Source organism: Gymnodraco acuticeps, unplaced genomic scaffold, assembly GCF_902827175.1.
Source record: "Gymnodraco acuticeps unplaced genomic scaffold, fGymAcu1.1, whole genome shotgun sequence".
Classification (NCBI taxonomy): domain Eukaryota; kingdom Metazoa; phylum Chordata; class Actinopteri; order Perciformes; family Bathydraconidae; genus Gymnodraco; species Gymnodraco acuticeps.
In genome coordinates this window covers 1-57,756 of record NW_022989929.1, presented here as the reverse complement: position 1 = coordinate 57,756, position 57,756 = coordinate 1, and the positions used below count along the sequence as shown (strand labels likewise).

Below are 57,756 nucleotides of genomic sequence, written 5' to 3'. Positions count from 1 at the left end.
GCATCCAATGTAATAAAAAAAGTCAATCAAAGAACTAGATTCCTATACCGGATCTCCTCTCTGGTAAACAAAAACACCCTGAAAACTCTGGCAGGAGCACTCATTCAAGGGTACTATGACTATGCTTGCACGTCATGGTACCATAGCACCTCCAAGGCGCTAAAAATAAAACTTCAAATATCGCAAAATAAACTGGTCAGACTACTGCTTGACCTTTCATCTAGAACCCACCTCACCTCTGCCCACTTTGACAACCTAGGATGGCTTAGAGTAGACGACAAAGTACAGCTACTTGCAATGGGCCTGGTCTACAAGATCCACTACACCTCTATGGTACCCATGTACATGTCAACATTCTTCCCAAAGGTCAAGGCACCTTCGGGGGAGAGCATTGCAAAACTGGCCCCGGTAATGGTACAAATCTCAACCTGTCGTTCAATGGACAGCTTCCCCCCCCCCCCATCTATGTATATACTCGCATTTTAGACTCTGTTACTAACTGTATATCTGTAGACTTGGTATGTCTTAAATGTCCGGTTAGGATGTATTAGAAGTTAGAACGAAATCTAAAATGAAAATTGTAAATAAGCCATCTGTATGTCAAATATGTCTTATATGTCTTAAATGACATGATGAATTGGAAATGGGGGACCCTGATGTAAACAAGACGAAAGTCTTTCTCTGGTCTGCATCCCCTTAACAATTGTATGTTTTGAGCTGTACTGTACTGTACCCAATATACAAGCTGTTAATAAACTTTTCAATCAATCAATCAATCAATCAACGCGCACATGACCAATGAGGGCACGAGATAAGTTTGTGCCCAGATGGAAGGCTGACAGGCAGGTAGGCCATCCAGTTACTTTAGCCGGGCCGGCTCAGATGATTGGTCGTGCTTTTTACAGCGCCACGGCTTCCACAGATGATGATTTTATGGATTTTTTGTCAAAGCACTTCAGATATTCATTGCTATCGGGATGTTAAGAGCATTCCATGGAATATAACAAAAAGTGTATCTCTAGCCGGTTTCTCAAACTTACCTACCCCACCTTTAATTAAACCTGAATGACATAATATGTTGTTGACATTTTGGGGAAAGCTCTGTTTTTGGACAATGTTTAGCAAATGTTTTAAGAAAATAAACAGTTTGCGATGATATTAAAAACAATCAGCGATTAAGCATTTGGACACAATATAATGACTGAATAAGGCCAATAGGATGGAGTATGTGGGAGAGATTTGAGCCTTTGCAGACCATTTACATGGACAAAACCTATAACACTACAGGAGAGGGGAAACCCCAAAAAGCATAATAGGGCCTCTTTAAATGGTTTGCAAAGTGTAAAAATAAAAGGCAAGCACTTCATTGTGTTCACATGACTCTACCTGCGCAAAACTACAGTATAACGCCAGCCAGGCCACATTGCGTGTCAAACAAGCTTCACACGCACACACACACACACACACACACACACACACACACACACACACACACACACACACACACACACACACACACACACACACACACACACACACACACACACACACACACACACACACACACACACACACACACACACACACACACACACACACACCCAGGAGGAGCAATCTATTCTTAAGGAGGTAAGGAGCGACTGCACGACAACAAATGTAATACTCCCTACCCCATGCAGAGACAATCTGGCAACACGTTGGCTAACAGATGAAAGAATGAGAACAAAATAAAACTTGCTGCAATCTGCCACCGTCATGGCATTAGCGTGCAAGAGACCACATCTCATTTTGAGCTAAAACGACCATTTCCTGCTCTTTAAATTATACAATATTAGAATGAATGTTCGGCCCATCCCTCTGATCCAGACTAGAATATCTCAACAACTATTGGATGGATTACTCTTTAACTTCCAACTGACATTCATGGTCCACAGAGGATGAATCATAGTGGGTTTTCTTCCCCATTAGGTCGACAAGAAACCACATAAATCTTTCTGTATACTGTTTTTATACAACACAAATTCCCTGCTCCTACAAACAATACAATATCTATCCAATTGTTCTGTCCACAACTCCGGTGAAGACAGAAATATCTCAACTGCTTTTGGGTTGATTTCTCGCACAGACATTCGTGGTCCACAGAGGATGAATCAAAGTCACTTTTGTTAAAGCAACACCATCATGTTGACGTCTGTGGTTTTGGGTAAAACGACGCAATACATTTTCATGGTGTTTGTTTCATATACATTTTTCCCTTTGTCTTTTTGGTGCCATTATCATTTCAAGATTTAACAACAAATATCTGAAACATAGGCTTACTGCCATAAGCGAACTTTTTTGTGCCAATAGTAAATATTGTAAGTATGCCAATAATACTAAACAATAAATGGACTTCATTTATATAGCGTACTCTTTTACGTCTCCTCAAAAGCTTTGCAAACAAGTCAGCATACAGAGGCAGGGGCTACCATGCATGCAATGTAGCTATGGGAAGCTAAAATCCACACACACACACACACACACACACACACCTTTGGTCATCGGGATCAACTTGGGGTTTAGTATCTTGCCAGAGAACATATCAACATGTTGACTTCAAGGGCTGTGATTGAACCAACAACCTTTCCATTTGAAGAAGTTCTCACTACCTCTGTCGAACTACTAACAATATCAAAGTATACTCACTGTAATGTTAGCAATGTACAGTCTCAAAAAGGCTTTATCATACTGCATTTAACTCTTTTTTTAGTGTCCCATAGACTTTCAGTTGCCTAAAATCCTCATATGTTGTGGATATGACTTCATGTACAGGCCCGTTGTGCATGGATAAAGAAGTGGAGCGGTACATGTATAAAAAGAATCAGCTTCATCAATAAAACATCAAAGTAAAACACATTTAAAGTCGGTAAGGGGGTTAGACACGCACAACAAGAATGTACATTTCCTCCAAGTGTGCATTGATAGGGTCGTTTTTGTTAGAGTTTCAATCAATGGCGAGATATATACACATACACACATATATAAACATATATATATACATACACTGTATGTATATATATATGTGTGTATGTATATATATATATGTGTATGATACACATATATAGGCCTACACACGTGGTGGTGAATGTAAATAATTCACATTAGCCTCATCAACGACTCTATAGGGCATTTTGCGGCAAATCCTATAATTAGACAATTAATGAAGGAGGGTCCTCGGGGCCAAACTGTGGCTTTATGAGTCTGCAGGTTAATTCATCGGCAGGTAGTTGGCACGAAGGCGTTGATAAGCGGCTGAAATTAGAGGTGGGGGGCTTCTGCAGGATTCTGAAGGTAAAGATTACATTTTCACACTGATTAAGGGATAAGAGGCTTTGGCGTAGCTCCAGGCACCATGGGAGAGAGAGTGTGTGCATGTGTGTGTGAGTGCACGTCCTTGTTCACACCAGCATGACACTGAAGGCAATTATGGTTTGAAGCCAGCGGGTTGGAATCAATTATCACATGCCAACTTCCTCAAGCCCATCTGTCTGGGGTTTCATTTTGTTCACCTAAGAACAAATGCATTAATCTACTTCAATTATCTCCATTTAATCAAGTAATCTCATTACGAGGATTAAAAATGCATACATTTGTCGCTTCTGCTCTTAACTTTGTAATCACTGTCGAACCCTTTTTGCTGCACCTGCTTCAGTGTCACGGCAGCTTATAACAGAGACTGCTGGACAGGTCTTGAATGATTTATGACAACACCTGATTGATGCAGGGCACAATACAACCTTTAATGGCATTTTTCAAGACCAATGTTGTAAAAATCAAGACCCAACACAACCTAGTTTCAGATTTGGCCCAAAGTTATCTCTTGTTGCAAACCTGACAATTAAAAAGCGAGACTTTTAAATGTGTAAAGACTTACGGTGCTACGTTCGATTGATGGCTGAAGTAATGCAATCCCTTGCCTTCTCTAACACAGCATATACGTTTGTAAAATGCTTACAAGTCCTGCACAACATATAAATGCAGGCACTTTTAAAATGTCCCACGAAAAAAACAAAACTATTTTCAAACACATCAGGCTTTGATTTGTTTCCATCAAATTTGTATTTTTCAAAGATTTTCAAGGGCCTGTGAAAAACCATCAGGGATACTGATCGCAGTCTTAGACATGACCAATCCCTGCAGGCGATGATAACATGTCACGTCTGACCGAGTTACTCACTCAAGCTGTTAGTTGCAACTCAGACGGATTAATAACAGAGAGCAAACACATCATTCATCCTTTCTGCACTCAACACATTCTTGAAAGGCTTTTAACTTGATTTATTATTGTGATACAATGAACTATTTATTGTGTAAATTGGAATGATCCACATCTGTGCTCCCGGGTGTGTTTTCTTCCTGTGTACATGACATAAGCTGCTGCTCATAACCAATTGCCCCTTGCAGGATTAATAAAGTTGTTGATAGATGAGAGCAAAGTAGTGACACACGGTCTGAGCTGTGTTCTAGAAAACCTGATAGTCATATTAAAGTGGCCCCTATTATGTTAACATATACCTTGAGTAGAGATTAGGTTTAAGGGGTCTAACAGTTTGGCCATCACCATTTTTTGAAGTGCCACAAGGAGGTGGAGTTTGATGATGACAGAAAAATTACCTTGCGTTTTCCTTTTCCTACAATGTACGTTTTTGTGCATGTAAATGGTCTGCAATGGTTAAACTCCATCTCTAAGCTGCTGACCAATCACAGCAGAGCCGGCCAGCTAACCAATCAGAGCAGACTGGGCTCTGGTTTCAGACAGAGGGTGTAAAGAGGTGCTGCAGCACAGGCAGTATGAGAAAAAGAGCTTTGTGAACATTAAAGCATGGAGACATGTCACAGAGCTCCTTTAAATAACTCAATGAGACAACATGTGTGAAAAGATATATTAAAACATGAAACCAGTAGAGCAAATGCACTACACTTACATCCAACACTTTCATATTTTTTTCACGTATCATTGATTTTCCATATTAAATTGTTAGCAGTTGGAATTGTCTGAAAGGGTCAAACGGGCCCCTGATTCAGTCGTATGTACACCGTTCCATTAGGATGTCTTTGTGGCTTTAAAACGCTGCCCAGCCTCTTGAGTTCAGCTCCTGTGGTTTGAGGGTCGGCATTTAAGTGATCTCTCTAAAAGCCCTCTTCTCCTGATACTTCACTTTGAGTCTCCTCTTGAACCTAAGAGATGGGGGAGGGTAGAGTAGAAACATTAATAAACAGACAACGTTTTAATCTGTAAATCACTGAGAGGCTTTGAGGAGACGTTACGCAAGAGGTCCTTACTTGGCTCTTTCTCTGGGTTCGATCAGGTTCCTCTTCTGCATGCTCTTGAAGCGATCCTTGAGGACGCTGCCCTCTGGCTGCAGAGTACCAGCATTACAGGGGGGGGGAGAAAAGCCCAGAGAAATCCATGAGACAAATATCACTCTGCACAATTCCCACCCAATATAAAATCCCGTTCACATCACAAAGGCTGCTTTGAGTTTTACTCGAGCCATAAGGGCAGGAGATAAGAGGGGGAAGCAGGGAATTGTCCACCGGCAATTAGATCACACATGAAACGTAATGACGCCCGGGGGGGAAGTGGCAGTATTAGAGAACAGGATCAAGCTTAGAAGACAATGCACCGAGTAAATGAAGCAAAACTCATTACAGATAAAAGACTCGTGTCCTCACTGACAGGGGATAAGCTCGTGAACATTAAACACAACAAGTGAAGTACCTTGAGTTGTCGCAGGGAGCCGGCCAGCTCGTCACTCAGCTGGACCTCCAGGTCCTGAGCCTGAAACCTGCAAAAAAACAAAACATTAACTACCGTTGAGTGAATGCAACTAAATCAAGCCACATAATTATACAAGTGTGTTGAAAGGGCACTGGAGGATGCAATCACATATGCATATTGCATTTACAGACAACATTATTGGAGAATGTAAAATACATTATAGTAATTAAAAACAACAATGCGGCAGTTTTGGATATCTTGACATGTGATCTTGGGCCAAACTGGAACTTGCAGGGGCATCAAAACATTGGGCACAAAGTCCTTAACAATTGATACTTTTGTCATTAAATCTTAAAATACAGTTTTAATGTTGCAGTAAGGTTTTAGGTAGGCTATTTTTATTATATGTACAGCACTTTGGCTCGACCAAAAATCGTTTATAAATGTGCTATATCAATAAAACTTGATTTGATTTATAAAACATCCCATTGGACATTTATCACAAAGATTTGGGGGAAAACAGCCCTCTTTCAAAGAGTCTTCCTATTGTAGATGTGTTGATTTCCCCTTCATACACATATGACGAAGGTTTCATGTTAACCTCAGACATGATGACCTCTAGTGGTGTTAGCTGATCCTACAGCAGGACAATTGAAACCTGAGCTAAAGGCAGAGCAACAGCCCCAAGTAGAGAGATCTTGTTGCCTAAAATCTGAGAAATGCAATCAGGGTCATCTGAGATTGAGCTCGGGCTGGAAAGAGGTTGCCATTTGTGTCGTTTGTTTGCATTATTGGAAATGTGCAACCCTTCCATCTTAAGTATTCCAGTTTGCATACAAGTGGGACACTAATTTGTCATAACATTGCACCACTGGCTAATATATCCCCTGATAAGCCAGAAAAGCATGCTGGCATACATCCATCTTACTATCCTGGTATTTATTTCACATACATTGGCGCTTTCACACCAAGTACTTTGCCGTACTTAGATCAACTCTTCTGATGAACTAAAGAGCAGATCGCGTTCACACCAGAATAAGTCCCTGAGGGAGGATTAGGCAAATGTGGGTTTACTGGCAGGCCGCAAACAACTTCACGGCGCATACTGCCACCCGAAGTCCCCGGAGTTGGGGACTGGCTTCAGAGTAGGGTTGCCAGAAACTGACCATGATCAAAATCGATTATTCGGCAGCCCTAGAGAATAATAATCTATTAATCGACCGACCCCCCCCCCCCCCCCCCCCCCTGTATTATTAATAATAGCATCGCGCATCTTCAAATAAAGGCAATGGCAGGCACTTTAGACAATAACAAACAATAAACCACCATCATGTAGCCTGTATTAATAATGGCAGCATTGAAATACATTCAATAATAATTAGCCTATTGTTCCACGAGGAGGAACTCTTTTTACCTGCCGCTTTGTTCATCTTTAGTCGCACGTGTGAGGGAGAGGGGGGGTGGGGGCGGTGTGCAGCAGCAGTCTGCTCTGCACGCAGGCTTCCTCCAAGTTTACAGTAAAACAAACTGGTGGTGTGACCAATGGCCATTTACAATTGTTAATACTATTACTATTATTAGCATTAGTCTATATTTTGGTTGAAACTAAGCCAGAAAAAAAAAAAAAAAACATAAATATATAAATAAAATCGATTTTTAAAAATAATATTCGATTATGGAGACTGTAACGATTAATCGAATAATCGCTGGCATCCCTACTTCAGAGTAAATCGCCGACACCTCCTCATTGCTCCACCGCTCCCATGTTTTCTTTTGTGTTGCCATAAGTTAGTCTCTCTCTCTCCGTTGGTGCGCGGGGCTAATGCTAATGCTAATGCCAATAATGCCAGCAAATAAAACGGCAGTATGTAAAAAAAAAAATCTGAGTTTTACGGGGCGTGGTTTGCAATCCGCCCAGCCAATCAGAAAATTGAATATTTTTCTCCCAGGAAAGTACCTGCTCTCTAGCAGGGACTACAAAGGTTCTCATTAACTAAGTTCTAGTTCTGGATTTTTTTTCGCGTGAACGCACATTTTCAAGAACTATACTGGGAAAAGTACTCCGGCGTGAAAGCGCCTCATGTCAGGACATACTAAATCTATTTCTGGCATGCTTCCATATACACTCAAAGGCAAACTGGTATTTTCACCACTTGAACATTTTTCAAAGTTTGTGCAGAGGTCCTACGAGTCCCCCAACATTATGAAAGCGCAATATAAATGTAATGTAACAAGTTTTAGCTGTGAGGAGAGCGCTCGGTGCGTACTTGAGTTTGCCGAGGCGTCTGGGTTGAGATTTCTCGGCCTCCTGGTTGGCTTTGCGTTGAATCTGTTTGACTTTGGTGCCCGCCTCGTCCTGTTTGATGGAGGTCTTTATGGAGCGCAGCTGGAAGAGCTGCTGATGCCTGAAGGTCTTCTCTTTGTCGGCCTGTCGACTTTGCTCCTATAATGGGAAGAGGAACAGTCAGGTGGAGTGGGAAGATGGTGAGTGGAGCAGAAACAACGTGGCAACCTTTTGAGAGTTGTTGCTAAAAGCTGCAACAAAAAAGCCATAAACCAGGGGGGCAACTAAGACTGTTCATTGATGCAGATTGGGCATTTGAGTTTTGTTTATATGGTCCAGTTGTATATGTCTTAGGTGTAATTTGGCTCGGCTTCCTATTTATGGACATGCTTTTATTTTGAAGGAGAGGTAGCGCTGTTGACAGGAAGTTGTTGTTGCTATGGAAACAACGTGACGGAGATTAAGGGAGGAAAGTAATATCTACATATAAAGACGGAGAAAGTAAACGATAACGTTTATGGTTAAGTGTTAGCACCCCCCGAAGAGGCACAAGCTCTGACGTTGATATTGGAGAGTTCAATAAATTCAATTTGGAAAAAAACAAACAACGAAATTGAAACCCGAAAGTACTCCAACGAACGAATATTCGAATACAGCCCTAGTTACCAGCTCCCTTAATACTTCTAATTTATATCATGATTACTTTGTTTTTATTCTTACCAACGTGTAGTTAACTTATTTAATACTCAAGTCTACTCTTAGTGTGTTTACACGTCCTCAGATCCCAGGAGACCGTTAACAAAACCGTCTCCTGAGCTCCTATGAGTTATCTTCACATTCCCAATGAAGGAAATACTGGGAGCGCAAGGATGTGATCATCACAGGACACACACTAAAAGCAAGGCGGATTTTGAAATGTATATTTTCTTAAAAAACCTCTTTATTGGATGAGAAATGTATAAAATGGTTTTTCCATGACCCACTGTGTGCAGCCGGTATGTGTGGGGCAGGCAGGAGTTAATAGAATAAACTTTACCAGCTCCCTTAATACTTTTATATTCACTTATATCATGGATTACTTTGTTCTTACGCAATTGTTTATATTCTTACCAACGTGTGGTTAACTTATTTAATATGCAAGTCTACTCTTTCCTTGTATGTGTACCTTGCTGCTGTGACGTAAGGAGTTCTGATTGAGATTTTACCAACAAAAAAAAGTTTGTGAAATGCCCCCGTCACAATTACACAGCCAAAAGTTGTTTTAACTTACCTTCACATGACAACCAAAACTAAAGAAATCCCCACATTTGCTTAAAAGACTGAAGACTAGGGATGGGTATCGTTAAGGTTTTAACGGTACTACTACTTTTATCGATCCGGTCTTTTAACGGTAATCTTATCGGTTCTTTTGGAGAAAAAAAATATATAAGGTAAACTAACTAAATTGTGAACAAAACTAACATTGCTTTTTATTTAAATTAAATACATAATATTTCACATCAAAAGAAACTACAATGTTTTAACAAATCGTATTAAATAATCTGATGACAGAACTGTAAACAGAATAGCTGAAACTTTAACAAAATAAATAACTCAGTTTCCTCTAATCATTAACCCATGTTTGTATAATGTAGTTAACTCTGTGTGTTGCTGCTAGCATACATAACACCTGACGTGGACACGTTACTCGTGCACGGGGCTACAGAGCTGCTAGAAAGACGGTCGAACCCGGTGCATTCCTCCGTCTGGATGTGGAGCACTTTTGATAAATGTTTAGACAAATCGTGTTACCGCCCTTACATGATAAACTCTTATTGCACTTTAGGTAACGAGCATTGTCCACATCAAGACGATAAAAAGACCACTAACGTCGGAGCTTAACGGTACCACGGTCTTTAATAATTCAGCCCCGGGGCTCGGTACCCATCCCTACTGAAGACCCTGAAATGCAATAATTGCTGATAAATTTGCTTACGATCGTTAAAATGTTTTAGATTCCCGCTCAAAAGCTGTAACTAGTGAACCCAAAATAAAATCTGAATACAAACCACATCATTCATAGAAATTCAGTTTGAATAAAAGCACAGCTGCCATCACATCATCAAAGTGTATAACTTTCATAATGGCCACCACTGATATTCACATAAAGGTTGAATTGACGTACCTTCAGTATCTCTGCCCTCTCTTTCCTCCTCTCTTTCTCCGTCTTCTTCAAGGCCTGTGCGATGGCTCCTACTATCACACCATCATCATCAGCTCCTGCTTCTTCATCGTCATGATCATCTTCCTGTTCTACCAGGCCTTCCACCTGCTCTCTGAAGATCGTCTCCTGCAGAACACAAACACGTTGGCTCAAATCAGACGTAGTTCCTGATCACTAACAAAAAGAAAGTTGAATGAGCAATAATAATCTTCACCTCTGTTGCTAGGTGATCTTTGTTGACCGCCAGCTGCCTCACGAGCTTGTCTTCCGCTTTTTGTTTCTTCACTTCCACATCATGGGCTTCCTGCAGCAAGGCCTGTGTTCATATAGTGAGGGAAGAGATTAGCATTTAGTGCAGGTCATACTTTATACTTTGACATTTTAATAAAATAAAAACTGCTTTGTTGCTGGATAAACGCAACACATCCAAAGATATGCACGAAATAAAAGCCTCATCACTTGTTTTATTATTTACATTGGAGGATTCATACATTTTGGGTACTAAAGGGTATATGCAGGAATCCTGAAGTCACATGTAATTCATTTTAAGACCTTTTTTAAGACCCTTTCCATACATTTTAAGACCTCATCGCCACTTCGAGTTTTAACCGGTTACCTTGGCGACACACTTTACCTCACATTGCCTATATACAGTATTGATTGTCCTTCCTCCTTATCTTCCAACCATTTGGACGCAGACTTGCATTTCCCCATAACGATGTTGCTTAGCAACCGGCGTAAACGGACCTTCGCGCGCTATCAAGCAGTGAGCGCGCGATGTCCTGTTCAGATGACGTCAAACCCAACGGGATGCCATCAATAAACTACACAGAATCACACTACACACCTACGCCATGATTACATTCAGGCAGACTGTAGAATACAACCTCTTTGGACCATTTATATACTTATTGAAGACAAGCTACAAAATGTAATACCTTGGAAAATGCCGTTTAATAGCCTTCATTTTCGCTAAATTGATCAACTTTTAATACTTTTTAAGATCCCCGCGGACCCCCTGTGAGTTCCTACTTGTCCTATTCTTACCTCAGGTTGCATTGACAGGGTTCAAAAGGTGTGGCGGGCTTCAAACACGTTCCCTCCACTGGTTTCAACCAAGCACTAAAAGCATTAGATGTTTTCCAACCAAATACGGTTGAACTTACTGTGATGCCCCTGTGGGTGCATCAGTAGATAGGGTGTGGCTGTTCTGTCTGTGCTGCATTGGCTCCAGTGATTGCACCGATTGCAGTAACTCAGGGCACCTGGGTCTGGTGCTCTGCAGCTATTTCAAAGCCTCTCTGCTCCTGTCTGCTCTCTCGCTCTGTTTTCCTGCAGGCACCCGGCTCTGATGAGTATAACCAATGTGTTGAATTGACCAGTGTTGTGCAAATAAACACCGTTACCTACCCGTTGACATGTTGTGTCTCCTTTTTGTTGTGGCCTTTTGAGCCAGGTCGCAACACTTACACTTCCCCATATTAATTTTTAAGTAGATTCGAAGATACATGAGTTTCTGACGGTCGCTAGGTGCAGTTTGGTTGCTAGGTTACTAGCTGGGTGTTCTCCAATAAGGGGCCAAAGTTAGTGATTACTGGTTCCATGTTGATTTAATTCAATACAAATTGTTGGGGGGGGGAACTGAAAGGCTCTTACCGTACTGGTTACTTTGCAGCCCGGACATTTCCCCCAAAACACATTTAGACGCCATCGCAACACAGAAGTACCTTTCAAATCCGATCTTTTTTAAGACCTTCTGAATCATGTTTACGACCTTTTTAAAGCCTTAAATTCAGATTATCAAATGTAAGACTTTTTAAGACCCCGCGGGAACCCTGATTGAGTCGTCCAATTTAAGAGATTCTGCAGTAATTGTTGGCTCTTTGTCCTCTCAGTGGTATGATCGCTTTTAGCTGAATGTCCTTAACATTTCTTTTGCTTATCAAATCAAGCTTCTCTCGGCGAGGAGCAAGTTCGGAAAATGAGCATCACATTCAGGGTTCACTCCATGAAGTTATGATAGTAGTCGGTTTCCCTGTTTTACGGGCTTAATCTACGGTTACCATGACATCAGTCAAAAGGCATCGCACTTCATTTTCATGTCTGCTGTGCGAGGAAGTCCACTAGACTTTGTTCGTGTTAAGAGTTGTGCAAACCCAAGAAAGAAATATGAGCAATCCTGCTCTGAAATTCAGGCTTTTTAAATGACTAATTGAAGTCGACGCAGAGCCATTTTGTAGCGTGTCGAGTTGCCACTAACCTGATGGGAGAAGAAGTCTGGGTTGTAAGATCCTCCAGGAGCGATCACCTCCACAGCAGGAAGCGCAGACGGCTTGGCATTCAACTTCTCTGGACGCTGAGAGGAAAACCGTGATGACACCACATTAGTCGAAGTCAAACCACTACATGTGTAATATAAAATACTAGTGCTCTGCTCGAATGCTATTAAATAGGTCTTTGCTAAAACAAAACACTTCTCACCTTGACACGCGATTTGCGTGTTTGTTGAAGGTACCACGGGTCAGCTGTACTTTTTACTACAATGAAAAGAAAATAGTTTCCAAATTAGATCATATATGCACAGTGAAGACACGGACAACAGCTCTGTGATCAACATGCGAGTGTGTAAAGCTCCCAGGAAGATATTAACTTTCCAGGCGGTAACATAGGGCCTCATGGTTTGCACTGCAAACCCCAACTATAGGAACTATAAAAAAAGCTTTCACTTGATCACCATCAGTTCGCAGGGACTTTAAATCTTAACACACTCCTACATGTGTATCCTCAGATGACCGTTCACACAACGATCACCTGAACTCCATGTTTGTCTTCACATTCCCATGAAGGGAATACTGTGAGCGCAAGGATGTGATCATCACTGGAAACACACAGAAAACTCACTCTCTGGTGCCCATATGTCGTAGAAGTCTCTCTCGGGGTTGTTGTTGGCGTCAGTCACTGCCTTGCTTTCTGTCTTCCCGGCCGGCCGTAGGTTCAGCAGCTTTTTCTGCCTCCGTGGCACTATGCCTTTGGCTGCCAGATGCTCGGCCTTCTGGGCAATGCGGCGGAGTTTTTTGGCATTAGGTAGCTGGTAGGATAGCACACTGGGGGGTAAAGGCAGAAGAGATAATTATGTGAGACAGGAGGATGTAAAGGAACGAGGTAACGAGAGATGTGACACTTCATAATGTGTGTTTCCATGTCCTCAGATCCCAGGAGACCGTTAACAAAACCGTCTCCTGAGCTCCTATGAGTTATCTTCACATTCCCAATGAAGGAAATACTGGGAGCGCAAGGATGTGATCATCACAGGACACAATAAGAGCAAGGCTTTTTTTTTAATTTATACTTTTTTCAATCTCCACTTTATTGGATGAGATAAATGAGAAATCGTTATTCATTCCAAGCTCTGAGCGGTCAGTATGTGTGGGGCAGGCAGGAGTACGTAGCTTAGGAGTTAATATAATAATAGAGTCTTCACAGATACTGATCGTGATTAGTTTTGTGTAGATAAAAGTGTTTTAGGACGAATGAGCTTAATGGCTTTCCATAAACTTGAAATGCAGCATAGAATGTTTTTCTGATATGTATGAACATGGACTAAAGAAAGGGTCCAAACGTATGTTGTGCATGCTATCCAGTAGTTCTGAAGAATAAAACCAACAGTAATTGCAATTAGTGAGATTGCATAAGCAGGGTAAAGCTCAGAGCTTAGCGGCTGATACTGACTCTTTAGGTGCGGGAACGAGGGAGTCGTGCTGCAGGATCAGGTCGATCCTCAGAGGACGCACCGGCTTTCCTCTCCTCATCTTCACCTCGACAGGTGCCACTACAGCCCAGGGGAAAAGATCATCATTTGAGTCAGAATTAGGCATATTGGGATGTGGGCGAAAACTACCACCTCACTGATTTCTATTTGCACGTCCCAACCGTGGCCCGAGGGACATATATTCACCTTTCCGTTCAGCTTTCTTTGGCGGTCCAACATCCAAAAAGAACAAACTTTCGTCCGTCTTCTCCGAAAGCAAACCTCTATAAAACAGAGACCATATCATTTTACCAATCAATCATGTATGCATCAATTACAGACATAATATACAAATAATTGCCTATTTTCCAAAAACTGAAGATATCCAGATAAAGCATTGAACAAAAAGAGCTGCACAAAGCTAACCAACCAGCACAGATCTTTAGCACGAAATGTATAGACAAAACGTGACTTGAAGTCATTGACATAATGAACCAAAAGACAAAACCTGTTAACCCTTATTTGTGGATCGTGAACAGGACAATGTGTTTTTAAAAATAAATAAAAATACCGTCGACATGAATTTCACTTTATTTGTAACATGGTAAACTAATTAACAAAAGGGGGAAGTACTACTGAGATTGTTCTACTCAGAAAAAGAGCCACGCAAGTAACAGTAGTAGTAATTGAGCAGAAAAATGTCCTCCATTAGTGATATATTAGATATAGAAGCGACATTTTGCAATTGTACAAGTAAATGTAGTGGAGTAAAATTAACTTCGAGATTGTACATGAGTAAATTATGTCATAAGCTACTTTTCAATAGTGGTAATGTATGACTGAAGTTATTTTTATTTTTTTAAAACAACTCTTTTGTGACAACAAGACACCAAAAAACAGGACTCGCTTAGCTAGCTAACTGCTGTAAACACAGTACACGGTTTTAGGGGGGGGGGGGGCGGTCAGACATCTGGTCACAAACGGTTAAAACCCGACGAAATGTCCTCTAATGAAGTTTAACATTCGACATTTGTTACATGTAAATACCACACGGTGGTTTCTCCAGACACATGGCTGAACTCACCCTGTGGTTCTTTCCTGGTGTCGGATGTCTTCCAGAAACTCGTCCACATCGTTGATGTCGATGTTTTTATTCCAGTTCTTCTTCTTGTTCTTGTTCAAACGTTTTCTTCGAGTGGTGCCCAGGCTATCGCCGCCCGAAACGGACTTTAACTTCATAAAACCAGGCTGGGAGGACGCCATGCGTTTCATCCTCCTGTTGGCCGCCATGTTGGAGGAGGAATGGTGGAAAGAAAACACGTCACGTGTTTGGTTTTTATATGCGCGAGGGACGCTGCAGGCGCGCCCCCTGCAGGACAGAGAGGGAATTACCATATATTTACCATGCCTTTATTCAAAGATTTAAAGGGTTTATTGCCATATGCACAGTAGCTACAGTATCGATATGGTGATTAATATATGAAGTCCCAGGTTCCTCCAACAATGCAACCTAAATATAAATAAGTTGTAAAATATTAAAACAAATAAAAATACATATAAAAATAGTGCAAGACCAATGTGTTTGGGTATTATACACCCATTCATAAGAATCACAGGCTTTCTTGTTATACTGTATGCACATAGGTTTTATTAACACTGGGGTCGCTGGGAACATGTGCCCACCACTTTTTGTTGTGTCCCCACTACTATTTCAAAGCTTGTTTTGTTTTAAATGTTCTGAAAAACAACTAATTCGTGTACAATTATTCACTGAGGCTTATTTACACAACAAGAAAAGATAAAATGCTAAATTAATATATAAAATGAATGAATGTGCATTGCCAAAAGCTCAACAAAAATGTATTTACTCGTTATAAAACCACCATGCACTGATCAGTTTAACAAAAATGATTCATAGTTTCCCCAATCTTGGTAATTATCTATTATCATCGATTATCTCACCTTGTACCGATCCACCACATGACATTGTGTCAAATGTTTAGACTGTTTAAATATGTTCCCCACCACTTTTAACAAAAAGCTAAACCTTTGCATAGTTATCGTGTAGTTGTTGTCAGTGTAACACGTTTGTATTGGCACTATTTTTTCATTTTTTTATATGTTATGTCTTATATGTATAGTTTGTCGTTGGAGCCTGGGAGTTATTGATTTAGTTCTCCACAACTGCAGCACAATAGCATGTTGTGGGAGTTAAAATGAAAACAATTCCCCCCACATTATGTTGGAGTGAAAAAAGTAACAATACTGTCAAACATAAGGAAACATAAAGTATTCTCACTAATTGTGACTTTATAATATTGACGTATTGTCGTCCTAATTCAATTTGTTATAATAGTTGTGTTGTCTTGTTTATGTTTCTCTGCACCGGGGTAGTTTTCTGCAATGTGTTTAAAATGAAAGAGCGCCCCCTGCAGGACTGGCAGTGTAAATACTGCATTTGCTGTCTCCTTGTAAACAAAACATTTCTTATCTGTTTCACATTTTATAACACTATGATATTTTTATTTTTGTGTGAGTACAAAGACAGTTTTCCATTGCACTGAGATAATAGAGTAACACAAGTGTTGTATATGTTTTAAATTACAATTGTGTATAATACTATATCCTTAAAAACTGTGAATATCGTTTAAAAGGTCTGCAAGACTGAAATCCACTTTAATAATATTCGTTTTCTCGGATATTAAAAGTGCTCTGGTTGCTTGTTTTTTCCAAATAAAATAAATCTAATAAAAAACAATAATATAAATTCACAAAAGTGTCAAATTACATAATAAAAAACTGTGAATATAGTTTTAAAAGTCTGCAACAGTGAAATCCACTCTGTTTCTATTCAGTTTCTCTGATATTAAAAGTGTTTTTGGTTGTTTTTGATATTAAATAAAATAAATGCAATTAAAAAACAAATAGTATAACCTAACAAAAGTGTCAAAAATCGGAATAAAGACAACATTTTGCATGATATTGCATGTGAAAGTGACCATGCAACTGTTTACCATGTTGTAGCATGTATGTAATATGTTTGTCCCAGGTGCATCATGGGAAATGTGTCTCCTGTTGCTCTCCTATGTTCTTTTTCCTTTTTTTTCCTCCCTTCATTTTATAGCGAGAAGAACAACGCTTTAGAGACTCAAGAATAAATTCCCATTTTTGACCTGTTATCTTTCACGAAGTTTGCAAAGGTAAGTCTCATCATTTCGATAAAAGTCCAATCTTTCATTTAATGTTGTGTTCTTTTTCGGATGAACGTGTTTTTTCCATTATTTTTGGTGAAAAAGAAAACGCAGAGCAGTCGCTTATTATCTGCCTGTTCGGGGGACCTTAAAAGCACTTGTGATCTCGGTCAAATTTGACTCGGAAATGCGCCTAAAGTGAGGGGTCATCTGACAAAATATTGTTCACCAATTGATCCCCTGACATGTCTACTGTCTTTTACAAAAACTATATTCCACTTTAATGCCGCGGTTTGTATATAATTTCGTCGTTTTTATAACCACCTTCCTCGTTTGGTACAACGATTTTTTTCCTTCCCGTTTACATTCTTCTAGCCAGCCAGCCAGCCATCATCTTTAGGTGTGCTCGTTTGCTGACAGCGGGCAGCCGACGCGGGCGGGAACGCTTGGTTTTCCCTCGTTATAGCTCATTCTGAATAAAATATCAGGCCTTGTGCGCTACCGGGGTGCGCAGTGTAAAGAATCGAACAAACCCACGTCCATTGCGCAAGGGGCGGGATGTTTCTTGCCGTCATCATGCTGTGATTGGTTCGACTTTTATTTGAAATGAAATGATTGGTCTACACATTTGAAATATCCCGCCTCCATGGCTTGTTTACACAATCTGATTGGTTCACATGATAAGAAGGCCTACCATGATTCGACACTATTGCTGTCCTTTTTACGGACGTCATTCATTACATAAGCTGTCTCGGATATAATACATACAACAAATAGACGCTTGTGCTGCTGATGTATGGTTTTATATCCCGCTCTTGCTGATGAGTAGATGTACAATTCTAATTCAATCAAAAATAAAACTGGAAAAGTACATTTGTATCCTTCAAATCCCCTCCCCTTCACACTATTCTTTTGCACATGTGCCTTAAAAATGCATTGTAGTTTATTTACCAAAGCCAACTTTGTCCTGTGCCCTCAGGTGATCTTAAGTAGCCATGGCCCGTACCAAGCAGACCGCCCGTAAGTCCACTGGAGGCAAAGCCCCCCGTAAGCAGCTGGCCACAAAGGCTGCCCGTAAGAGCGCCCCCTCCACTGGTGGGGTCAAGAAGCCCCATCGTTACAGGTGAGAGTCCATACAGTGCCTTTGATTGTGTTGGAAAGATTGGAAAACACAGAGAATGCTTCAGTTTTATGCCCCTTGTTCAATATGTGGATATAAACCAAAACTCAACTGACAGATGGGCACCAATAGTTTTCCTTCAGCCCCAAATAAACTCTTTAGGGATGTATTTTACTTCCGTTTTTATTAACATTTCACTTTTATTAACTTTCTCATAAAACACAATAGGCAATCATTCCGTATTTAGATTGTTATGTGGATTACATTTTGGAAAAATAGATTATTTTCTCACTCAGACTCCTACTAGTAGAGAAAGACTGATACTTGGGTTCAAACACTCAATACCACTCAACAATTTGCAGAGGTGCAAGGTGAAGATGAAAGTGCACACGATTCATATGTTCTGATAAAATCGGAAGGGATAACATAACTTTTTGTAAAAGCAGCTCAGCTTCTCCCTCCTTAAATTGTGCATTTGAACATGTTTTCCTCTGCTCTCCAGGCCCGGTACCGTGGCTCTGCGTGAGATCCGTCGTTACCAGAAGTCCACTGAGCTGCTGATCCGCAAGCTGCCCTTCCAGCGTCTGGTGAGAGAAATCGCCCAGGACTTCAAGACCGATCTGCGTTTCCAGAGTGCTGCCATCGGAGCTCTGCAGGTCAGAAAAACAACCAGATCCATACACTTGACCACTGGCTAATGATTGAGAGGATATTAAACCAGAGACAAAGCGGTGTTATAAAACACTATTAATGGCGTACAAATATACAGTGTCGAACAAATTCATGTCTATCCATATCAGCACTACTATCATACACTTCACTCACTTTTCTCAAACTTGTGACCCAAATTCATGTTAAACAAGTTAACATATTAATATGTAGGGCAACAAATTAGTATACTATACAAAACGCACATTGTGTACCATTCCTTAGTTGCAGGGACTGATGAAAATCAACCATAATACACTTTCAAAAGACCAGCACCAATCATTTAAACGATAATCTTTGCTCTACTGACATCCCTGTCCCCCCCCCTGCAGGAGGCCAGCGAGGCCTACCTGGTGGGTCTGTTTGAGGACACCAACCTGTGCGCCATCCACGCCAAACGTGTCACCATCATGCCCAAAGACATCCAGCTGGCACGTCGTATCCGCGGGGAGCGCGCCTAAAATGTTTTCTGGTTTGTTATATGCTGTCCTCTTGTCCCCTGTCACCACTCTTTTCCTCCCTCTATACTTAGTTGGTAGTTTGGTTTGAGGTCCTATATATATATATCATATGATTGTGATAACCGTAAAATGTGTGATCATGTCTTCTTTGGTGCTACTAGTAGCCGAGTTTCCTTCGAGATATCTTCAAGTTTGTTTAAAACGTTGCATCACTCCTCACTTCTAACTAGCTAGATCACATCAATGTTTGTTATCTCCATGCATCGGGTGTTTTGGCAAGAATAGTTTGCGATATCAAATGTGCACAGGAGATCTCATCAAGGCTAAGACATCTTCATCTTCACACAGACATTTAAATTGATATAATGGGCTTTTCTTTACTTTAAATAGAGATGTGTGGTCAAAGTAGTGATTCTTCTTTCTTTTTTACAACAATGGTGTATTTCTACTGTTAGTGTTTAATGTTTCAAAAAACTATAGTTTGATTCTGGTTGTCAATTAGAAAACGTCATTGTGCTATGATGACACTGCATTTTTGGCAGAATGCAAGCGGCGTATATGTAGCAGACCTATGGTGATCAGACTTTGATTTTCAGCCACGTTATTATGTCCAGGTAATGTTTTGACTTGTTGTTCCTCTCTCAGGTTGATATAACCTATTTTTTTTCTACTGTGTTTTTGATTTATGTTTTCAGGCATTTTTAAGAGCAAAATATTTGTACTCTGGAATTCACATACAAACATAATAAACAGATTTGTGTGGTTAATAAACTGTTTTGTGTGAATATCTACTTTGAAATATCATATTTGAGCTGAAAAACAACACGTCTCTTTCAGCAGCTGTCATTTTTCAAGCAAGGAGATGAATCATTACCTAGAACGATGGTTACAGCAATTCAGTAATATTAGTACGTGTAATTATCATGCATCTTTCTTCGAATAAATGATTCTTGCCAACTTTTTGGAAATAGCATAAAGTAGTTGAGGTAAAAAAAAACAGTCACTTTGTTATTATTATTTAAACAGTATCCCATGAATGTTATGCACTTTGAAATCACCTCTAAACAACCTACATTTTTCTAAAATAGCATTTTTGTAAATAAAATAAAACTATTACATAACCATAACAAACTTCATTATTCTATTTTATTTCTTTATTGTACACATGTTCATGTACAGAGGTGTAGAAATGCAACCTGCCAAAGACAATGATGGTGAACTTCTACACCACCTTTATATTAGATTTTCTTGTTTTAGATTTTATGTATGCACCAAATTCCTCGTATGCGTGAACCTACCTGGCAATAAACCCGTCTCTGATTCTGATGAAACCATACAGTATGCAGACATATGGGTGATTCTCTGAACCGGGTGCATTTTGGGTCTTCGCATTTTTTAAGAAAATACCTTAAAATATTGCATTTTTTATCATAACATCTGGTAGAGGGCTACTTAAACTTTTGAGAAAACACATTTTCCCACCTCAGGCATACAATCCCAATAATTACTAGGAGTTTCCTTCTTACAAAAAGTTGTTTGGAGTTCAACCCCGTCACAGACAACTTGGAGTCTGTGTGAATATGATTCAAAAAGACATTCAAGTTAATTCTTGTTGAACCTTAATCATCAGAAGTCCCTTTTTTAGGATCACCTATGTAAAGTAGATGTTTTCTTTTAAAATACTCACCATTTGACTGGACATAGGAAAACACTAAACCATGTTAAAATGTTATGCATCACATTCTAATAGTTCAATCACTTTAAGGGCTTAATAGCTTTTTTTGCTTTTAACGTGATAAAAAAGGAGATGTTTTGTAAAAATTCAGTCATAAAGTGCAAACAAGTTACTGTAGATACTGACTACATTTTAATATGAAAATGGTATTGTCCATAAACAATAAATAGTTGAATTACATACAGTGTAATATATTCAATCTGCTCCCAACTGAAGCAATACAATAAAAATAGCCTATTTAGTTCAATATTATCTTGTTTTATTCTTAGAAAATTGGCTATTTCATCCCAGGAATTCAATAATACATTGAAACATATTAAGTAAATTAATGTAATCACACTTACTTTGAATATTAAGTTTGAATCTTTCTCTAACAAGTTGTACCAGGTTAGTTCCTTGTAATATCTTGAAATTACACTTCCCTTAGCTTGTTATTAGTAGTGTTTAGCAAGTTGTCCATGCTATCTCCTACGGTTTCACATCACTTTACATAGTTGTTTATTTTCTACTCCTTTTAATTTCTTAATATGAGCAATGCCTTGTTTTATATGCTGCTGTAACGACAAAAATGCCCCAATTTAGGATCGATAAAGTAAATCTGATATTTGTTATTATTATTTGTATATCAAAATCTGACCAAACTAAACAGAAATGTTGACAACACTGTTGCATTGTGGGATATGTGATTGACGCGGCGGCCATTTTCCCGCTGGACGCTGCTTCCCCATTGTGGAAACGAAGAAGAAAATAAGAGACAAGCCAAACATTACTCTCCACTTCTACACACTTTCCCCCCCAGGTAAGCCCCTCAAAATACATCACAGATTTCACTAACGAACTTTGAATTTTTTAAGTTGTGTTTTTATTTCATTACTGGACACATTTAAGGGCGAAAAAGCTCTTATTTTGTCGCATGGGGAAATAACAAACACGGCGTTCGAAGCTACGGTTGAAATGCAGCCGTTTCTTTCCGTTGAGATGCATTTTCAAATTATGCGCCCGTGAGCTCGGTTTTACGCAGCCGTTAGGGACCGTTAACCTCTCATATCCTTATCTATGAGTTCCCTGAAATGTCTTCTGTGTTCTTCTTATATTTCCCGGTACGCTTGCACTGCGGTTTTTAGTAAAATTGAAGTTGTTTACGTGCTACTCCTGTGCACTTCTGCCCTGGGTCTTTATTCCGTTTGCGCATCAAACCGCCGCCATCACCAGAGCGGGGGAGAGGCGGACCTAGCAACAGTGGAAGGCAACTGTTAATCCCGCCTACTTTCTAGACTCTACACGCGGATTGGCTCAAGCGTTGTATTTATAGAAACGTAATGGTTTGTCGGCCAATCGTATCGTCGTTCGTGTTTGATTGACGTCTGTAGGGCCGATTGTTAAAGGGATTGTCATGTGTTTACTTTTTTTACTACGAAAAAAGTAAACTTAAATTAAGTTGCCCGGTACTACTAAAACACGTTTTATATCATGCTTATATTTACGTGCATGGACGGTTAATAATCACGATTTAAGAAGTTACTTTGGTTGGAGTATTAAGCCTACAAAATACAGCAATACACAGAATGATTTACATGCAATCTCTTACCAAATGTTGAATGTCTTTTTCAGTAAACGGGATAAAGACTGAACAAAAAAAATAGATGAATATATAAAATGGGAATAACCTAACATGTGGATACTAAACAAATGTGTAATCTTTCATTCCCCCCCTCTAAAGCTGATATTAAGTATCACCTTTAGACCATCCCCTCCCCTTCACACTATTCTTTTGCACATGTGCCTTAAAAATGCATTGTAGTTTCTTTACCAAAGCCAACTTTGTCCTGTGCCCTCAGGTGATCTTTAGTAGCCATGGCCCGTACCAAGCAGACCGCCCGTAAGTCCACTGGAGGCAAAGCCCCCCGTAAGCAGCTGGCCACAAAGGCTGCCCGTAAGAGCGCCCCCTCCACCGGTGGAGTCAAGAAGCCCCATCGTTACAGGTGAGACTGAATGATATTTAAAGATCAACAACATTATCTTTAGGTGCAAGAAAGTATTCAACCCAAGACTGTAAACACACTGCTTTACATAATTTGATCTAAATGTGTTTGGCATAATAAAGATAACAGTTCACTTAATTTCACGTTTATGTGTTGTGAAGGCCCGGTACCGTGGCTCTGCGTGAGATCCGTCGTTACCAGAAGTCCACTGAGCTGCTGATCCGCAAGCTGCCCTTCCAGCGTCTGGTGAGAGAAATCGCCCAGGACTTCAAGACCGATCTGCGTTTCCAGAGTGCTGCCATCGGAGCTCTGCAGGTCAGAAAAACAACCAGATCCATACACTTGACCACTGGCTAATGATTGAGAGGATATTAAACCAGAGACAAAGCGGTGTTATAAAACACTATTAATGGCGTACAAATATACAGTGTCGAACAAATTCATGTCTATCCATATAAGCACTACTATCATACAATGTTCTGCTAAAAGTAAAGATGTAGTTACAGTTCTTTCCTTACACTTGAGGAGAAATGTTAATATGTAGGAAAAAAAACTATTATTTGATTATTATACTTAAAAACGTAACGTACATTGGGTTCCATGCTTTAGTCGCAGGGACTAATGAAATCAACCATAACCATAAAAGACAAAAACACAATCATCTTTACTCTACTGACATCCCTGTCCCCCCCCCTGCAGGAGGCCAGCGAGGCCTACCTGGTGGGTCTGTTTGAGGACACCAACCTGTGCGCCATCCACGCCAAACGTGTCACCATCATGCCCAAAGACATCCAGCTGGCACGTCGTATCCGCGGGGAGCGCGCCTAAACACTCCTCCTTGTCTTTCTCCTTTTCACCTCTTCCTGCCCTTCCTTCACCAGTCTGCCCCCCTCTCTCTCCCTCTCTCCCTCTCTCTCTCCCTCTCTCCCTCCCTCCCTGTGTTAGTAGTGTGTAGAGGGAAACTGATTATATGATGGATAAAGTGTATAGTCGTGTTTTTCATAGTGCTCTCGGCAGCAGAACTATAGGGTACTCTCTTTTTGTGCATGTACCGACTCTCTGGTGATGAGGTCTCCTGGAGCACACGTCTCCGTTTGCACTGTCTGTGACGCGATGTGATGTGAAGGATGTTTTGTGGATAGAATACGGAAGAAAAATCGAGAACATTGCAAATTCGCTAGGGACAGAGAGGAGGAGGAGAAGATGGGTCTGTGTCTGCTGGGGGTCTCTTCTCTGCAGCAGGGTGCTACATGAACGCTCCCCCCTCCTCTCCTCCTGCGCTCCATCCTCTGCAGGGCGTCAGTCAGGATGGATGATCTGTCCCTGTGTGTGCATGAGCTCTGATCACCACAGCATATTGTATACAACGCATCAGCATATTGCTTTCATTCATCATGTTAGGTTTGATGTTTTCCATCCACATGAGTGTCATGCACAGGATTTATTTTGCCACTTAAAACCAGTTGTTGATGACGTGGAGATGGAACAGAATTAAACACCTACAGAGAACAAAAACCGATTTGAACTGTTTGTTTTTTTCTAGATAAATGTGAACTCCTGTTGGCACCATCCTCTTGTAGACGCTGACAGAAGAGTCAGCTGTTTCTGTGGTGTTCAAATTGGTTTCATCTAATTATTTAAAGCCAAAGCTCAAGTTTGCTCAAACAAATACTTTCGTAGCAGTGTTTTATTTTCTAACAACGGACCTTTTTATAACGAAGGTTTGTAAAGTAAAAACTAAAAAGTTCTCAAAGTGTAAAAACGAATGAAAAAACAGCTGATTAAAATGTGAAACTACTGTAAATCAGTGTTAAATGACAAATAATACAAGTTGTGTTTTCTTCACACGTCCCCTCACTTGATCGTCTGTTTGCGTTTCTCAGGTTGACTCGTCACCTTTTAACTTAATTTGTCTTTTTTTTTTGCTCAATTTGATTTCCTGTTTGTCTTTTATTTTCTTATTTTGAAATGTTGAGAATAATGTTTCAATTAAACAATGTTTGTAATTTCCAGATTTGTCATATAAGGTGGTAATAAATGGATGTTACACACACTCTGTCTCAGTGCTTTACGTGGAAATTCTATCTGTTTTTATCATACCCACTTTTATAATAAGACATATAATGTGCTATCATGAAAGAGTACTACTTACTATAATAGAAAAGTATCAGTAGATGGTTATGATTTTACTAGAAAGAAACAAAAACATCTCTGTTTCCTCACCAGCCTCAAAGTCAGCTGAGTCTTGAAAAGTATTAAAAGTTGATAAATCAATTTAGCGAAAATGAAGGCTATTAAAAAGTATTGAACGGCATTTTCCAAGGTGTTACATTTTGTAGCTTGTTTTCAATAAGTATATAAATTGTCCAACGAGGTTGTATTCTACAGTCTGCCTGAATGTAATCATTGCGTAGGTGCTGGACTGGCCATCTGGCATACCGGGCATTTTCCCGGTGAGCCGACGTGCCTTTTGGGCCGACACGTCATTTTTTTTTTTTCTGAAGTCCCGGCCCATAAGACGGGTAGATTGGCCCTCTGTTTAAATGTTTTTAGTAATTGACACTGGGCCGGCCCAATCAAATCTTTAATCACCTCCCCCTTTGGCCGCTCGGTGTGCATCATTAAATCACGCCCCCAGGAGGTGAGCCGGCCGTTGAAGCCAAACGGCCTTTTTTTTCGAGAAAAAAAAAAGTTCGAGTTAGAAATGGCGAAGGCCAAGCGAAAAGGGGGAGCAGAAAAATTGCGGGCAAGAAAAAAGCAGGCCCTTTTGCTGATGCTGCCGCTTGTGCCAACAATAACCGACATGTTTACAGGGCTACCAAGTTTCAGTAAAAAGTAGGAGTGAGACTTTTGGGGTTGATGCGTTCGACGGCGATTTTTTTGGGCCTTTTTTAACGTTGATTTAGAGGAATATCTCAATTTAAATTAACATTAAGACTGTTGTGATGTCTTCACCCCCATGCCAGCTGCTCTCCCTGCACTGTCGGCCTCCTCATGCTTATATAGTGTTAATAATTGACCAGCACAAGTAGAAATGAAAACAATTGTAACAAGAAAAAGTTTAACAAATAAAATACATTTATTTATAAAATGTCAATATAATGAAACAATATCAGCCTTTTAAGAACCAATAGCAGCCTTTTCCTTTAGTGCATTTTTTCTTTAAGTGTAACAACATTAGAACCAGAATAATATATATATAATATATATTATAAAAAAATAAAGTGCATGTCTTTGTTTATGTTTTTTTCTTTTACATGACATGTCTCATGTTGTAGGTGTTTGTGGCCAATGTTGATGCCTTGATGACAGAGGGAGGGGGCTCCCATTTGAAACACTGGCTCAAGGTTTGCCATCTTCACAGTCATGATGGATGACAGAGTTCCATCAAGAGCCAAACTGTTTTGGTTTTGTTCAGTCCCACCACAGAGAACACTCGTTCAGCATCAGCATTTGAATGCGGAAGTACCAACACCAACTTGGCAATACGAGAGAGCCTCCCAAATCTGCTCATCCCGGTCACCTTTGAAAAATGTAGGAAGCCTAATTACTCTCAAGTATATTTGTATAGAATTAAGTTGATTACGTCAATGGGTATTTCAAAGGGTGCAGAATAATTCTTACCTTATTCTTCATTGATGCCATGTTCCCCCAAAAGTTCTCTATGTCGAACGTGGCTGGGTCTTCGGGCATGGCAATGTCCATGGACTGGTAGTCCAGAAACTCCTCACCCAGTTTGTCACGCTCGTCAGGTCCGTTGTATGGGAGAAGTTCAGGAAACCTAAAAAGAACACAATGTGCACTGATCTGGTCAAGTAATGTAGCTGAAACAGGTTGTTTTTCAGATGTGGTCATTAAACTTTACAATCTATTAAGAAAATGTTAAGAAAATGTGACAAGAGCCAACAGTCTTTAACCTGCTCTACTTATTAAGTATATTGAGATAACTTGTGTTGTATAGGCACTATAGATAAATGTACTTGACTTGATACCCCAACTAACCTGTCGACAAAGTACAAGGCGTCTTCCACTCCACACTCTACCCTCTGCTGGACATCCAGAAACATGGCATGTTTTATGAGGGGCTCTCTCATGGGGAGTTTCTTCATGGCATACTCCACAGCCCTCACCAGAAACGCCACTGCTGCCTGCTGGAACCTCTGCACTTGCTGCGGTGTAATGTCTCCTGCATCAAGGAGCCTGTTGAGTGTACCTCGAGTAGTGAAGCCGATCACCAGCTTTTCTCCTATGAGAGACACAATAAATCAACAACGTCACAGAGGTCATTAAGGTGCTGTATGCGATTCTGGAGAAAGATTGATGCAATATGTTCTCATTCCCAACACCAACATGTCAGTATGAGACTGGGAATAAGACCGGTGTTGAGTCACTTTAGCAATCATCAACAACCACAATAGCTAACTTGAAAGCACCCCTTTAAGTATCTTCATCACATCAGTGACACAAGGTACAGTCACTCATTTGGGCTAAAAGGATAACATAAAAAAGTCCTGTGGACTTGTTTCCATTGTGGTCCTATGTGTGTGATGAGATGAGATTATCAAACTCATAACTTGTCTGCACAAGCAGCCCTCTAACAAACACAAACAGTATTATGTGAGTGAGATCAGTGAGTGGATAGTGTATGTGCATCTGCTGATGTGAAACTTGGAGGATTACCTGGCAGTTGGTTTGATGGGTCCTTATAGAGGATTTCATGCAGTTCCTGGTGCTGCAGTGCTGCGGGCTTCAGAAACTTTGAAAGCAACTTGCGGATGAAACTCCGTATCTACAAATTTGTATTTCAGAAAAGATTTTCAAAATTAAATTTAATCTAGAAGTAGAGTGCTAATGAAAAAAGGAACAAACATAGTACATTATTACTAGCATACTGTATCCCAACCTTCCCAATTTACCTCATCATGTAGAAGGAAGATGGAGGACTTCTCTCTCTGGAGGAGGAGGTTGAAGGTGGAGAAGACTGGCAACGTTGCTTGATAGAACAGCAGGTACACCTCTGTCATTGGGTTAGAGAATGCTTCCAACAGCCTCCTGAACCTTGGTTGTTTCTCATCTGTGAATAAAAAAAACACAGGTTGTGCATACTACATACATTTACTTTTCAGTCTGTTATAATAATCGTTCGTTCATTTGGATCATTGAAATATAATGCCTACCTGATGACTTGAAGTAGCTGGCCAGTGGCTCATACTGCTGCAGGATACGAGTCAAACACCTCTCCAGGCTCAACCATCGAATGGAAACGTGCATAAGTATTTCTAAATACTCGCTTCCATGGAGCTCACAGAATTCTATGACAAGAATGGAACATCTTAATTTCAATTTAATCTAACTCTTCTGCATTTCATTTGGACTGCAAATACCTGTCAGGTAACCTTTACGATTGGTGCTTCCTTTAAACCAGTATCCCACATCCACAGTCAGATCCTCTGGATCAAATCCACACACCTGCAATACATGATGATTTATAATCACATGACACCACAGCATAACAAACAACCTGTTAGACTTGACATTAGGCATAAAGGATACGGTTGGTCATAGAAATCATACATGATTCAACTCACCTCCAAAAAGCCCAGGCCAGCCTGTTTGGCAGTGTTGTGGATGACGTGACAGGGGCACCCATGGATGTAGATGCTGCCATGTTCTTTAAGAATTCTGGATGCGATGGAATTTCTTGCTCCTGTATTGACAGGTGCATTATCAACAGACAGACTCACACAGTTTCTCCATGGTATGGCGTTTTTTTTGCAAGGCCTCGTCCATCTTCTGGTATATCACTTCAGCTGTGCCGCAGCTTGGCCCGCTGGTGGGGCACATATCCAGAAACCTGTGGACAACTTTACTGGTGGAACTGTCATATACCCGCACAGTGAGTGGGTTCATCTTCTCTCTTCCTGCAACGATATGGTACATATATGTCATATTAAGGTACACATCAGACTGAAATTGTTTGTGTGTTCTGTGGTTAATAATATATCTAAAATGGGTGCTGGAAAGTGTGGAAAGTGTAATGACCTGTATCATTTGATCCATCTGTGATTAATGTGAAAGGATTGGTCCTCATCTTCATGACCAGTTCCTTTCTAAAATGTGAGGCCACTGCTTCATTTATTATGCACGATGTTTTTGTGCGGGCGCACTTGTAGTTCTGTGCAGTAGGGGAATCTTTGAAGCATTCTTTTAGCAATGGGCTGAAGTGATCTGCTACTGCAAACGGCACATTGTGTTCGACCATTGACACTGCCACCTTTACCTCAGCTCTCCTTGTCTGCAACAGAAAGGGGGTCATCAAAGAGCAAATCATGTAAAAACATTCCATAAAACATTAAGTGTTTTTGGATTGAATAAATGCATTTATTGCCGACTCAAGGTCCCTAGAAACACACAATTACATACAACAATAAACATAAATAAAAACAGTCCAAATTAACATGTTAGACAAGGCATTTGTGACAGTTTGTTTCATTTACTATTATTTATGCTGATATAACCTACAAGTGCAATTCAGCCACTGCCACTGTTCATAATATATACCTTGGCCTCTTGTGCTGTCATGCCACCAACAGAGACTGGGGCATAATACGGTGCAATCGTGGTTGTTGACTGTATTGCCTGTTCTTTGGCACGATGCCCTTTGCTTTTCATATGCCTGATGACATCTGCCTTTCCTTGATGGGCACAGCTGTTCTCATGTCTGCATATAGAGCACCAATAGTAGGAGGTGGTGGTGCCTATAGTGATGAATGGCCATTCTGCTGTCCACTCCCTTTTAAAAGTGCACCTGTAGGTGGCTGCTCCACTTTTAACACTCTGCTTTTTCCCTGTTTCTACTCTCATCTCCACCGTTTCCTCTGCTGGCTCTTCTGTCTCATCCTCTGTGTCCTCTGGAGCCTTAATCCCTTCTACATCATCATCTTCTGTCTCCTCTGCAGTCTCATTCTCTGTGCCCTTTGGACACTCATGTTCCTCCGCTCTGTCATTCACTGATAGATCCAAAGCCTCCTCCACTGTTTCCTCTGACCTGGCAAGTTTGGCAGGGGGTGGTTGACCCTCCACTGCCCAGAATGACAGCAGATCTCTCTGCTTCTTCTTCTTCTTCTTCTTCTTCTTATCTGACATCTTTCAGACTTTCAAACTAACAGACAAACATCAGACAGAAATCGAAGTACAGTTAAGGAATGAATGATCCAGTCTTAAAAGATAGCTACATGTTACTGTTTGATTGATTGAATATTTTATTAGACAGAAATGCAAACAACACAGGTACAGTAGTGTAAATTCCCTTAGCTCATAGCAAGCATCGCTCACACACGCGTGATGATTTAAATGTTAACTAACACGGCTATAAGTCACGGTTGTTTGTTATTAAACAACCTGCCACACTGCTCACCAGCAGCGTGTGTAACGCTCACGTAGTCAGACCCACCGTTGACTTAATACAAATAAAAATATTATGTGTTTGTAAAATTAAAATGAAGTGATTACCTACCGTTTGACCTCCCGCTTCAGATGAAAATGGGTTCTTCATAGGATAGAGACCATAGACTGTATATATAAAGATAGAGACCAGACGCAATGACCCGCCCTAAGCTGCCTCTGATTGGTTTGTATACGTGGTGCCTTTCTCGGTCAGCCAATCGTGGGCAGAATAGGGCGGGCTCACCCTATCCCTGACTCGAACTACGGCAAACCTCAAGCAACAAGTTATGGAAATATATTATTAAATAAAAAAATAATTATAAAGTAGTGAGAGGGGGGAACAAGCGTGTGAAATGGCAAGTGTGGCGTGAGGCGTGTGAAGAGGTTAAATTGCGTGACTCTCACTCTCAAAGGGTGAGATTTGGCAGCTCTGTGTTTAGTACAGGTGCAGGTCCATCTTCTTCTAACCCGTGGCCGATATTGGTGGTGAGGAAGATGAGGGAGAGAGATCAGCGCGAGTGGGGAGAGCGAGGAGAACTCGCGGTAAGCAGAAGCTAAGAAAATTAGGAAAATATTATTATTAAGGTTATGATACTCTGTAGTTCTGGAACCCATTAATATCCCTTTGATGAAGCACTAAGAAGACAAATATTATAAGAGAAACATTCTTTAGCCTACAAGCTAGTAAGCTGTCTTTTTTAGGTTTTCGCTGGCAAGTTAAAATATAGCTTAATGGGACTCTGATACGTTGTCTCATTGAAAGTTAACCAACATTCATGAACAATTACTGTCAGCTGGCAGCTTGTTTTGTTTATTTACTTATTTGGTTATAAGGGCAACAGTGCTCTTTTGGGACCTGAAAAATCTTTGTATAGTCAGCTTTTTGTGGTAGTTTTGATTGACAATATATAGAATGAATAATATAGAAATAGATAAAAAATTGAGGCACACATGTCGTTTTGACCATTAACCATGGTATTGTTATGTCAATGCCTATTTGTATGGACCTCTATCAGGGAATCCATTCATTCTGTATCATTGTGTTGAGCCAGGTAGCATCCCCAGAGTGAGGAGAGCAAAGAGCAGGAGGACATAGATTACTTTGCCCGCCCCGAGCCATCTATGTTACAGATTTTTTTAGAACAGCACCCACAACAACATACCAGAAATCCAGTTGTGCAGAAGGTATTCACCTGTAAAGATGGCACCAGCAGAAAGTGGCTTACATATTGCAAGGGACGTCATATGTTGTTTTGTTTTGTATGTCTGGCATTTGGGAAGAGGACTGACACTGGCACATTTATAACTGGAATGTCAGATTGGAGGCACGCACACCAGCGTACAGAGGAGCACGAAAAGAGCATTACACATTCAACCTGTGCTGAAGCTTTTTTCTTACGATGCTCTAAAGCAGACATCGAAAGCATGTTTGCTGGCAGTCAGATGTCTGCTCATAGGGAACAAGTCCGAAAGAGACGTCAGGTTTTGGAGCGTGTGGTGGATGTGGTGAAAGTGCAGGCAGGTGGAGAATGAGGGAGCATATATGCTAGCTTACAACACCGTGGACCACGGTAACTTTTTGGAGCTCATCCTTTTATTAGGAAAGTATGATGTCTGCTTAAAAGAGCATCTGGATGATTGCGTAGAGAAGAGCAAGAAATTGCACCAATCCAGTGGAACAAAAGGTAGAGGGTCTCTCATCACCCTACTCTCCAAAACTACTGTTAACTCCATAATAGAAACTGTTGGTAGTCTAATCAAAGAAAGTATCTCCAGTGATGTCCAGAAGGCTGGAATGTTTTCTGTTCAGCTGGACACAACACAAGACAGAACTTCTCAGGATCAGTGTTCAGTAATCTTAAGATATGTCAATGAGACTGTGCAAGAGAGGCTTGTGGCTTTAGTGAAGTGCCACGCATCCACCGGACAATACTTTGTGAACTTGCTCTCAGAGGTCTTAGAGCATCTGAAACTGGACAAGGGCATGTGTATAGGTAATGCAACAGATGGAGCATCCAATATGCAAGGCCGGTACAAAGGATTTTCTGCACTGATGACCTCCCAGTCACCCACTCATGTCCATGTGTGGTGCTATGCTCATGTTCTTAATCTTGTCCTGGCTGAAACTACCCAAACTGTCATCGAATGTGGAACACTTTTCAACCTAATCAATGACATAGCAGTGTTTATCAGGGAGTCATATCAGAGGGTCAATCTGTGGGAGAAACAAGCCCAAGAAAAGATGCCGTCGACTCATCCTGTAGACTCATCTGGTCCTATCTCTATTGTGTTGTCATAGAAAGGGGAGGCAGGGCACTATAGGGTCCCCCCCCCCCTAAATTCACTAGAAGTCATCATTTAAGGGGTTATTTTTTAAAACCTTTCTTCTGGGGGGGGCATACCCCCCCAGACATTACATTACATTGCATTTAGCTGAGGATTTTATCCAAAGCGACTTACAATAAGTCCGTTCCACCAGGAAGACACAACCTTGAAGAAAACAGAATCATATAAGTACATCAGGTTTCATAGAGCCAAACATTTCAAGTGCTACTCAACTGGCTTTAGATAAGCCAGTCCTTTATTAGTATATAAGTGCTTTGTTAGTAATTCTATCTCTCGAAGTGGAGTCGAAAGAGATGAGTTTTCAGTCTGGAAGATGTGTAGGCTTTCTGCTGTCTTGATTTCAATGGAGAGCTCATTCCACCATTTTGGAGCCAGGATAGCAAACCCACGTGTTTTTGCTGAAGGGAACTTGGGTTGGCCTACCTGCCTGTCAGCCTTCCATCTGTGCACAAACTTATCTCGTGCCCTCATTGGTCATGTGCGCGTTCGTGTGTGTTGGAGGAGTGGCTCTGTAAGGAAGTCTGAAGTTGGTGCATCATGGCATGTGGCTCATTAAAAAATAAGTACAGCTATTATCTCCCTCTTGTATAACTGGTCGGCCCCACCTGCAGCAGGTAAACCAGGGTTGCCAACTCTCACGCATCTAGCGTGTGACACACGCTTTCACTCTCAATCTCACGCTCTCACGCTGCCCAAACTATTCTCACGCCAAAAACAAGATGAACCGGTGATCGTCTTTGGTTGGTTATTTACAATGTTGAGTTGACAGCTGCTCAAGCTGTTGATCCGCTCCCTCCCCGCCTCCACCACCATCAGACCCCCCTGCTCGGTCACTGTTCGCTTTGTGAGAGGGTTTGAAGGTCTAATTTCTAATGATTGATAGTTACACATACTTGTTGTATGTATTAGTTTAGTTTGCCCATGGTGTGTAAAAAGGATAATAATAGCGGTTTTTTAAATTATACTGAGTTATTCTTCTTGTCAGGAACCGCTACTATTTGTTTGTTTTATGGATTTGGGCCGGTCTGGGTCTAAATGCCAGGGCCGATTTGCTGTCCCAGTCCAGAACCTGCGTATGTGTGTAGTGTGATTCTGTGTAGTTTATTTATGGCCTCCCGTTGGGTTTGACGTCATCTGAACAGGACATCGCGCGCTCACTGCTTGATAGCGAGCGAAGGTCCGTTTACGCCGGTTGCTAAGCAACATCGTTATGGGGAAATGCAAGTTTGCGTCCAAATGGTTGGAAGATAAGGAGGAAGGACAATCGATACTGTATATAGTAAATGTGAGGTAAAGTGTGTCGCCAAGGTAACCGGTTAAAACTCGAAGTGGCGATGAGGTCTTAAAATGTATGGAAAGGGTCTTAAAAAAGGTCTTAAAAGGTATTACATTTGACTTCAGGATTCCTGCATATACCCTGTAACAATATAAAGCTGAAACAATTTGTAATTCTGTTTTAATTTTTGTTTAAAAAAAAATTAAACGCATTTCTTGTTAGTTGTTACAAAAAGGCAGAGGTTTTTATTTGTATATTCTGTCATCGCCGAAGAAATGCTAAAAGCCTGCACATGTTGACAATGATCAACCTCTCCCAGATTGTCAAGATACAATGAAATAAAGCATGGTTTGACCCCTCTACTATGTCCTTAAATATTCAATCATCCTAGACAGATCAATGCTTTTTTCTTTTACCTATATAAAGTTCCCCCACTAGATGGCAGTAGAGCTTTTTGCATGTTGTGTAATATCTACTGCATACTGACAAATGAAGCTCCTACTGATATTACATTGGGCTTCAGCTTTAGTTTCCATCCCTGTGGCTTTGCTTTTCTCCTTCTAAAAATATACATACACTTACAGGTATTATTATACATTGCTCTTTTGTTATTCTACTAACTCTTAACAATTCATCTACTTTTACATGTCAAATAACATGTCAAGTATGAACAGGAATTCTGCTCTTTACAGTTGTTTTGTCTGATGATACATAGAAGTGATTGATTTCTGTCTGGAAAGTTGTTATGTACTGTAGGAGCAGACACAATAGTGGTGGCTTAAAGCCCACCTCTGCTCCGCGCCGTCCTTTAGATGAGCCTGGTCAGATTTAATAAAAGAAGGAGTTCAAAACACCGGCATAAAAGTTATAACAATAATCTGATTTTAATACAGTAAAAAACACAATACGAAATACAGAGTGCCCTGAAACACAGCACTCCGGGCTCCCCGCTCCACTGCCGTGCGATACAGATATCGGGACCAGCCAGTCAGAAACAGGGAGCATTTTGCATGAAGAAACAACAGTATATATGGACATATTTGGGGCGGAAATGTGTGTCGGCTCTTCCGTCCCATTTGACTCCTAAGGTGTTCTTACTGGTTGGATTCACTTTGGGTCGGGCCCAATGCAGCGAATCAGAGTTCTGGGAAAAAGTATTTTTCTTCTGAACAGAGCGTGACAGCCTCGGAACTATACAAGTTCAGAATCACTTTTTATCTTATACCTGGGTTAACTCCTTTACTTTCCCAAGAAAGATTTCACACAAACTATTCCTTCCCAAACAATCAAACATTGTACACAGATATATTGGTATCAAACATTGTACACAGATATATTGGTATCAAACATTGTGCTTGAGATTATATTGGCCCCCAGAAAGAACCTTGAAAAGAACGTGTGTGTGTGTGTGTGTGTGTGTGTGTGTGTGTGTGAGGAGGTGTGTGTGTGTGTGTGTGTTGATATCTGGGTCAGGAAGTGTATGTGTGTGTGTCTGCTGATGGGAGGAAGTGTATGTGTGTGTGTCAGGGTCTCTGGGTTATGGAGTGTAAGTAAGAAGGTTTATATATATAGGATTACTTTAAAACAGTCCCAAATAATACATGTTCACTTCAATACAGTTCAAGATAATACCTGTTTACTTTAATACAGTTTAGAACAATATCTGTTTGCTTTAGTACCCATCTTCAACACAAACACACACACACACATTTGTGACACACCAGCATTACAATTAATATCCTTCTGTAGCTCTACATCATTCCCTTCATCAGTGTTTCATCTCATCCTTCTACTTCCTTGATTAAAAGGGGATAAAGCCCTCGGCCATATTCATTACAATGAAACACACACACACACACACACACACACACACACACACACACACACACACACACACACACACACACACACACACACACACACACACACACACACACACACACACACACACACACACACACACACACACACGTATACTAATGTCACTGTGGCCTCGAGTATACTCATTACAATGAAATACACATAGACACACACACACACACACACACACACACACACACACACACTCACACACACACACACACACACACACACACACACCACACACACACACACACACACACACACACACACACACACGCACACACACACACACACACACACACACGTATACTAATGTCACTGTGGCCTCGAGTATACTCATTACAATGAAATACACATAGACAAACAAACATCTAATCAAACACCAGCCTTTAATCCTGTTGTTTTGAATGACACACACACACACACCCTCAAATGTACACAAAACAAACACTTCATCAGGTTGAGGGTCATTGTTAGTAAGATCACAATTCAGATCGATAGTTCGTATTTTTTTAATAGCCATAAATTAAATTGTATATGGAGAAAAGGCTACGATATTTATTGTTGTTTCAATCCTATTTTAATACAAAATACATAGGTGCAGGAATTGTCCATGTGAAGGCTTGGTCACCTATATATTAAAATGTTATCCCTTGAATATTCGTTGTCTCAGAGTGGGGCCTCGACGGGACATTTCACCCATTTTTCCAGATTTTCTTTGAGCTTTTATGGTTTATTTTGCAAAGTAAATCGTATGCGGTCTCAATCCCAGCACATTTTAAAGTGCTAAAAACTGTGCAGCCGGCCGTTAGTAGTTAGTCGATTAATTGTGGAAGTTGAAACACTACAGATAAGCCGAATAACGTCAATTCAGTCAGTCAAATTACTAGAGTTAGATATATTGCTAATATTGCAAAGGTGTTTCATTTATTGCATACAACCCACAGAGCTATGATGACTTTGTAAACTGTTGAACAATTGTGTCATACTTGATGTAATATAATCTCGTCACAAGTGCATACAGAAATGTATATTTTACCAGAAATAACTTGGTTCACACAGTTAACCAGATAATTAAACATGAAATGGTTTTATTCTTTGAATTTGAAAATTAAATCTTAGCTAAACTGCAGGATTACACGGCGGGATATCAAAGAAATGTTTCTTTCAGGATTTGTTCACAAACACTTTGAGTAAAGCCTGGAGAAGTATGTGGTATTGTTCTAAATAAGCCTAAATAAGTAGCATGGTGGCAAAGTGTGGGACAATATGGAAATATATTTTGCATTCATTTTTATTCTGCAAACTAGGAATTAGAGTTCACATTTCTTACGGTAAAACAGGCCTGTGGTTACTTCACCAAGTCAGCTCAAATCAAACGTTATTTACTCTTTTCATACAGGAAGGTAAAACAAAGTGCTTCTCAAATCAAAAACATAAACAATACACACAAAAACAACAATCACCCCCACAGGTAATAAACAGAGTGATTCAAATAAAGAATACTTAATGTTAACACAGGACTGAATTAAACAAGATTAAAATAAGAAGACCGGTTAAAATGAGTTAAAAGCAAGTCTGATAAATAGCTACCCAAGACATTTAAGACCTTTAGAAACCAATCAAAGTCATTTGAAATCAATTCTGTGCCAAATCACAAGCCAGAACTCAAAATAATAATACTTGTATCTTATTTTGATGGCACTTTTCATACAGGATGCAGCTCAAAGTGCTTAAACAATGTCACACAACAGAAACACAACTACAAAAACAAGACAACCCACAAAACTTTCATTATTTGCCACTTTGCTGGTTGTGACTTTTCCCTCAGACGCATGGAGCACCCTAGCTTTACGAGCAGCATCACGTGAGAATACAATAATGTGAGTGTATATTAGCAGTAGCTGTCCTAATTGCAGAGCATGGACCGTACATGTGAACACATCTATGTGCATAGTTATTTATTTTCCAATTGCGTGTCTTTGTCCTTTGTGTGTGTGTGTGTGTGTGTGTGTGTATGTGTGTGTGTGTGTGTGTACACAACTGTGCGTTCGCCTTCCCCATGGTCTGCGTAGTGGCGCTCCATCTGTGGCACTCAGGGGATTAAAGCCAATCTGTCTGTCTGTCTGCCGCTCAAAGTGCTGACCGTCAAACCAGCACCAGATTAACACAGTGCTGGGATTGGAAGAGGGGGGGAGGAAGGGAAGGGGGGGGGGGGGGATGGGGTGTGTGTGGAAGAGAGAGATGGATGGATGTTGAGGAAGAGAGAGATGTATGTTGGGGGGGAAGATGAGGGGGCAGGTTGAGAGGTCATCCCCAGATTAGTACACAACTGGTACAGTGTGTGTGTGTGTGTGTGTCTGTATGTGTGTGTGTGTGTGTGTCTGTATGTGTGTGTGTGTGTCTGTGTGTGTTTGTCTGTGTGTGTGTGTGTGTGTGCGTGGGAGGGGGCTTATGGACAGAAGGGGAGGAAGGAAGGAAGAGAGACAGATGTACAGTATATAGTTGGTAGATAGATGGGGGTCGTAATTGGCACAAAACTCTGTGGGACGAGTAGTCGCTGAGACAGGAATTTATTCATGTCTTCTAGAGTGGAGAACAGAGCAAAGATACACACAGGTAGACGTTACGGCATGTTTATGAAACACCCTCACCTGTACACCTTGAGGCTGAGGACTGTACGTTTGGGGTACCCTTTACATTTTGCAACACGTAGGTAAATGCACAGTTACGACCCACTAGACTAGTGATTGGTGCAACCCATTTGTTTTATTTGTAGAAAAGTTAATGAGGGCTTTTTGTTTGTGTTTCAAAGGACGGATCAAGCCTTATTGTGTTTTATTAATATCTCTTATTTGGCACAATTATCTTTCTCCGTCTCACTTAAAGAGTTGTGTCGGCATTTTTGGTAAATATGAATAAATATCAAAAACCAATACATTGATTGTTGATTGCTGGATGAAATGTTTGCAAAGGGAAACTCACAAAGTGTTTGTTTCTCTCCAGTGTTGAAGGGGCTAGTTCAGGAAAAGGTCAAAAGTGTTTCCCAATAATGTAAGGGTGGCTGTGGCTCAGTGGGATAGTGCGCTGATCTTTGAATCAGAGGATAGCAAGTTCGAACCCCACTGCAGTCAGCATGTCGTTGTGTCACACTTCACCCCAAATTGCTCCTGTGGGGATTGTCCAGTATTGAGTAAGTCGCTTTGGATAAAAGCGTCTAACAAGTGACATGTAATGTTCCAATATTTTGCATATAATAAAAACAAATCATATCAAGATTGTCCGGAGAAAACCACCAAATGTCAGCTTTGGGAAACTACCAATAAAAAAGTCCTTTCCTTTTTTAATTTCTATGATTAAACACATGATAAAAATGTATTAATGTGGCATCTTTAATTAAACCAGTGACGAAACTCATAAATTACAATATAAATATCTGAAATATAATATATTTCAGGGTTCGCTTGAATCAAACTTTGTACAAAGTGTTGTCCAAACATTTATGATGGTGTCTCTTCTACCAAAAGGCAACATTTAAAAAGCCTGCCATCACAAAAGAGAGTCGTTATGAACATTAAACATTTGATTTCAACCACAAAAACAACAACTGCCTTTCCTGGCACTCATTCACGGTGCTGCACAAAAAGTGACAAAAGTCAACTCGGTTTTAAATTACAACCCTATCTTATGGTTTTGAGGGAAACAAATGTGTTTGTCCTGTAACTTAAGTGATGTATGTAAGTTAAGTATGTTATGTATATGATGTAAGTTAAGTACATTACGTGATTTAAATAAATAAACATGGGACAAGTCTATTTACCCCGACATCCGCCCTAAACTGATCTACTCAGACTTTAAACAAACAAATGAAAATAAACAAACTCCAGTTTAAATGACGTTTCCCTCAAACCGTAAATGACAAAGCCGTCTGCACTTCGACAAAACTAAACAATATCTGCAGGTATTTCAATGAATATTAAGTGGGTGGTCCCACGATTTAATAAAGTGAGACTAAAGCACTCCGTTGTGCACCTGTCAATCCTTAAATCAAATACAGAGTTAAATCCCAGATCCAATTTATGTTGGAGATGTTTCTCTTCAGTGATTGTGATCAAAGTCAAAGTCAACTTTATTGTCAATCTTCCAGTTTGTGTGTACAGACAGAGATCGAAATACTGTTTCCCACAATCCCAAATATAAAAACAAATGTATATAAAAATACATGTGCAAATATGTATATATATACAGAATCACACATTTTGTTGTGTTAAATGTATGTTGTCCTTGTATCGTGTCATAATATCTGTCCTTGTTTCATGTTGCAAATAGAGCTGCTGTGATGCAAGAAAAATGTTGCACTTGATCTGACAATGAAGTGTTATCGTATGGTATTATCTGAGTGTTGGTTATTGAAAAGTTACAAAAGTGCAGTTTTTATAGTGGGGGTTGTAGTCATGGTGGTAGGGTAGTGGCATGGCAGGGGGGGGGTGAGTGGGTTCAGACTAGATGAGCTCAGCACTGAGATTAATGTAGTGTACGAGTGCACAAAGAGACATGGTGAGTGGGGGGGAGGCAGGACCCGAGGGGGGGGGGCATCGGGTCGGGCATTGCTCCCAGGGATTAACCGTGTTTAGCCATTAGCACAACCTGGAAGACAACTAGCAGCACAGCAGGGTTCAGTAAAGCCACCCCGACTGTTTAACAAGAACTGACACTGACCGCATAATGTCTGATTGCTTATATCTAGTATATTCTACAGTGTGTCTATACAGTATGTAAAATGGGTGAATGCTGTGAGACTTAACCACTGCTTTTGTGAAGTTGGAAAACCAAAACAACATGCTCTAAAGTCGCTTAATTCTATTTTATATGCTGCCATTGTGACCTCCAATTGAAAACACAATTGGGGGTCACTTAAAATACAATTCGTATAAACAATTCAAGAACAGACACTCAATAAATGTTCCTGATAGACACACAGCAAACAATCGGACCCCACACTTAATGTCTTTATTTGAAAAATGTTGCTATGGGTGACAACGTTGACAATTATGTGGCATCTCAGATTCCTCAGGAAAATATCTGAGCACCAGCTCCAACCACAAAAAAAGATATATAGTTAGGCCTACCTGGTTGTTGCCTACTTGTTGTTGTTTTTTCTATTCATTCCAGCATGAATTTCAGAATCATCTTCAATCAGAAATGTTTACACAGCAAAAATAAAGACGGCCTAAATATCAACAATTTCTGACAAAACCGGATAAAATTACGTGTTCATCAAGTCAAAGACGGATCAGATGAGATGAGTGTGCAGTTTCATTTACCTCTTTAACACCAGAAAGAAAGGGCTGCCTCAGACCCTGGCCGTTTCTCAATGACGAGGAGGCTTGCTTGGTAGCACATGTATGCTGGGCATTTAAACAGTGATTCGGCACCACTCGATGACGTAGTATGCTTGAAATAGTGGCTCTGGAGCAGCTTTACTCGACATTGAGAAACGGCCCCTGAATGCACCAAACTGCGCTCAACTCCTAATTAGCAGCTAGTTCCAACAGGTGATCTGAATAGCCCTCCAATTAACTCTGGGGAATTGCGTCATTTGGCTCAGTTGAATTAGGAAAAGGAAAAATTACAACAAGCACCACAGAATGAGGAATTGCCACAACTGGATTCAGTGAAAATTACAAAAAAGAGGTATCACTTAATTCAAGTTTAAGTCTACAGAACTGTTTGAGTGATCCTACTTATCTTGTGTTAAGTTGTTGTGTCAACTAACAAGACAGAAATTCAAACATGCCTCTCAGCTGACATATCTGTCAACAACTCATGTCAACAGAACAGAGAGTGAAGGAGTTGCATTATCAATAGTGTTTGGTTAAGCTCTCTAGCAACCTTATGACACGAAGGACTCACAAAGACTCAAATGCACGATTCTTCCTTGATTTAAAAAAATACCTTTTATTATCCAAAAAAAGGTTTAGGATCAACTAGGACACGGTTCGCTAGGTTCAACTAATAATACAAGAAAAGTCTTTACAAAGAAAAAGGTTTCTAGGATCTACTAGGACTACTAAATAGTTCACTAGGTTCGACTAGCTCAAAGTGTGCATGAGAGAGTACAGACATGGACTTGGTAGACAAGACGAACCGACAAAAGACAACAGGAGAACAGGGCTACATATACACAACAGTTAATGAGGCACAGGTGCAAACAATCCAGAACAGGAGATCACAATCAAGCTGGCAGGTGACACACAACGACAGGAAGTGATGACACCTGAAACGAGAGGACAGAGCCAACATCAAAATAAACTGCAAGGCCACCAGAATAAACACAAAACAATAAGCTAACAGACTCTAACGCTGAAACCTTACACCTTACACACTAAAGGCTAAACACACAGGCCTGAACACACCACAAAGACCACAGCCTACATGTAACTGAACGTACCCCTTGTGGGCAAGAACATGTGTGTATAACTCTATGTTTGTATTGTGGTGTTGTGGGGACACACATCTGTTTACACACTCACATTGTGGGGACTCCTCTTGATTACTGGCCTGTGTCTTGCAGGCCACGTGTTTCTCTATTTTTAATTTGACTAGGAACAAGAGAGAGGGAGAGACAAACATATAGGAGTGTCTTTCTTTCTTCTGTCATTATGCTGTGTTGTTTCTCAACAGCTCCCCCTAATGACCAGTTATGGCATTACATGACACAAGACACAGGCAGGTGAAAACTAAAGAAACACATTTCAACATGCACCACATGTTATGTTAATTAAATCAATTTCACCTGATTAACAGTGTGTTAAAAGGGCATTTGAAACTAGGTATGTATGTGAATTCACACGACTTTTATTATTTTTTTAACTTAGATTTGATTTAGGCTCCATTTATACATGGAGCAGTTCTTAAAGACTCTTTACAAAAGCGTAAATGATCATAGAAGACAACACACTAAGCACATGTAAAAAGGTTTTTATAGGTTATATTTATTCAGGATGTATATTTATATTCAACCCACATTTAGAATCAGAATCAGGTTTATTGCGAAGTAGGTTTACACATACAAGATATTTGCTCCAATGTGTATTTGTGCCTACATTAACAAAATAAGAGGAATTAAGTTGTTTGCAGGGAAACTATATGATTTTTGAAGTTTCATGATATTAAGACGATCAGCTATATGGTGATTCAACTGTGCTTTTATGTAAGTCTATAGAATATAATTTGAAAACTATGTGAGTATATAAGAGACTTCACCTTTGAGCTTGTGGTTTAGTACACAGAAAACTGTGTTTTTCTGCGACAAGGTATATAAATGCTTATATAATGTAATCATATCTCAAACAGTAAATATTTATGTGTGTGAGGCTGCCTGTCAGTCATAAACAGAGTGGTTGGTGTGTTGTTGGCAGTGCGCTAACAAATTGGCATGTAAACTGAGTCACAGAGATGAAACAAACATGTTGACTTGTTGTTTCCAGAAGGGGCGTGTGTGTTTGCTCCTATGTGGTTCTGTGTGCTGGTATGTGTGTGTGTGTGTACCAGTGTGTGTCTGACGAATATTTTGTAACTTAATGGAGGCACCCCTTGACCCCCTACCCATCAGTTTGTGATTGGTCTGTAGCTCCAGCATCGGGGATTAGACCATGTTTCCCCACTTTACGTCCCCTCTCTCTCCTTTTTTTTATGTCTCTCTCTTCCTCCCCTACATCACATGATCCGTTACATCACGGGATTGAGGTCAGAGCTGGATTAGGGTGAGCGACGCAAGCGAGAGAGGCAACGCTGGAATTACTGAAAGTGAGGGAGGAGATGTAGGAGGGGAATAAATGGAGGGGGGGGTAGTTTAGATGGCCTGCAGATGAGAAAGAGAAAGAAGGGAAGAGAGAAGGGAGATATTCAGAGATTGGGACAAAGGAAAAAGGAACAGAGGAAGGCAGATAAAGGGGGGATGAAGATATGCAGGGGTTTACACTAAAAGGGGGATTTGAAAAATGCAAATGTCCTAACTAATGGCCTAATGTTGGACAAAGTGGAGCTCTCAAAGAATAAAGTGTTTGTGATAAATATTTTTGCAGAATGTGAAAAGATGTAGTAAATCAGATAAAGGAAACAGCAGGCGTACGTGTGGAGTAAAGAGGGGAAAAGTTCAAAAGCTTAGCAGGAGCTCACAGTCTGTTTTTCTTTAGTCTCTATACTTGAGTGTTAATGTAGAAAGTACCTCTTAGTTTTTCAAAATGTTTTTACATCCAGTCGCATAAAGTCTATTTTGAGCAATGAAGAATATATGTTATCATTCAATGGCAAAAAGGTGAGGAAAGAGAAACCTGGAATATTCTTACTCTCCACATGTAAAGTTTAAAACTTGTTGGCAGAGTGACTGAAATAGAAAATGTTCCATCCATTTGTTCTAGAAAATAATATTAAAGTTTAGATTCAGCTGTGTGACACTTGAAAGGCCAATAGTTGCAATACATTTAATTTAATCTCGCTATCAGATTACAACAAATATAGAGTTCACGTGCAAAATCTGAAATGCAAAACACTTTGAGAGTATCTGTAAGAGAAGCATCTTAAAATTGTCAGTTGCAACATTCTTCGAAACTTACAGAATGAAGTTATAAACGTAAATAAAGAATCACACTTATTGTGAGAAACATGTCATTTGTTTTCACTGTTGGCTTTAAGTCCTACAAAAACATTCCCATGTATCAACTTTGTATTAACTCGAGGTAATATTTCATAGCCAGCATAAAGAAAACAATGCTAGACTAACTAGAGTGTTTGATGAATTAATACATTTTTGTTTCACTTAAATGGTAAATGAATGCTTCCTAGATTTCTAAAATCATGTTAAGTGTACATTCGACCTCTCATTGTCCGGTGCATACGTCCATGGCTGTTACCAGTTTTAAAGAGTGATCACCTCGTTAAAGAGCTTTTTACAATATAGTGGTAAAAAAAAGGGATTTCGTTAAACACATAAAATAGGTCGGTAAATACCCTTCACTTTTAAGCATCATCATATCTATAAAAGGGGATTGCAAATCAGAAATGTCCTCACTGTGCAGTGTGCACACAATACCACATTAAACTTAGAGGTTTTGACGGGGAGTCATGCGAGCGTGGTGTAATTAGTTTATAGTCTAATGTCAGCATTTTAGTTCTACCACTCGCTTTGAGTTCCAAAGAAACGACATACAAGTGGTGACTTGCTTACCAAAACGTGTAAGGATCATGAAAGTTTGTTTGCCACAGAGCTTATTTTCTGCAATATTTCAAAAGGCAATAGAAAAATCCAATTGCTTATTGTCGAGAGCAATGCCGGCAGTGGCTCAGTCAGTAGGGGCTTGGACTGTGAGCCGTAGGGTCGCCGGTTCAAGTCCCTGACCAGACCTAAATATGCAGTGTGGACTTCTACTTGGAAGTCTCCTCCTGCCCTGCCGTGGTGCCCTTGAGCAAAGCACCGGACACCCCCCTTCCCCCCTCACTCCCATTGCTCCCCGGGCGCTGTACAATAGCTGCTCTCTGCTCCTAGTACAAACTCCTGGTACTAGGATGGGTTAAAAGCAGAGAACACATGTCACTGTGTGTGCTTTGTGCTCTGCATGTGTGACCATTAAAGAGGGTGTCATCCCTCCCAATTATATTCTAACATTATATAAATGGAAATAAGGTATATAATAAAGTCTAGAGACAATCCTGCATGGTAACAGGAAATCCTTAACAAAGAGAACGTAATCTGACACAATGAATTGACCTCACAGTGTCTTGGTTAACAATGGGGACACACATTTAAACCTGTACTTGCACGGTAGAGAACAGGGTGAACCGTGATACTACAGATTAGTCTACATTTCATTGGTCTAGAACTGGACGTCCTGACTGGACATGTGGTTCTTCCGGTTCACACAACGAGTAGAAAGTAGGAAGAATAATGTCTTAACCTTAACTTTTATTTCATCTCCGTGTACATGCTGATGTTTGGTACACTTCATCTGTGTTATGTCAGAGTTCTTTTTTTCTATTTTTATTTGCAAGAGGTCAAAGTTTAATTAATGATACTTTATGTCCCATGATGCCCTGGGCCCTGCGAGAGCATCTGTCACCAGCGGGGAACATTGGAACCAATTTGTCATCTGGAGAGGAAGAGGGTTTTAATCCTGCCGATGAAAAGAGAAAATGTCCAGAGAAAGATGGAAATACAAGTGGAGAAGGGATAGGGCAAGTGGCATAATGAGGAGAGAACACGGAGGCGATGAAGAGGAGGATGAGGAGGAGGAAGAGGAGGACGAGAAGGAGGAGGAACAGGGAGACTGTAATCCTGTCTAATTCACTTAGTGTTGCGCTGAGGGAGCAGGACACTAAGAGGATTTGGGACATTCTCTAAATTAGATCAGCAAGAATAACAAACTGCAAGTAGAGGTGGAGTGGAAGAGGAAAAGGAAGGTAGCATCAAGGAAGGGAAGGTAGCATCAAGGAAGGGAAGGTGGCGAGCAAAGATATGGGTAACATGCATAAAGAAAATGGCATGACATTTCTGAGGAAGCAACAGAAGAAAATGCTTTATTTAAAAAAGTTTTGGTACTTTACAACTAATATTACAATCGTAGACATCGAGCAAGGCATTCAACCCCCAAGTAGCTCAAAGATAAGTAATGTTACTTATTGAGACCTTTGCATGTATCTCCAATTTTGAAAAGCAAAGGGCTCATTACAAGATCAGCAAAACATGAAAACACTCACTGGGTTCCTCTGATAACATTTGTGCACCCCATAATCCAGAACATAGCTTAAATTCGACATATCATTAATCTGCAGCTCTAAACTCTGACTTTTACTATTAGTCATATTAACTAGGTGTTAAATTGTAATCTGTGGTAAAGCCTCGAGCAGAAGTGAATGCTGAGGTTGACAGAGGCTGGTTGATCCATTCATACTGTAATACTGATCCTGTTACCACTACTATCTGCAGATCACTCACACCTACTTACACTGCAGTCCTGTGTGATTTAGCTGCATTACTGCACTCTTATTTAATGACTAATGCAAATTATAAAGTATGTTTTTAATGTAATGTCAGATTGATAGATTAATAAAACCAATTGAAAACAATCAAACCAAATTCAAAACAGTTTTGATATGTTTTAAATAACTTTACATTGTTCAATGTTGGGGCAAACTAAAATACAACTGATTATATTGATTGACTACAAAAGAATACTTATATTGTACTTATAAAACAACCAATTGTAAGAATGGAGAAACCAGCTCGAGTGCGCTAGAATTTGAAAGTACGCAGCCGGAAAAAATCTGCCCCTTCCTTCAGACTTCCTTACAGAGCCCCTCCTCCAACACACACGAACGCGCACATGACCAATGAGGGCACGAGATCAGTTTGTGCACAGATGGAAGGCTGACAGGCAGGTAGGCCATCCAGTTACTTTAGCCGGGCCGGCTCAGATGATTACATGTTTTTATATATTTATTGTCAAAGCATTTAATTTATTCATTGCTATCGGGTGCATTCCATGGAATATAACAAAAAGTGTTTCTAAAGTGAATTACCTACCCCACCTTTAATTGTAGAAATATTTAATTTTTAAATGATTGTGCCAGGATATACAAATGTAAGACAGTAATTTAAGAGCAGGTTGATGAGATCCACATTGATAAAATAATACAGTTTTCAACTCTGGACTAAAGTCATTGAAGTTAAATGATGGAACTCCCATTGAATGGAAGTCTATGAAAAAATTACTTTACATTTTGCTTGATCCATTACCTCAGTAAGATTTTCATGACAAGTTGATAACCCCAATTAGAACGTTTTAAGTCTTTATGAATACAGAAAATACAGAGTGATGTTTATTCTGTAAATTATGGACCCATTTCTTGTAAAATAATAAACAAAACAGTTCTCAGTTCAGCTCCGGTATTAGTTACATTACAGTGATTTCAAAAATAGATGGTGATGGCCAAAATGCCAACTGGAGGGTTGAAATCCAAAGTCCACAAACTCAATGGTGGGAACACAGTTATATTATAAGCTGCTTCTTTATCAATTTTTTTTCTAAATGGAACCATAATTTACAAAATGAACATAATGTTGTTTTAAAGGGGACCTATCATGCAAAATGCACTTTTTGATGTCTTTTATACATAAACATGTGTCCCCGGTGCGTCGGGGAACTCACGCAGCGTCAGAAAATAAAACCCTCTCTCTTTTCCTCCGTACCCAAATCTCTAAAAACGGGGGAACAACGGAGCTGATCCAGATTTGCGTCCGATATGACGTAATATCTGAAATGTGGACCCACGGCCCAATCAGAAACGTTGCTATCAGAAACAATGCCTGACTGTTTTGGACGTAATATGGTCGGTGTTTACATTAGCATCGCTAACACTCAGAGCTAACCTGTACTGGAGAGCATGTGTGTGAAGAAGCAGGAAGTAAAAAGGAACTCACCTTGTGGTATAACCGGCAAGAGAGAAAGCCTTTGAGCTCCATACTGTTTCAGATCCTTGATAATCCATGATATGGCGTTTCATCACGGCAGTATTTAGTTTAGACAGTAGCTGCCGGGTCCCGCATGAGCTCAGACCCCTCCTTTTTTATTTTGTATCATTTTTTTTTTACGCTTTATACCCCAAATCAGCACTTTTGAAACAGGAAGTGAAATAGAGGGATATGAGGCATGGCTAGAATGGGTGATCTGTTTGGTATTTTGAGCAAAACCCTTCAAAGACATGTTTTTTATATATTTTTATATATCTGAGACCTATGCTATTGCCTAAAAATAGCATGATTGGTGACCTTTAAAAAAAACGACTGAGACCATAAACTTATTGGGAAAATGTTTACTAAATGAAAAACTATAGTAAGGAGTGGAGTAATTTTCTCATAGACTTCTTGTTAATGGACTTCCTTTTGCAACCAGGGGAGTTTCCCCCTGCTAGCCATTTAAAAGAGTGCAGCCTTTTTGAGGAACAGGACATTTTGGAGACAGCCCCTCAATCAAAGGCTGTGACTAGTGGATATAATGGTACATCCTTTGGCCTTAATCATCTATTATTAAAATATAAAAACAATCTAGAAAGTGTTAAACAATGTCCAAATAATTCATACTTTCAAAGCTACCAAGAGTTATATGAACCCATTCTGTGTTACACATGAATGGGCAGAGACAGCTTGAGAAATAATCTCGGGGACTTTGGGAACTGACCCCCAATTAAAAAGAACAAACCAGACTACAAAAAGGGTTTTCAGAAAGCATTATGACCTGGTCCTGGCTTTGTTTTGTTTCCAATCAACAGCACCAAATGTCCCTCTCTCTGAAACGACCTCAGTTCAACTCAGTTTCATCATGGATTCCTTTTTCATCTTGAAACCCAAGCAAAACAAAGAAAAAGGAATTTGTGAACTTGTGTCCCATTGTCTTTGAATTACATTTTGCCTGCAGGTTGGTGTGATGATAATTGTTTGTTTGCATGTGTATGTATGCGTGAGTGTGTCTGTGTGTGTCATAATTGTGTGTTTTGGCGTGTGCTTGGCGCGTGTATGCTTGGCGTGTGTATGCTTGGCGGCGTTGGGATTAGGAATCGATTAAGAGGAAAATGGACTGCAGGAAGGAGGGAGGGAGGAAGAAGGGAGGCAGGGATGAATGAATGGAGGGGGGGGCTGGTCAGCAGCCTGTGGCATGATTACTGTGTGCCTCCGGAGCAGGCTGGCCACCAGCTTGTTTGTTGGGGATTAGAGCGAGGAAAGAAATGAATCATATTTCTAAGTCCTGAGTGTATCTGAGTCTGTGTCTCTGCTTCTGAGTCCATATGCTGCTGCTTGGGGATTACTGGAGCACACTCTATCTATCTATCTATCTATCTATCTATCTATCTATCTATCTATCTATCTATCTATCTATCTATCTATCTATCTATCTAGCTATCTATCTACTATCTATCTATCTATCTATCTATCTATCTATCTATCTATCTATCTATCTATCTATCTATCTATCTATCTATCTATCTATCTATCTATCTATCTATCTATCTATCTATCTATCTATCTATCTATCTATCTATCTATCTATCTATCTATCTATGTATCTATCTATCTATCTATCTATCTATCTATCTATCTATCTATCTATCTATCTATCTATCTATCTATCTATCTATCTATCTATATATCTAGCTATCTATCTATCTATCTATCTATCTATCTATCTATCTTTCTATCTGCCTATCTGTCTATCTATCTATCTATCTATCTATCTTTCTACCTACCTACCTACCTACCTACCTACCTACCTACCTACCTACCTACCTACCTACCTACCTACCTACCTACCTACCTACCTACCTACCTACCTACCTACCTACCTACCTACCTACCTACCTACCTACCTACCTACCTACCTACCTACCTACCTACCTACCTACCTACCTACCTACCTACCTACCTACCTACCTACCTACCTACCTACCTACCTACCTACCTACCTACCTACCTACCTACCTACCTACCTACCTACCTACCTACCTACCTTTGTTCTATTGGGTTATATAAATAAAATGTTGTTGCCATTTGTTTCTCACAGGTGTATTGTGTCTTTAAGATGTGTACCTGAAGTTCAATGTTTCACCACACCATAAGCTAACCTCCCTGAGACCTTTCCTCCAGTGCCCTCTTGCCGACCCCTGTGTTGCGGACCCGGTGGCAGGAACACACAGAAACATTCAGCAATCCAAAATAATCTGCACTTGTTGGGTACTTCAGTTTGGGACTCTGTATTATTGTTTGTTCTAATCTGTTTTCTGTCCTCTCTGCCCTGCTGCCTCTCATCTCTGCCTCGCACTCAACCTCCTGTAGGGATTAGTGGAAACGCTCCCAGAAACTGAGTCCAGATCTCTACCTTTTCTAGTGTAGCCCAAAAATGATGGATAACATCAGTGGTGTAATGTAACTGAGTACATTTACTCAAGGGTATTTGCATATTTGAGGTACTTGTAGGTTCCCTAAATATTTTCTTTCCATGTAACAATTCCATTTGATTTATTGTACTTCACTACATTTTAACTTGCCTCTGAATATGTGTGTACATTTTTGTTCAATGCTGCCTCTTTTTATTTCCCCATTAAATTAAATTCTGATTCACATATTTTATTTCCCAGGGTCATTTTTCATATTTCGGTTTTACCTACTTCTTTGTTTGTTATTTGTAAACATTTCTTAAAGGGGCCACCAGCTTGTTTGTTGGGGATTAGAGCGAGGAAAGAAATGAATCATATTTCTAAGTCCTGAGTGTATCTGAGTCTGTGTCTCTGCTTCTGAGTCCATATGCTGCTGCTTGGGGATTACAGGAGCACACTCTATCTATCTATCTATCTATCTATCTATCTATCTATCTATCTATCTATCTATCTATCTATCTATCTATCTATCTATCTATCTATCTATCTATCTATCTATCTATCTATCTATCTATCTATCTATCTATCTATCTATCTATCTATCTATCTATCTATCTATCTATCTATCTATCTATCTATCTATCTATCTATCTATCTATCTATCTATCTATCTATCTATCTGTCTGTCTGTCTGTCTGTCTGTCTGTCTGTCTGTCTGTCTGTCTGTCTGTCTGTCTGTCTGTCTGTCTGTCTGTCTGTCTGTGTGTGTGTGTGTCTGTCTGTCTGTCTGTCTGTCTGTCTGTCTGTCTGTCTGTCTGTCTGTCTGTCTGTCTGTCTGTCTGTCTGTCTGTCTGTCTGTCTGTCTGTCTGTCTGTCTGTCTGTCTGTCTGTCTGTCTGTCTGTCTGTCTGTCTGTCTGTCTGTCTGTCTGTCTGTCTGTCTGTCTGTCTGTCTGTCTGTCTGTCTGTCTGTCTATCTATCTATCTATCTATCTATCTATCTATCTATCTATCTATCTATCTATCTATCTATCTATCTATCTATCTATCTATCTATCTATCTATCTATCTATCTATCTATCTCCTGTGACATGTCTCCATGCTTTAATGTTCAAAAAGCTCTTTATTGTTCTCATACTGCCTGTGCTGCAGCACCTTTTTTCACCCTCTGTCTGAAACCAGAGCCCAGTCTGCTCTGATTGGTTAGCTGGCCGGCTCGGTTGTGATTGGTCAACCGCTTAAAGATGTCCCGCCCCTTAACCCATCACGCACAAAGTGTTTGAGCGCTAGCTAATAGAAACCGAGTGTAGTGATGTCACTATGTTACAGAAGTGAACAAATGAGTCCAATGGAGGCGTTTCAGGCAGGGGGGAGAGAAACTTTGGGATTCAAGCCTTTTTAGACCAAAACACCCATCTCTCCAAAACATATACGAGCAGTCCATTGTCTGATCCCACCCACATACTCCACCCAGAATTCCAGCTCCAAGATTCAGGGTTCCCAAGAGCAGGCTGAACCGCTATAAGTACTCATTCCTATGTCCATTAAGCTTCTTAACATTCACATGAAATGAAATGTAGTCAAATGTAATGAAATGTACTTTTTAAATGTTGGCCATGATGGTAGTGCAATAGGTCGCCATTGTCAGTAGGTGCGTCTGTGTATTGTGTTAGTTCAAACGGTGTATGACTGATGATATGTGTATGTCTCTTAATGTCTACTATGTTTGTACATGTACATGTATGCGGAACTGCAGGACGGAGTCCAGAACAAATGTCCTTACGGTAACAATAATGTATATGGTATCGTATCGTATTTACATGCACTAAAACATATACAACACACTACATGAGAGGGAAAACGCCAAAAAGCTTTATAGGGCCCCTTTAAGTATACGTTGCATTTTCAGAGGAACCGTGACTTCAGACTTAAGAACAGAATGACCCCAGAGTGTTTTAATGAAGTTGTTTAATGCCTCAGAAACATCATAGCTATCTAGCATGGTAGTGGTGAGACTGGTCGAACACAGGAGACGAATGAAATATACAAAATAATTCATGTCAGAAAAAATAAGCAGAGAAGATTATAGCAATGCAAAACTTAAAAGTACAGTAAGTGATTAAGAAGCATAAACAGTATCCTACTACTGCTACTTGTATTGGATAAACCCCTGAGTTTGAAAAAGAAGAAGAAACCAGAAAAATATAAACAAAAACAAAAAAAAAGTTGGCAGTTTTTCTAGAAATGAAGAAAGAGAGAGATTCTGTTGGTGGAGCGCCTCAGACATGCATTTTCAAGTTTTAATATTTACAAAAGAAACAAAAGTATATTAGCAACGTCCATGTCAGCTGAAGACATCATATTAATACTGAACTTCAAAACAAATTACCACAATTTTTTACTTCAACAAATTCACAATTTTTTTTTTAATATTGTTAAAGTCTAATACAAAAAAAATCAAACGATACATCAAACACATAAAGTGGTAGCCATCACATCTTTACAGGTTGGAGTTGAGAGAGGCACCAAACTCTCTGTGCAAAGGGGGGCTGCATGGCGGCCCAGACCCTTCCCTTTCTCTCGTGCAGCCTCCTCTCCTTCACATACCTCCTGCAGCAGTTTACCAGCAACATCTTTTTATCATAAAGTCATTCAAAAACTGCTCCAACAATCTGCTAACCTCATGCAAACACTGTGAGATGGAGTCGGGTGGGTGGGTGGTGGGGGGAGTACTCGGCTGCCACAATGCCACCATTGTTGCACAAATTGTGTGGAAGTGATCCTATTAAACTAACAATGCACGAGCCATTCTGCTAATGATTTGCTCAAAGGCAACAGGTTTGTACTGCAGTCGCTTCGGTGAGCAACTCTACCCCCTCCGCGTTTATCACACTCAGGCTGCAGAGGGTCAGTATCACACAAAGGCTACTGGGAATCATCAGCTTCTGTCTGCTAAAGTTATTTTGTATACATGGTTTCTAATTAGTGGCCACCCTGTTAGAGACACCTACTCAATAGATGTTTGACTCAAAGCTTCTTGAGCCAGCTCGCTGATGAAAAGCAGCCTTATAAAAGAAATACATCACAGAAAATACGAGACAAAGTCTAGAAGGAAGATAAACATGAGCGTGGGTCAGTTCTTATGATTTAACACGTCCATTTCAAAGGCTGTCTATGCAAAGTAAACCTGTACGTCACTCAATCTGCTTCAAATGTGAAAAGCAGTTTCAGCTCCATATGATTGAGTAATCAACCGAAAGCATTCAGCATGTGAGGAGTATCCACCTTTGCTAATGCATTTCACTTTAAACTCTCATCAGTAACAAACTGTATCTTAATCACAACAATACCACCATGAAATCTGTTGTCACTAATTTGATTTTATTGTACAAAAAATGGGAAGTTTGTTCTCCTTTTACTCAGCCGTTCAATGATTTCAAGGCTGATTTCTATGTCGCTTAAACCTACACTGTGATCTCTTTGTTACAATCACCAAGCGGAGCATCAGCAGATCAGTTTCCTTCCACACAAAATGATTTATTTCAGCTGATTCATTGATTTCTGTGTCCAAAGATCTCTTCCATTTCCTAAAACTCACTTCCTCTAACCCCCCTTTCCCTCCCCATTGACCCACTTCTTCAACATTTTACAAGACCTGGAACTTCCAGGAGTTCTGGTCTTTGTAGTCCAGACAGTCAGTGGCATTGAAATTGAGCTTCCAGGCAGCTTGGTCCTTGTAGTCTAGACAGTCGACGGCTCCGAAGCCCAGTGATGCGGCCGTGTATCCTTGGGAGGAGAGTGAGGCTGGAGACTGGCTGAGAGGACCCCCCATGGAGGAGGCCGTGATGGGGCTCAGGGCTCCTCCGGTGCCCGACAGCTGGGGGTGCATCGGGGACAGGTAGGAGCTGCAGTCCAGGCCCGTGAAGTAGGAGGAGGAGCCTGCGTAGCTCTGGCTGTAGGCCGGCGCCTGGCTGTAGGCCATGGGGTAGGTGGCGGTGCGCTGCATGCAGGGGGTCCCGGACACAGACAGGGGGTCCGGCAGCGGGGAGATGGACGCCGGGCTCCAGATGGACACCGTGGCACTGGCAGCGCTGGAGCTGGGCGTGATGGAGGTGCCGGGTGGAGGCGGCTGGGGGCTGTAGGACCCGTTGGGGGCGTTGACGCTGGCCTCAGAGTGGTTGTCGCGGGCCGGAGACGCCTTCTTCTTAGGGGGCCGCGGTTTGGACTGACCGGTGCTCTGCTGCTGCTGCTGGCGACACTTTGCACGGCGGTTCTTGAACCAAACCTGGAAGGATGGCATCAGAGAGGAGGTTGATTATTAAATATGACTACTTTATGATGAAAGATAGACTATGGAGCTGCTATTGTGAGAAAATAACCTCTTATACAGGCATGTTCTGTTGCTTTAAAGTTATTATAAAAGACATTTATCAATATATTATATTAAATATGAATTATAAAATGACTACTTTATGAAAAAAGAGAAAGTATAGGAGCTGCTATTGTGAGAAAATAAGCTTTCATACAGACATTTTCTGTTATAAAATACATCCATCAAAAGAGGACACATAATTAATTTTAAACAGAGGAAGATCTTTTATTTAACCAAATGTTGCAGTACTAAATCTTAAAAATACAGGTTTAAGTACTGCATTCAAAATCTTAAATAAGTTAAAGTACATTGGCATCAAAATATACTTGAAGTTCCAAAAGTAAAAGTACTTGGTGGCCCAGTGCAGAATCATACATATGACATTAGTGTGTATTATTATTGATGCATTAATGTGTTCATCACAGCTGGTAAAGGTGGAGATAATTTAAAGTATTTCATATTCTACTGCTGGATGTTTAACCTTTTTTAATAACATTTTGTAATAGCTTATATCTGTAAAGTAAAATAAATGAAAAAGAGGAAACAAGTGCAATATTTGCCTTCAAACTGTTTTGAAGCTGAAGTATAACGAAGCATAATATATTTACACTCAAGTACAAGTACCTCAACATTTAAAAATAACTACAGTACTTGAGTAAATTCACTTTGTATTTCTTTAAATAGTACCTGGACTCGGGACTCCGGCAGGTTGATCTTGAGGGCCACCTCCTCGCGCATGAAGATGTCCGGGTAGCGCGTTTTGGAGAACAGAGCCTCGAGGATGTCCAGCTGTGCGCGCGTGAAGGTGGTGCGCTCTCGACGCTGTTTGCGCGGTGTGTCTAGAAAAAAACCAAAAAACGAAAAACATTATTATTATTATTTTTATTATTATTCTTCGGTTGTTTTTTATTTGAAATAACAATAACAATAACTTTGTCTGTGTTGGTTCACAGGTTGAACTCAGAAGTAAAACACATTAACAGGGTCAATATATTGGAAATAGTGCTCGCATTGCTATTAAAATCCCTTGAGGGATTTAAAAGGCTATTTGAATACGAAAAATGTAAAAGTAAAGTAATCAAGTAAATGATTAGAGTTATTTATCTTACATTTGCAGGAATAAAACTTAACTACACTCCGGTTCTTTCTTTTATAAATTGCTTAAAATGTCATTTTTTATTTATATTATGTTACAGAACACGTCTAGAAATTAAAAGGATGAAGTTTAATATAATTAAATGTTTTGTTGTGGGATTATAATGGCAACTCGTGTCGTATTAGAAGAAATTGAGTGTCAGTCAAAAATGTTTCGATGTTTTGTGTATTTTACGAGGTTTCGTGAACATTTATAAAAGGTGTTGAGGTTGTAGCTTCATAACCGAGACCGTTTGAATCGAAATATGCAAAACAAAGAAACGAAAGTGACTCCAAAGCCATACATATTTTAAATGTAAAATCTAATCTGCTAGAAGAAGGCCAAGCTTTATCTCACGCCTTCTGTCATCGGTGCCAAACCTCAGCGTCCCTTTACTCAAAGTCTCTCCTTCTTCTTCTTCTTCTTCTTCTTCTTCTTCTTCTTCTCGGAGGTGACAGATGCTGATCCATCCGAACAATATAAGAAGTGTTCATTCATATAAACTACATTATGGCACCAAATAAAATACAATGCTCATCCTTCAGTAAATAGGTTAGTACACGATAAGAGCAACAGATTGGAGACTGGTTTCAAGTTAAGTCGGTGTGAGAACAAGCTGCGTTTCCTTTCACACGTTTTTCTTATTGTCTTTTGACTCTGTAATCCGCTGCATTTATAGGTCAAGCGAACACATGTTCCGATGGATGAAGAATCAGAGACATGTATTCATACTCATAACCTTACTTATATATATATATTTTTTAAAATACAAGAGAATATGTTCTTTTACGCACAAGATAATTTTTTTTCCATTTTTTTTCAGTTTCTGTATTAGAAAATACACTTAAAAAAAAGTAAACTACAATTTAACGACATATTTGAAGTATTTAAAAACAAAACAAGTTAAAGGTACTCACTGGGGTATCCAACGGCGGAGTGGAGCAGATCCATGCCCGGGCCGGACAGCGTTAACCCGTTCACGGAGTAATGGGGTTGCTTAATGTAGGACATCATGCCTCCTGCTGGCTTTAAAACACTCCCTCACTACCTCACTCTCTCTCCTTCTCTCAGGCCGGGGGCCGGGTCTCCGAGCTAGTCTCTAGGGGGGTGTCTCTCTCTCTCTCTCTCTCTCTCTCTCTCTCTCTCTCTCTCTCTCTTCCCTCTCTACCGATCTCTCTTCTCCTCTCTCGCTCTCTCTCTCT

The 57,756-nt window shown here is 40.2% G+C and overlaps 5 protein-coding genes across 8 annotated transcripts; 2 read left to right on the top strand and 3 right to left on the bottom strand.

Annotated features, from left to right (window-relative positions):
* Positions 1–4,302: 4,302 nt before the first annotated feature.
* Positions 4,303–15,322, bottom strand: nop53 (NOP53 ribosome biogenesis factor). The gene is made up of 12 exons (XM_034209910.1): positions 15,081–15,322; positions 14,204–14,280; positions 13,978–14,077; positions 13,150–13,352; positions 12,730–12,785; positions 12,509–12,604; positions 10,463–10,564; positions 10,210–10,374; positions 8,029–8,204; positions 5,762–5,828; positions 5,323–5,399; positions 4,303–5,217 (listed from the first exon to the last, which is right to left on the bottom strand). Exons 1-12 carry the CDS (start codon positions 15,284–15,286, stop codon positions 5,157–5,159), a joined length of 1,386 nt encoding a protein of 461 aa, XP_034065801.1. The 5' UTR covers positions 15,287–15,322; the 3' UTR covers positions 4,303–5,156.
* Positions 15,323–17,041: 1,719 nt separating this feature from the next.
* On the top strand, positions 17,042–25,246 carry LOC117542320 (histone H3.3A). Its single transcript, XM_034209912.1, has 5 exons — positions 17,042–17,196; positions 18,167–18,310; positions 18,810–18,963; positions 19,348–19,477; positions 24,023–25,246. Exons 2-4 carry the CDS (start codon positions 18,183–18,185, stop codon positions 19,474–19,476), a joined length of 411 nt encoding a protein of 136 aa, XP_034065803.1. The 5' UTR covers positions 17,042–17,196; positions 18,167–18,182; the 3' UTR covers position 19,477; positions 24,023–25,246.
* Positions 21,874–24,708, top strand: LOC117542319 (histone H3.3A). Its single transcript, XM_034209911.1, has 4 exons — positions 21,874–22,010; positions 23,050–23,193; positions 23,355–23,508; positions 23,893–24,708. Exons 2-4 carry the CDS (start codon positions 23,066–23,068, stop codon positions 24,019–24,021), a joined length of 411 nt encoding a protein of 136 aa, XP_034065802.1. The 5' UTR covers positions 21,874–22,010; positions 23,050–23,065; the 3' UTR covers positions 24,022–24,708.
* Positions 25,247–26,250: 1,004 nt separating the features above from the next.
* LOC117542322 lies at positions 26,251–30,798 on the bottom strand. Of its 4 annotated transcripts, none has more exons than XM_034209915.1 (11): positions 30,710–30,785; positions 29,755–30,355; positions 29,236–29,488; positions 28,782–29,114; positions 28,578–28,662; positions 28,371–28,505; positions 28,110–28,267; positions 27,874–27,982; positions 27,196–27,439; positions 26,818–26,974; positions 26,251–26,716 (listed from the first exon to the last, which is right to left on the bottom strand). In XM_034209915.1, the coding sequence occupies exons 6-11, from the start codon at positions 28,462–28,464 to the stop codon at positions 26,558–26,560; spliced, it is 921 nt and encodes a 306-aa protein (XP_034065806.1). In that variant the 5' UTR covers positions 28,465–28,505; positions 28,578–28,662; positions 28,782–29,114; positions 29,236–29,488; positions 29,755–30,355; positions 30,710–30,785; the 3' UTR covers positions 26,251–26,557. The 4 variants fall into 4 exon arrangements, 3 of the variants coding, with proteins under 3 accessions (XP_034065806.1, XP_034065807.1, XP_034065808.1); XM_034209916.1 differs by having other exon boundaries at positions 30,242–30,355; XM_034209917.1 differs by lacking the exon at positions 29,755–30,355 and having other exon boundaries at positions 30,710–30,738.
* A 23,895-nt stretch (positions 30,799–54,693) lies between these two features.
* On the bottom strand, positions 54,694–57,613 carry LOC117542321 (homeobox protein otx5-A-like). The gene is made up of 3 exons (XM_034209914.1): positions 57,472–57,613; positions 56,107–56,258; positions 54,694–55,332 (listed from the first exon to the last, which is right to left on the bottom strand). The coding sequence occupies exons 1-3, from the start codon at positions 57,566–57,568 to the stop codon at positions 54,694–54,696; spliced, it is 888 nt and encodes a 295-aa protein (XP_034065805.1). The 5' UTR covers positions 57,569–57,613.
* Between the last annotated feature and the right edge of the window lie 143 nt (positions 57,614–57,756).

Bases quoted from the DNA above. Each gene is read 5' to 3' on its own strand.
- LOC117542322 (XM_034209915.1), bottom strand. From the start codon at position 28,464: ATGCACGTTTCCATTCGATGGTTGAGCCTGGAGAGGTGTTTGACTCGT. The intron at 28,268-28,370 runs GTAGGCATTATA...TTTTATTCACAG, and splicing joins CAGCTACTTCAAGTCATCAG to ATGAGAAACAACCAAGGTTC. The intron at 27,983-28,109 runs GTAAATTGGGAA...ACAAATTTGTAG, and splicing joins TCTTCCTTCTACATGATGAG to ATACGGAGTTTCATCCGCAA.
- LOC117542319 (XM_034209911.1), top strand. From the start codon at position 23,066: ATGGCCCGTACCAAGCAGACCGCCCGTAAGTCCACTGGAGGCAAAGCC. The intron at 23,194-23,354 runs GTGAGACTGAAT...TGTGTTGTGAAG, and splicing joins AAGAAGCCCCATCGTTACAG to GCCCGGTACCGTGGCTCTGC. The intron at 23,509-23,892 runs GTCAGAAAAACA...CCCCCCCTGCAG, and splicing joins CTGCCATCGGAGCTCTGCAG to GAGGCCAGCGAGGCCTACCT.
- nop53 (XM_034209910.1), bottom strand. From the start codon at position 15,286: ATGGCGGCCAACAGGAGGATGAAACGCATGGCGTCCTCCCAGCCTGGT. The intron at 14,281-15,080 runs GTGAGTTCAGCC...TCTGTTTTATAG, and splicing joins CACCAGGAAAGAACCACAGG to AGGTTTGCTTTCGGAGAAGA. The intron at 12,786-13,149 runs GTGAGTTTTCTG...TTTTCATTGTAG, and splicing joins CGACATATGGGCACCAGAGA to TAAAAAGTACAGCTGACCCG.
- LOC117542320 (XM_034209912.1), top strand. From the start codon at position 18,183: ATGGCCCGTACCAAGCAGACCGCCCGTAAGTCCACTGGAGGCAAAGCC. The intron at 18,311-18,809 runs GTGAGAGTCCAT...TCTGCTCTCCAG, and splicing joins AAGAAGCCCCATCGTTACAG to GCCCGGTACCGTGGCTCTGC. The intron at 18,964-19,347 runs GTCAGAAAAACA...CCCCCCCTGCAG, and splicing joins CTGCCATCGGAGCTCTGCAG to GAGGCCAGCGAGGCCTACCT.
- LOC117542321 (XM_034209914.1), bottom strand. From the start codon at position 57,568: ATGATGTCCTACATTAAGCAACCCCATTACTCCGTGAACGGGTTAACG. The intron at 56,259-57,471 runs GTGAGTACCTTT...GTTTTTTTCTAG, and splicing joins CTCCGCCGTTGGATACCCCA to ACACACCGCGCAAACAGCGT. The intron at 55,333-56,106 runs GTACTATTTAAA...CCATCCTTCCAG, and splicing joins TGCCGGAGTCCCGAGTCCAG to GTTTGGTTCAAGAACCGCCG.